At 49.0% G+C, this 64487-nt stretch overlaps 2 protein-coding genes and 1 long non-coding RNA gene across 4 annotated transcripts; 1 reads left to right on the top strand and 2 right to left on the bottom strand.

The window, feature by feature from the left end:
- Positions 1-7158: 7158 nt before the first annotated feature.
- KLHDC10 (kelch domain containing 10) lies at positions 7159-37800 on the bottom strand. 2 transcript variants are annotated; one of them, XM_034763887.1, is made up of 10 exons: positions 37631-37800; positions 24261-24350; positions 20931-21152; positions 20175-20329; positions 16765-16913; positions 15997-16081; positions 14285-14351; positions 13550-13597; positions 11458-11597; positions 7159-9240 (listed from the first exon to the last, which is right to left on the bottom strand). In XM_034763887.1, the coding sequence occupies exons 1-10, from the start codon at positions 37788-37790 to the stop codon at positions 9031-9033; spliced, it is 1326 nt and encodes a 441-aa protein (XP_034619778.1). In that variant the 5' UTR covers positions 37791-37800; the 3' UTR covers positions 7159-9030. The 2 variants fall into 2 exon arrangements, with proteins under 2 accessions (XP_034619778.1, XP_034619783.1); XM_034763892.1 differs by lacking the exon at positions 24261-24350.
- On the bottom strand, positions 25702-30155 carry LOC117874090. Its single transcript, XR_004644901.1, has 2 exons — positions 28999-30155; positions 25702-26163 (listed from the first exon to the last, which is right to left on the bottom strand). It is a non-coding gene; the product is annotated as an uncharacterized LOC117874090 (long non-coding RNA).
- Positions 37801-40131: 2331 nt separating the features above from the next.
- Positions 40132-56013, top strand: ZC3HC1 (zinc finger C3HC-type containing 1). Its single transcript, XM_034763880.1, has 10 exons — positions 40132-40308; positions 42977-43088; positions 43335-43485; positions 45466-45549; positions 46040-46167; positions 47764-47921; positions 49487-49730; positions 52895-53101; positions 53948-54157; positions 55478-56013. Exons 1-10 carry the CDS (start codon positions 40172-40174, stop codon positions 55544-55546), a joined length of 1500 nt encoding a protein of 499 aa, XP_034619771.1. The 5' UTR covers positions 40132-40171; the 3' UTR covers positions 55547-56013.
- The last annotated feature ends 8474 nt before the right edge of the window (positions 56014-64487 follow it).

Below are 64487 nucleotides of genomic sequence, written 5' to 3'. Positions count from 1 at the left end.
CTGACACAGCAGACCAAGAGAACCCACAATGACTACGGACTCTAGTAGGGTACGAAGGAACCCAAGCCAGGTTTATTGTTAAACAAAACACAGTAATAGTTTCCCATGTATTTTACAGGACATACTATGAATTTATGCCCCCTGGCAATGGACCAGCTCAGTCAGAGGTGGGACTTTCTGCTGCCCCCCTAGGCCAAAGATATGCACTCCGGGACCTACTTTTATACAGTTACAGGACAGATTACTCATCCCTACTGATGTATTGCAATACAGCCTCTTCGCTCATTAGGGTGCTGTCTCCTCCTTTGATCATGTTTCAAACAGATCTATCCATCATGCTGTCCTTTTGACCCTGTCTTTAAGATGTACCTGCCTGTTCTTTGTTATCGCTGTGGAGTGTTCTGATGTCATCTTGGCACAAGTTCCTCTTATTAGCACTTATGTGTGGATGCACCTGCTTCTAGCAGCCCTCTTCTTGCCAACTTCTGTGAGCGGGGCCTGCCTCTGGCTCACAGCCCAGCTTTTGCTTAGCAGGGCCTGGAAGTACTTTGGTTCAGGCTTTAAACTGGGCCTCTGACACAAGAGTTTATGGTTCAGGGCCTCATCTTACTACAGGAGGCTTGTGCCGCTAGCTCTCTTCCCTCCCCTCCTCCATGTTGTGTGGCAGCCTTGAGCACAGGAGAGACAGTAATCGCTTTCAGGTCCTAGGGCCAGGGGCAGAAGCAAGAGCAGGGAATGTCCGATTCACCCCCTGCTGCCCTAGGATCGAGCATGCTCAGTACAGAGAGACTCTTTGAAGATACATGGCTTTGATTTGCTGTTACACAGCTGGTTCTTGCCTTCCATGGGCTGCTCTAGGACAAAGCAGGGCTGGCTTACAGGGCTCTGAGCTCTAGCCCCTTTGAGTGAACTGGAAGTACAGACCAGCAGCTATAAATCACTCCACATCCTCTCAGCTGTTGCCTTAAATAAACAAACCAACCAGGGGCTGGATTTAGCCTTTCACTTAACTCAAGTTCTAGGCTTGACTGTGAATGAGCAAGGTAACACTAGAGGTCAATGTCTCCCACCCACAAACCAACAGAGGATTTGCCTTCACTCTTCAAAGCTGTTAGCAAGTCTTCTGTTCTCTGAGAAAAAGCATCTGCCATCCCAAGGTCTCCTTTTCTCATGGGCCGAGGCCTTTTGTTAAAGCCCCTAGAGAGGGAGCCAGGGGCTAGTTCAGTGGCATTACCAGCTGCTAGAACCAGCACTTTCCTAGTACAACCTCCAGAACTAAGTTTGCTTTATTGCAAACAAAGTCCCTGCTCCTGTAGTGCTTACCCAAAGCTCACTTCAGAGGGTGTCTCTGCCATTGCTGCTCTGGCAGGGGGATTAAAGAACCAAGGCACCTGTCAGGCTTGCGTGAATTCTGCGTGACAGGTGATCACTAGTGGTGAGAACTGTCACTGCAATATGGGCAGCAGTGTTGGGGGAGGGCCCTGTAGGGCTCACTGCATGAGTGGAACCGGACTTGCAGCAGTTTCATTCCACATGGGAGCTGCATGGGTGCATTGGCCCAGCACAGGCTACACCCATGGAGTAGTGCACAAGCCTTGCCAGCACTTCTGCATGTGCACCAATGCACAAGTACATGCATGGAAAACTAGGGTGATCGAGTTTAATGTTGGTGAGACTCAGGAAACAAGATAACAGCATTGACTACTAAAGCATATGCTTCAGTGACACAAGCAATATCCTAGGACTGGAAGGGACCTCAAAAGGGCAGCTAGGCCAGTTCCCTGCACTCATGGCAGGACTAGTCTCTAGACCAGCCCTGACAGGTTTGTCTAACCTGCTCTTAAAAATCTCCAGTGATGAAGATTCCACCACCTCCCTAGGCAAGTTATTCTTATGCTTAAGCACCTGACAGTTAGGAAGTTTTTCCTAATGTCCAACCTCAACCTCCCTGGCTGGAATTTAAGCCCCCTGCTGCTTGTCCTAGCCTTAGAGGTTAAGAACATTTTTTCTCCCTCCTCCTTGTAACAACCTTTTATGTACTTGAAAACAGATGTCCCCTCTCTTTGCTTCTGCTGACTAAAATCAATTTTTTTCAATATTCCTTCATAGGTCATGTTTTCTAGATCATTTTTGTGGCTCTTCCCTGGACTTCCTCCAATTTGTCCACATCATTCCCAAAACGTGGCACCCAGAACTGGACACAATGCTCCAGTTGAGGCCTAATCAGCGCGGTGTAGAGCAGCAGAATTACTTCTCGTGTCTTGCTTACAACAATCCTGCTCATACATCCCAGAAGGAGGTTTGCTTTTTTTGCACCAGCGTCACACTGTCGACTCTCATTTAGCCTGTGATCCCCACATCCCTTCCTGCAGTCGTCCTTCCTAGGCAGTCATTTCCCCTTTTGTATGTGGGCAACGGATTGTTCCTTCCTAAGTGGAGGACTTTGCCTTTGTCCTTATTGAATTTCATCCTATTTACTTCAGACCATTGCCCCAGTTTGTCCAGATCTTTTTAAATTTTAATCCTGTCCTCCAGAGCACTTGCAACCTTCCAGCGTGATATTGTCCACAAACTTTATACACGTATTCTCTGTGCCATTGTCTAACTCATGGATGAAGATATTGAAGAGAACCAGACCCAGGACCAATTCCTGCAAGACCCCACTCCTTATGCCCTTCCAGGTTGACTGCAAACCACTGATTCGTTCCCAGAGAGTAGTTGAGTTCTGCCCTGGTAGCTTCTAGATCTCAGCAAGGGTGAGGCCTTAAAGGATTTAAAGACAAGAACTCCTCCACTCCCAATTCTGCTTTGACACAGGCTACGTCTCAGCCACATAGGGACAATACCTACCTCACAGGCGCATTCAGAGGGTTGGTTGCCAGGGACTGTGCTATTAATGCAATAGCCCTGAAAGATTTTTTTTAAAGGATATTTATTAGCAGGTGCAGATATTAGCATGCAAGACAGTGGGATGGAGCAAGACTGCAGCAGGACTCAGACTGCTAAGGTTCAAACTGGAAGCAACTTTAAACAATGCAGAATTATTTCTAATCTTGCAACACCAGCTTCTGTCCTAAATCCGTACTGGATGCTAGTAGCATACTTAATAAAAGGGTGATACCAGGCGGGTTGGGGCCACTATGGACAGGCAATGGGGGGGTTTCATAGTAGGTTTTCAACCAAAGTAGGAAACCAAACTTCGGGATATAGGAAGCGGCTTTCAGAACTATCCTTGAGTAACACTTTAATCCTACTCGCAAGAGCTGTGTGCTTAGATCCTTGGATAAAAAGGTGCTATAGGGCACGTAAAATCCCTCAGTAAGAAATGGGTTTAGCATCTACCCCATCTCCCTCAACACAGCAACGACGGGTCCATTGCTGTGAAGCGATCGAGTTGAACGCTGCACACTTGGCCAGGGTAGAGACAGAGCCAACACAAATGGCAAACACCAGAGGAAAAGGAGAGGCTAAGGGATAAAGCATGTGATTTGGACAGAGGTTTTTTTTTTATTGGATCTTTAAAAAAAAAAAACAGCAAAACACTGACAAGGTCCATAAATACAGGCAAGTACATCTCTTGGTCAGCCCTTCGGCCTCCCGCCAACCCAGCACAGCTTCACAGCACAGGATGTTGGCACGGGGAAAGAAGGGGTGATCACCAATTACTGCATGCATAGCAGACTCCCACACTAAACACATGAACAGGACTGGGGTGCACCAACAATGTCAGGCAAACACAGAGGCTGGCCAAACGCCCCCCCGCCCCCGGAAAGAGGGCACTAGTTCACACCTCAACACCACATAAAGAAACTGCATTTACACAGCAGACTTTCCCCCTGTTCATCCCCTACGGCTAGGGGAACTTCACACTGGACGCTGCATCCATCCCAAATAGCACGAGAACATTGCCCTTGGGTCTACTAGTGTCTAGAACTGGCTGCCGATGGCTTTTGATCAAAGGGGGGGGACAGGGACAATGCAGTGGAGGATTAAAAAGCATCAGATTTGATTAAAAAAAAAAAATCACATTAACAGTTCCCCCCCTCACCCACGAGGCTCAGTCCCCATGTTAAAGTGGCAATAAACGGATCGAGGCAGAGAGGGAGCATGCAATGGAGTTCGTGTTGGGTGATGAGAACTCAAGACATTTTACAGCAAGAGACCTATGGCCAGCACGCGTTGTAAACATGGGGGGGAGGAGAACAGCTCCTGCATCCTGCCTTGTTCTAGGCTTGGAATATCAGTGCAGGAAAGAAGAGCGTTGGGTTGTGTAGCAATCCCCTCAGAGCTGAATGCACGTTGGCCCAGCGCTCTCCAGGGCTCTGTTACTCGACTGTTTCTGCCCAGAGACGCAAGTAGAGGTGGAGCCTGCTTGGAGCAGAGCAGTAACTGCTAGTCAGCCTGGCACCAAGGGAACCACCTACAGGATTTGAAGCAACACACTTGGAATGTAAAGAGATCAACATGACAGCATCTCTCGTTATTTCCCCAGGAGACCTCCATTCAGAGGAGCTGTAATGGTCACAGCACGGCTCTGAGAAAGTCTTTGGCATACGGTCACTCTATGCTTAGGACTTGGGTTATTTTAGTTACACAGGAGACCGAACCCTGCGGTCATTACTCATGGCTTTTTCCCGGAGGAAAAGCCAAGTAAGGACTTCAACACTGGACCTGTTTTACACATCAGAGGCTTGCTTCAGAGGTGCTGAGTCCCAATCCACACTCAAGCCGTTAGCTGGGGGAACTCTGCATCACTTGAGGGGGGGTGGGGGAAGAAATAGGCTGCAACACTTACAACCCTGGTTCTTTAAGCAATGGCAAAGCCCAGGAGTTGGGGGTTATTCGCTCCTAACATGTAGGAACAGCACCAACCAACTGGCGTTTACCGGAGACTGAATTAGCCAGTCTATCTGCCTCCGCTGGCCTAGCAGCGCTACTTCTCTCCTGAAACAAAGCAAACTGGGAAACTGTCCACCTCCCTGGGAAGGAAGAGCAAGAGCAGTGCTTGGAATCGGTCCTTCACGGAGATGTGGAATTTATCCTCCCCGTGAACAATGCCACTAACTCTTTATCAGGCTCCGTAGAACTCCCCCGCAACAGGCCCTGCTCCAGCTGTTCACAGCGTTTGGTACCAGGCTGTTTTCTAATGTGACGAAGTTCATATTGCTTAGAGACAATGATGGCTTTTATTACTCCAATCCTCCAGATAAATCAGAAAAGCTGAAAACAAGCAGGAGCTCACAGGGGAACGGCGAGTCTTTAAAGAGGCACAGTCGAAAAAGCAAAACAGTCATCGGGAGGTGGCAAGAGTTCAAGAGTGTGTTTGTCCCAGAACAGGGTGACCTGTTTCAGGCAGCACAGTGAAGCTGTCAATTACCACAGGGGAACCGAACCCTGGACAGTGGAAATGCCAGGCAAGAATTACTGACCTGTGATTATAAAACACAAGGTCTCTATTTAAGCCTGCGCAGGCCCGCTTTACAGACTCGGTTGGTTGGTAAAGCTTTGCTGTTCGCTTTTAAACGCTTAAGACACTACACAAAACTGCTCCAAACAGGTCACCCATCAAGGCGGCAAATGAGGCTTGGAATTTGGGAAAGAGATCCTGTTCTGTTGACAGTTACAGGAAAGGAGGTTTTCTCCTGACAAGCAGCAGGACCAAGCAAAGGAAGTTAGCAGCAATAGGAGGGAGAGGAAAATGGAGCTGAAACCATTTGATATAAAAGTGTTTCAACCACAATTATTTTACTATGCGGGAAAAATGTTTCTCTGCAGTATGCAGCTCGTTTTGCAGTATTTCAAGTCCTCTTATTCAGCAGATTAAATGACTCTTCTTAACCCTGTCCCTTCACATACAAGCACTAGTTTTATGGTTAGAAATACCCAGTATTGCAGGGTGGGTTTCTAGTCACATTTCAGAGCTCACTGGAAAGTACAGTGCTAATAAAGGATACAGTTCTCTGATTTCAGCAACTCAGATGAGACTACTGTTCTCAAGTGGAGAATCACTGTTGCTTCATTTTATTTTGAGGAAGCGGAAGGAGATGCAGGGAGACCATCAAAGTATTAACAGATCAGACTATCAGTCTGCGATGGAGAGGATGATATGGGCTCAATCCTTGATGTTCTTAGCATGAGCCAACTCCCATGGAAGTCACTAGGAGAGGAGCGTCCTCAGCTGTAGCCCCGGGAGCTAGTGTAGAAGAGGTAAGTGAACATGACCCCAAGTTTCAAAGTGCAGTAGGGACCTACGTCTTAGCTTCACCAAAACGCTACATACCACACGCCATCTGGTCGCATTGACCGTATTGCGCTCAGAGATCTGCGGTAAAAGAAGCTGCAGTAGTGAAAGTCGATTACAACGACTGCAAGAGGCAGGGGTAGATTTGTGTTGCTTCCAGTGCCGCTTTAAGTCAGTAACAGCATCGGCAAGGCACGTCACAAACATAAAGCAGCTGACAAGAGCAACTAGAGCAGGAGTGTGCGTGTATATAGATCCACTACATCCCTCTTCACGCTGCCTCTGGAATTGCTGGAGGAGTGGAAGAGCGCTCAGGCGAAGAAGCACTGGGGAAGAAGGAGCCAGCACTTGTGCTACGTAGCCACTCGAACACGATGCTCTTGGTCAAACGGGAGACCCTAAGGCTTGGTGTAGACGTGAGATCTTTGCAAGAGAAGACGAGAGCCACCAGAATAAGGCCAAAGGGAAAGTCTCAAGTGGATGGAAACTGAACGGAAGCATTGAGTCAGGCCTCCAGAGAGCTTTCTGGAAGTGGGGTTAGGAGAAGAGCTTCAAACGTCTTCGTGAGCGCTCTCACACACGGCAGCCTTGGTCACTGAAAAGGGACTGGGAGCTCAGGAACTGAGGGCTCACCAGCTCGACATCTTAGGCAACATTACTACAAAACAGCCACCTGCACACAGAACCTGTATAGCTAGATACCGATGAACTTATCTGGCTATTGGTCCCGGACAGCCAGCTCCATCAGGAGCTCTCAGTTCAGACAGCAGCGTGCAGCAATGCCAGTGGGTGGAAGCGTCAGCTGCTGTCGCTCAGACTGGTACCCGGAGAGAGGACAGAAAGTGAAGTGAAATGCCATTGCATGCCCTGGACGAACACATTCAGTCTTCAGAGGAGGATCCCCATGGGCAGATGAGACTAGAACAAATCTGGGAGACCGTGAGGCCAACATGCTGGCCATCAAGTGACGCTAGCAGTATCCAACCTGGGCATAAGGAGAAACCACATAGGGGGGTCTTAAGCAGGTCTCTGCATGGATATTATCAGCCATCCTGCAGGCTCAGAAGACATTTAGCTTCTCCTTGCAGCTGATAGAATCCTGATAAACTGCACTGAAGGGGGCGGACATACAGCATGGTTAACAGCATTAAAAGCACAGAGCAAACAAACAGGGTTTGAATTACAAGGCACTGAAGATGTTTACATTTGAAAAGCTACCACGTCCCTTATTTCGCTGAGCCCATGAAAGGAAGAAGCTAAATTATGGTAAAACACTGACCCAAAATGAAGGGGCAAGGGAATCAGCAAAGGAAACTTAGGGACTTTACAACGCAACAGATATTAGGTAGTTACTGAGCAGTGGAGCTGGGAGTGCAACAGTCGCTACAGAGACTCATCAGCCTTCAGATCCATCCTGCGGGGTTTGCTGTTGGGATTTATTTAACTACCGCAGCCTCTTAAAAGAAAAGCAGAACCTCTACAATTGGCTTTAGACATTGGAGGGGGAAGAGTCATTTGGAAAAACTACTAAAAAAGGCACTTAACAAAAATGGTCTTAGAAATACACTTGTTTTGTTCAAGCCCAATGCCTCAGCCTCGTTCAGCTGCTCCACGTTTGATGGCCAGCTATGTACATGCTCTAGAGCTGGGTTCACAGTCACACAGAGCACGAAGAGAAAGCCGCCCAGGAAATCAACCTGTCTTCCTTTCCCGCTTTTGTAGAAAGGCGAACCGCATTCACAGCAATGCAAGAGACAAGCTATTCCTCTCCCCACGTTTCTAAAACAGAAGTTAAAAAAAAAAAAAGCCCCACACAAAAGGAATAAAACAAAGCATTGGACAGGCAGCTCAGAGAAAATTCCAATGCCGGAGAGAAAAAAACCAAACAGGCTACCAAGTTATGCTTAGGTAACTAATGTTGAGTTGGCACAGATGGACTAGCCCCTGAATACAGAGGGCATGACATACTTAAGGATAAAGACAGCTTTAAAATCGATGTAGTAAGTTTCCTCGGTTAGCTTTTTCAGAGTGCAACATGGGAAGATTCAGCAGAACACACTGCCCCTTCCCACCACCTGTTTAGAGAAAACTACACAGTAGTCCGTAAGCGGCGATTTTTAACCACCCTTCCAGGCAGACGTTTCAATATGAAAAGGTGAGGAACAATTACACTGTTGCTTCAAACCACTACACCCTGCGCCGCCATCTTTGTTTGCTGCTCCCACGTGCCAGCCATCTCCCAGAACTCACAGACGATGATCACATGCCCACAACACACATGCAAGTCTTCAGGCAGTGAATGCTACACAGTGGCAGAGCCAGTTTGGGCATTCAGAGGACGGATGCTGCTGTGAGCAAAGGGGAATTGGACTGTTCATTCAGCATGTGGTCGAATTGCTGCCATCAGCGGCTCCTACTCAGTTAAATGCATCTTTAGAAACAATAAGTTAAACACCATGTGTAAGCAGGAGCGGTGACAATTTCTAAGCCCCTTCCCTGCATTTATTAGGCTACCGGCATGTGCTAACAGCAGGTTGGTGGCTGGACGTTCTGAACGAGTTCTGAACAGCATCTTCGTTCCCGATGTATTTAGAGAGATCCATAAATAAAAAGCTAATTTCCATAAACGCCAAATGAACATTCACAGAAAGGCATCCGATGTATTTGCTGAGTAAGGCGCTGAGAGCAGGGTCCTCCCGTCTCCTTAGCAGCGGCATCCATAACGGGCGGGGGGTGTGGGGGGGGTCTCTTTAGTGTTTCTAGGGCAGAGTGAGAACAGCGAAGAGCTCTCATTTCAATCGCTCAATGAGTCCCTGTGTGAGGCCAAGGTGCAAAAGCTGCGATCTGGAAAGAGTTGCTAGATGAGGGAAGAATCCCAACAGCTTCTCCCATGACAGTTCCAGGAGGCTGGGGACTACTAGCCACATCTTAAATAAGGAGCCAGTCCGTTTGTTTTCGTGGATGTTGACCACCCCTCCGTGGACGTACATGCAGCCAGCCTGAGTGGAAACAGGACAAGAGGGAAGTTATTCATGTTCACACACAGAACTAAGCTCACCACGTGTGGGGCTACACTTCTGAAGCTCATGTGCTTCTCAGAAGAACCCTGCCATCCACATCTGGAGAGAACCAAGCATTTGGACAAGCAGCAATGGGCTTACTCTGCAGCAAGGGAGATTTAGGAAAAGCTTGTCAACTATCAGGTTAGTTAAGCACTGGAGGTTGTGGGATCCCCGTCATTGGAGGTTTTTAAGAACAGGTTGGACCAACACCTGTCAGGGATGGTCTAGGCATAGCTGGTCCTGCCTCAGTGTGAGGGGATGGGCTAGTTGACCTCTTACGGGCTGCTCCAGCCCTACATTTCTATTTGATCTTTAGAACCAAGGAGTCATTCGGATTTCAAGGAAAGTTATAATGTGCTGTGCTACTGATGAGCCAGCAGAGAGAGCACAACTTATACCCTGTTCCAGGGATGGGACGGACACCAATGTTGCTGATCTAGAAAAGCGATGTAATTTTGAGGACCATTAGAAGAGACAGCTTGTCAGATTACGTATAGGGGAGCCTATTCCTGCAACCATTATTCCCAAATGTCCCACTAAAGTCACTCAGATTTATGTCTAAGGCCTGGTCCACACTAACCCCCCACTTCGGACTAAGGTACGCAAATTCAGCTACGTTATTAACGTAGCTGAATTCAAAGTACCTTAGTTCGAACTTACCGCGGGTCCAGACGCGGCAGGGAGGCTCCCCCGTCGATGCCACGTACTCCTCTCGCCGAGCTGGAGTACCAGAGTTGACGGCGAGCACTTCCGGGATCGATTTATCGTGTCTAGACCAGACGCGATAAATCGATCTCAGAACATCGATTGCCTGCCGCTGGACCCGGAGGTAAGCGTAGACGTACCCTAAGGGATGAATGACCAGGACAAAGGTAAAGCTTAGAGAGACAAGGTGGGTGAGGTACTATCTTTTATTGGACCAACCTCTATTGGTGAGAGAGACAAGCTAGAAAGGTAAAGCCTGTAAGAGAATCTTACAAATACAATAACATATATTAATTCACCAGAAGTCCCGAGAGTGTCCCTTTAAGACTGTGTCACTGTCAGGGCCTTGGAGCGGAGCCTGGAGCTGGAGCGCGGACCAGTAGGTTTTTGCCCGGAGCTGGAGCGGAGCCGGAGCAGAGCAATTCAAAAATTTGATTGCTCCAAATCCCTGGTCACAGTGAGTCATTTAAAGGATACCAAATCATCCTTATGCAATAGCTCATTAGGAACGGATCCTACAGCTGATCCAGGATTTCTAATTCCTGGATTGCCCAACAGGTTTGGAGGTTGCGTTCTGATGCTTGCCCACTTAACGCCGTGAATGGCCCCTCAAGACACTTATACACCTGCTCGCCTTCAACTCCCTGCAGTCCCTCAGTGGGGCAAGCCCACAGCAGTGGGTTGGTTTTTCTAGACAAGGCGACTGATGTTCAAAGAAGAATCATTACTTTGGGCTAACGCAGTTTGAAGACTAGAACAGCATCGCTGCTTTCTGGAAGCACCGCATGCTGTGTGCCGTGGCAGCCAGAGACCACCCCGCTGGGTATACGGTCAGAACGACAGGGAATTCCTGTTCAAAAGGCAGGAACTCAACTCTGGCCTTAGTCTCCCCTGTACACTGGATTTTGTTTAAGCCCTCTAAATATGTTCCTCTTTACTGATGCCAATGGCTCCATGCCATGCATTGTAAAGCTAGAATCCTGTCAAGGCCAGAGCCTGGCTGCAGACTGACTGGATTGCAATCTAGAAGTACTTATATGGGAAACGCATATTTGATAGCGGGCTCTTCAATCCAGCGGAGAAAGGCATAACATGAGCCAATGGCTGGAAGATGAAGCTAGACAAACTCAGAGTGGAAATAAAGGTGTACGTTTTTAACAGTAGGGTAACTAACCATTGGGACAATTTACCAGGGGTTGTGGTGGATTCTCCATCCCTGGCTATTTTTAAATCGAAACGGGATATTTTTCTAAAAGCTCTGCTCTAGGAATTTTAGTAGGAAAGTTCTCTGGCCTGCGTTACACAGGAAGTCAGACGAGATGATCACAATGGTCCCTTCTGGCCTTGGAATCTATATTCCAGACCCACACAAGTGTCCGAATAGGTAAGTGCATGAATTAAGTTATATCTAACAAGGCCATAGGGGAGAGAGAGACTACAGCCACTTACCGGTGTGACAGCAGCACAGTGAAAATAAACTGGTTCAGGCATGACAGCTGGGAGTTTCACCCACTGGAAAGTTTGAAGACTCAGCTTCCAAACGTCTCCCAGTATCACTTCTCCGTTATATCCCCCACAGACAAACACATCTATAGAAGAGGGACAACAACCGCACAATGCTTAGAGACCAATCTAGCATGATGATCGGCCATGGCCAATTCATTTAAGAGTTACAGTACACACACTAACTGAAATCAGCAACTGGTCCTCTAGAAAGAACGTCCACTTTACAATCAATGTGAGCAATAAAGAGCTTCTCAGAACAATCCCAGTAGAGACCAGAGCTAACAGATCAACGTGGACACCTCCCCTCCCATTCACTTATCCACATACCACCTCCCAGCCCACGTGTGTCCCCAACAGCCAGACGGCAAGTACAGCAGTTGCTTACGTGGTGAGGTACAAGATAGAATCACCCCTGCCTGCAAAGTGAGGGCAGCACCCATGCTCAAGGGTTGCTGCTTTAAAAAAAAAAAAAAGGCTTAATCAACCTGAGACTAGGTTATTTGTGTGGTTTGATTTGGCTCCCATTTCTTTTAACATGTAAGCCTCGGTTGAAAGATTTGGAAGTCAAAGGTCACTATTTTGACTTTAATTTCTTCAGAATTTGCACGGGAGTGATTACTTAACCAGCTTGTGTGGCTGCCGAACTAGGAGTGCAGAAGCGTTACATGGACTGCTGGGGCTACAGAAAGGATCTAAACATTGTCAGAGGCAATTCACAGGCTGTAGGCCAACGCTCATCACGGAGTGAGTGAGTATGGATCTCATATGCTTGCCCTCCGCCCCCGCCAAGGCTACCTTGCAAACTCCGCAATAGAGCTAAGTAAGATTTGTAGCGAGATCACCTGGAGAGCGTTGGGAGAAGAGAACAGAAACCTCCACCAGCACAAGCCAAGAAAGCTCTATGAGTTTTCTTTGCAAGCTTATAAAATGGCCTCATTTGTTACCGCATGAGCAGTTCCAGGCTCAATTCTGCTACTGTCTGTTAATCTAATCTAATCCGTTCACCGCACACAGATTTCATGAAAAGGCCCCTGTGCCCAATAAGCCCCAAAATGATTCTACCACTAAAGGATTCCATTTCAAAGTTCTGACTCTGGGGCAGAGAGGTTAATGACAGATGGGAGGCAGGACTCTCATTTGTAAGCGTGGATCATGTTATCGGCTATGTTGTAAAGTGCTGTATATATTCAAGGCTACCGTACGTGTTGCTCTATATCGAGGCTGTAATACAGTCAAAGACTAATCACCACCGAAGGGTATGTCTACACTACCTGCTGGATCCGCGGGCAGTGATCGATCCAGTGGGGGTTAATTTATCGTGTCTAGTCTAGACACGATAAATCGATCCCCGAGCGCTCTCCCGTCGACTCCTGTACTCTGCGATAGGCACAAGCGGAGTTGACGGGGGAGCAGCAGCAGTCGACTCACTGCAGTGAAGACACCGCGGTAAGTCGATCTAAGTATGTCGACTTCAGCTACATTATTCACATAGCTGAAGTTGCGTAACTTAGATCGATCCCCCGCCTCCAGTGTAGGCCAGGCCTAAGATAGTAGTTTATATGCTGCACTATAGCTCTGGATTCTTCAGAATCATATTCCTAATAAATGAAGTATGTTCTTTTCCAGAAATTAAATGACCAGAAGTAGTAAGAGACACTCCTTAAGCTGCATCCAACTGGCTCCACTGAGCACAAGATGTTCACAAGAGAGTTTAGTTACTATGTGTAGTATCGCCTCCTGCTGGTGGCACTTCACTGACACTGAAAGTTAAGGTTTTTGATAAACTGTAGTCTCTGGTGCTGATCCCACAAAGTGCTGTGTCCTCAACCCCACAGAAGATGGTAGATACCTTGCTGAATTGGGCCCTTTATTACACACACACAGATCTGAATGTTGCTTTTCTTTGGGTCTCCTATAGGATCTGAGACAGCATTTCCCATATTACAGAGACCAGGCCATCCCAGTTCTTACCACTGCTGGGGCAAGTTCTCTAAGTGTACATGAGGCATGGGAACAGATCAATTTCTATTCTTACCACTTTTTATTTGTACACAACTGTGGCATCTTCTGGCTGCTGGGAAACCTGCAAAGAGAGCATGGTCATGAATATCAAACTGAGAAATCTAAATGCCACGGAACAGCTCAGCGCTGGGTCATACAGATATAAGCCAGTTCCTTCACTTGGGGGAGGAAAAAAAAAATATTCCTCTCCCTTCTTTTAAAATGCCCACCACATGGCTGCCACGTTCATAATTTCCAAATTCTCCACTTTTCAGGTTTCAGCAGTAGCTACTCTCCCTCCCCCACAAGGGCCAACGTGGTTAATGTGAGTCTAATCCACTTTCCAGGAGCAGGGGAGAAGATCTCACAGAACCCCACCTCCAGCTGTAATCTCTGGATGACAGGAGTCAGGGATCTGTAAACTAGGATCATCCCTGCTGCTAAAGGGGCCGGGAGACTCCAGAAGTTGGGGGGATGCTTTTTCTGGGAGGAGTGGGGAAAATGACAAGCCGCTCTGGCTCTGGGGATGGGTTGCCCACTACAACTCTACCAGTTTACGACAAGGTTAAAACTGCTAAAAAGACTTCAGAACGCTTCGTTCCAGCTGCTGGAGTAAGGACGTGAGCGGAGTTAGGTACAGCAGGCCTGTTTGTACACGGCAGCGTTACAAAAGGCTTTGAACTTCTGAGTGCCATCTGCTACTAGGAGGCAATCTTCCCTGCCGTCCTGTTTACATAAAAGAGTAAGAAGTCTGCAGTCCCCAACTTACCTATTTTCTCATGAGGTCTCGTTGCAATTTCCTCCCAGGTGTTTGTTTCAAGGTTGTATGCATGGATCTTAAGAAGGACAAAGGTGACACATTAGCTCATATGGTGCTATCAGGATAAAATTAAGAGGGAGAGGGAGCTACCAGCACGAGACCCAATCCTGGTCTGGTGCTGAGCACCCTTCAGTCCCATCGCCGGCAGAAAGAATTGAGGGTACGCAACACGTTAGAGCATCAGGAAACTATCTTCAGCTGCCATACGCAGTGCCAAGCATGGTTTATCTTTGCCAGCCACTATAAATAACTTTCACCCTGGTTTTGACACAAAGAGATATCACAAAACAGTGCCCACAATAAAATCCAGGCAGAAAAGCATCATCACAACACACAAGTTTGACAGTCTGTAATAGTTGTATCTAGTTGAAAAAAAGAGTCCCACAGTTGAAGGAAAGAAGCACAGAGTTTAACTATATCAGTCCTACATTTCTATTGTTTAAAAACAATTTCCCCTTCTCCCCGCTCCCAGCAGTAGTTAGTTGCATCAAGATATAATTATCTAGGAAGAAAGATACGAAGCACAAAGAACAGGGAGATGAGGACAAATCATTTGAACTGTGACAAATATGAAGTTTTTGAAAATGTAGCATCATTTAAAGTCCTCTCCCTGTCCATTAAGTGTCTTGGCATCTAAAACCTATTTCCTCCACAAAAAGAGGAAGTGAAGGCAAAGTATTTACCATTAGAAACTGAGCACAAGTCGGGGCGGAGGGGAGAAGGAGTACAGGAGACAGTCAGACAGACACACGCCTGAATCCCAATATCATTCAATTCCTTTTAATGATTCCAATCAATGCCGCCTTAGTTTGGCACATATGGTACATCTGGAAAGTTGTTCTAGCAGAACATCGTTTTTCTTTAACCATGTCAAGAAGTTGATCCTTATCAACAGAACTACAAGTTACTTTGGGAAACTGTTGTGATTGCTGAGAATCTACCAAACGACTTCTTAATTTGGGATTCACCACAACAAATTGGTAGTAAACTCATTCCTTCACAATTCAATATTTTAAATTACGCAGACATTTATACTCCTGAGGGAATTCGCCGCCCAAAAGAAAGAAAAATTCTGCAAATTTTATCTGTCGATAAATAAACTTGGGAGGCTCCAGTATGGCAGTGGGGAACACAGGCGACTGGCTGCACAGAGGTGGGAGATCTCCTTGCAGTTCCTCCGCCCCCCAGGACATGGACTTGGCAGTGAGGCTGCACCCGACCCTGACACAGCGCAAGTGCCGGGCCTGCCCCAGAGGTCCATGTCCAGCAGCAGGGCATCCCCCGCAATGATTTACCGATCTGTGGGCTGCTCCGAGTGCCCGAAACAACGCGTTTGTGCTGCTGGGGAAGGGCGTGTGACTGCTCTTGTGGCTTCCCTTTGCTTCCCCATCAGAAAGTCATTTTTCCACAGGGAAGCAAAGAAATCTGCGCGGGACAGGAATTCTGCACGCGCATAGTTGCGCCGAATTTCCCCAGGAGTACATTTATAACAGGCTCTTCTCCCTTCTTCTGGTAATCCCAATTCTTATCACCTTCCCTAGTGTCAAACTAGGATGGCATGCTGGGGATGAAGAGAGAGTGCTGACTGTGCTCTGCTCTGTCTCAACCCCTCCACTGCCAAATGCCTAGGTCTTTTCATTTATTTATTTTGATCTCTTTACCTTATCCAAGGAATAAGCGGTCCAGGAAGTTCCACCTCCCAAGATATAAATCCTCTGACCATCATGTGCAATTTCATGTCTGTACCTGAGGGTGCAAAGCCAGCATCACAAGAAGTTAATAACTCCCTTGCAGTCCAGAACTGAAAGCTATTCTAAACATGACTAGCTTGAGTGGCTTAGGCTGATACAACCTAGCTCGTTGTCCTAAAGCAGTCTCCAGTGGCAGGAGTTTTACTTGGGTGCTTTGGGATCTTTCATGAGCAACCCAGGCAGCAAACCCAAACCCTGAGAGAAGTAAGGTATTGTTGCAACTGTCCAAGCTAGTTTTATGCAGATCTTCTTCTGATCTCTGACATCACATTACAGGATCAGATGAGAGATGGGTCACATACAGCCTCCTTTCCTCCCCCACACTTCACCAATCAGCCAGCACAGAGCCCTGCAACTGTTCTAGTGTTGTGCAGTCCAGTTATAGTGTCAAGATTGAGGCGTTTGCCACTTCCTTCATGGGATCCATACACCAGAAGTGCAAGTCTTCAGACACACACGACTATTGCTAATAAACACGTCCATTAGCTTTTTCCATTTTTCCCCACTTCAGACAAGTTACAGTGTGTTCCCTAGTCACAAAGCCCTCTTGAGATCATGCATTTGCCATTAGAGCAGAGAGTAGTTTTTCATATCAAGTCTATCATCTATTTCCTTTCAAAATGTGCATCTTGGAACAAACGAAAGCTCGCAGGGAATATAAAAACGGCAGCGTCTCACCTCTCCTCTGGCATGTCACAGTGCATGTTGTTTGGTTTCAGTTGTATCCATTCCCTAGTGTTAAGGTCTAATTTATGTAGATCTGTGCTATAAATGTAACCAGTTGTTCCTCCAAAAACATATAGGGATCCATTAATGATAGCCATAGCCTGGAAGATAAGAAAAGAAAGAAGGCAGGCCTATTAGAAGTGACGTGTTAGTTCAGTGAGCGAAGGAAGGTGAGATTTCCTGCTCTTCATGACCCACGCATACGCTAGAAAACTGGCCTTTTATCACTTACAAAACCACATTTCCAGAAGGGATGCAGCAGAGGAGGAGAAGAGGCAGCCAGGAGCTGCTCACCAGATCCTACTGGAGTCACTGTAGATGTGGACAGGTAGCTACTTCCCATAAAATGGGGGTAGGATAAAAGCAAGTGGGGGTGGCTTCCCCATGGGGAAATGAGGGTCCCTTCCTGGAGAAAGGCACATAAACCCAGCAGGTCACTTGCTCAGTACTAGTCAGTCAATGCAGAATGGGGACTAATGACATTTTTGCATGAAGAGTCCCAACAAAGGGAAGGAGAGAAGATCACAGAATCATAGAATATCAGGGCTAGAAGGGACCTCAGGAGGTCATCTAGTCCAACCCCCTGCTCAAAGCAGGACCAATCCCCAGACAGATTTTTACCCCAGTTCCCTAAATGGCCTTCTCAAGGATTGAACTCACAACCCTGGGTTTAGCAGGCCAATGCTCAAACTACTGAGCTATCCCAACCCTCTAAGAAGTTGCTTTAGAACAAGGCTTTTCAATTTAGAGGAGCGCTAAGGCCCTCCAGACTTGTCCCTCGGCAGCAGTTAATCACCAACATACTGAGCCCTACCCAGAGGCGCTTACATTTTAAATAGGCAACCCCCTACTGCACTGGTTCTATCCGGAAGCGCACTCTAGGGCGACATTATCATATGCAGGCTTTATAGCAGGAGGGAGTTTGAAGGGGATTTGAAAGGAGAGGGGCGCCTGGCGTGTGGAGGATAAAGGAGTTCTGAGCCTATGAAGCAGCATCGGAGAAGGCAAAGATGAGCGACGGGGAACACAGAATCATAGAATCTCAGGGTTGGAAGGGACCTCAGGAGGTCATCTAGTCCAACCCCCTGCTCAAAGCAGGACCAATCCCCAGACAGATTTTTGCCCCAGATCCCTAAGCGGCCCCCTCAAGGATTGAACTCACAACCCTGGGTTTAGCAGGCCAATGCTCAAACCATTAAGGTCTCCCTCCCGCATGAGCCAGGATTCCTGGCAGAGTGGTAAGAAATGAGAGCAGCGATAGAATATGAAAGGGAAGAAGAGTATCACAGATCCACAAGATTGGTGCTCCGGCCCCAACAGTCTCTAGGCAGAACCCCTTGAGTGTGCCAGACCTCCAGGGTCTCTCGCTTGCTCCAGAGCTTCCCCGCCTCCTTAGACTGGACATCGGGGCCATCAGCAGCCCTGCTGCACAGCGGGAGCTCCATTTAGTGAGTCCAACTGAGGCAGACTTGTATAATTGTAGGGAGCAAAGCACCTCCTTCATCAGCATTTGCAGTGTCACTAACCTGGCATTGTAACACAGAAGAGTTTATTAGTCGATGGGAACATGGCATAGGGAGGTCATTGGATAGCACAGAGAAAAGCAAATTCCTGCACAGTCCATCTGACCTCTCTCTGTCTCAGTTCAGGTGTGTGTCCCCAGAAGCCCTCAGCAGCCAACCCTTAACCACCCCCTAGCGCCTTCCCAGTCCTTGTTCTCCAGCTGGGCAAACACTGCTTGGTTTTCTGCAGAGAGATGGGCCATCTAAGGTCATTGGTTGCTAGGTATTAAAGTCCTGATGACTGGATTTACCAGTCTTCTCAGATACTCCACTGATATGGGACCTAAGGTTCAGACAGCTAGAAGCCATTCCAACCTGTCTCTCTGAGCCTCTGCAAAGAGCAAACCACCCTTTCTACCCCCAGGTAACCCTGCAGTGCATAGGGGAAACTGAGGCACACCCCGGCTTCAGAAAAAATATTACAGAACATTCCCACTGTCACATCGAGAAGCTTAAATTTGATATGAGAGGCAAAATGAAGCATGTGGAAGGATTCAAAGAGGGAAAGCGACAGTCTGAATAGCAAGCAAGGCACTCAGAGCTGCTGAGTTCTGAATGCATTAAAAGACAGATCAGTGCACTAGGGGCTGTTTGAACGTTCAAGTCCAACCACAATTAACCTTGTGAATCTGTACTGGGCTGACCAGAGACCAGAATGGTGAGCGTTTTATCACAGACATATAATTAGCACGTATCAGTGACGAGGATGAAAACCCTTTGCATGGCAAACGACGCATGCAAGATGGCAGACAAGGCAGCCTTTACAATTCCAGAGTGTTAAATGTCCATCCATTTACAGCGTTGGGCAAAGGTGCGGTCAGGAAGGAGGTAGCACAAATGATCCCAGGCAGTAGCAGAGATGTGGACACTTCTCTGGCACACAGGTAGTATCTTGCAGCCCAGTGAGTGCCGAGCTGGGGACGGTGAATACGCTTTATACATCCCTCACATGGGGACAGTACCTAGATGCAAGCAGAGATGACATCTGCTATGTGTGGGGATAGGTTGTACTCATCTATACCAGGCTATTTGACTCAAGATTTCTCACGGGTGGTACCACAAGAGTGGCTTACAAATAAGAATATTAGATGTGTTACAGAGAGACTTTACTATCTGACATTGTGGTTTGTGAGCATTAAATCTTCTGAAGTTCCCATACCACAGAAACTGACAAAAAACAGCCACAGAAGCTCCCTTCCATTGGTCAACTTTGATGCACTAACACTGCATTGGCCAATCCACTTCCATTAAAAACTTCCAAGCATCGATTCCTATTGTTCTACCACCAACAAGCCTCTGTTAGACTTTTGATCTTTGACAAAATGTAAGGGCGGGTCAGCACTGGGAACTTACATTGGCATAGCTTTGTCGTTCAGGGGGTGGATTTTTCACACCTGAGAGACGTAACCATGCCAACCTAACCCCCGGTGTAGACAACGAGGTCGACGAAAGAATTCTCCTGTCCACCTCACACCATCTCCTCCTGGGGAGGTGGATTTCCCTATGGCAACGGGAGAACCCCTCCTGTCGCTGTAGTGAGCATCTACCCTGAAGCGCTGAAACTGTGCTGCTGTAGTGTTCTAAGTGTAGACACACCCTTCGAAGGACAACAGTCCTGGCCACAAGCAGAGGGGAGGGGGAAGGCACTAGACAAAGAACCACTGAACGTCCAATGAACAGGTAGCTTAGCACATGCATATCTTCTAAGCGAAGTGGGGCAGAGTTGCACCCCATCCATTTGGGGCATTAGAAGGCTACTTAATAAGGGCTGCCTTTTGCACCCTAGGTTTCCCTTGGTACCTGTCCATATATTCGATTGGGTTTCTTCCCTCGGCAGCTGAGCAGGGCCCATCGCTTGTACTTCACATTGCAGACGTGGATGTCATTGCCGTTGCTCTCCCCAAATGGGATCCCGGTGCCGCCAAATACCAACAGGTTGTTCCCATGCAACACAACTAGGAAAAAGGAGCACAGGTTTGGGTCACATGCCGCGCTGGGAGAACAGAAAGGGACTGCGCTATTATTGTCTCTGTTGAGAGGACGAAGAGCTAACATTTCAGGCATGCGTTTAGGGAAGGCAGAATACTCTGCATTGAGTGCTCGTCACCCGCAGATCTCGGAGTGCTGCACAGGAGAAAGGTAAGGAGGCTATGGTGACAGGGACCTACAATTTCAAGGGCAGCTAGTGATTTGGGAGGTCAATTTTTGGATGCCTTAAGAGGGCTGATTTTCAGCAAGCGCTGGGCACCAGTCCTCTGAAAATCAGGCCCCGTCAAGCTGTCTCAAGTTGGGCACCCAGAAATCACTCCTCATTTTAGATTTATGGCAGGCCCTTTAGGAAGCAGGTGGATAAGATGAAAGAGAGCAACAGTACTAGTGACCTGACCACAGACATACAGCAAGTCCGTGGGAGAGTCAAAACGGAGCACAGCTCTCTCGCTTCTCTCTCTCGTGCTCTAGTTACACCACGTTGTCTTTACACAGATGGATCTGCACAGCACTAAGGCATTCCGCTAAAACAGATTTCACACATGGTAACTGAATTCCCGTACTCACGTGACATGGATGCTAGTTCTCTAGGCATGTAGCCCTCGGTGCCCATTTGATGCCATGCGCCTGTAGCAAAGTTATATCGCCAAAGTTCCCTGAAGAGAGGGTAGTCTTCATTCTCTGGCCCGCCAGACTCATCGTAGTCCGGGTTATACCCTCCGAACACGTACAGGTTGGCGTTATCTGCTACACAACGATGGCCGCTCCTTGCTGGTGGGGCTCGGTGACCTGCAGCAGAAGGAAGTTATTTTTACTAAGCATACACAGAGTGGAGAAAACAGGGTCAGCAAGATTTGGGGAGCCAAGGAAGGAAGGAGCTAGGTTTGAACGTTTTGGGGGGATCAAAGGCGGACGCTGCAGTGGATGAAGTTTCAGCTTCCAACTGGAACAGCTAGAGTTAAACGGCAATTTTTATTATTTTTTTGTGTGCATGCACATGCTAAGGAGTTGATATTTCCATTATGAGACGTTCCGTCTCTCTGCAAAGGTCTTCTCTCAACACCTTGTCTTCAAGGGCCTGCAGGTTACACCTCATCCTAGACTACCCTATTCGTCCAATCAGACCTTGCCTATTCAGACGCTCTGTTATATATCGGACATCCTCCATGGTCTTTCAAATCCTTCCTCGGAGCTCCCTTTTACGGGTTTCATTCCGGACACTGCCCCAAAGGGTTATATTAAAATGCTGAGAGGGAACAGTGAACATGCCATGGTTTAGCCTCACTTCTTCTTTAATTCCTACACTACCCTTTATCGTTAGCTCCTGCGGGGCTGTGTCTAGATTGCAAGCTTTCAGGCAGGGACTTGTCGCTTGTGTGTGTCTGTGATGTCGCTTGTGTGTGTGCCTGGAAAGCACCTTGCACATCTATGGAACTAAGTCAAACAGTAGTCAATTAAGCTTCAGAACAGCACAGTAACAATCTCCTGATAGACCAACACAAAGTCCTTAATACTGCCTGGAGCACAGTAGGGAACCCAAGAGAGAACACAGGCTACATGAGAGGGTAGGCAATTGACACGCACCTCCCCAAATGGAAGATCTTCGCATGCCTGCACCTTCCCTATAGCAGAAGGTAAAAAGGGCAGGGTGCGGGCAAATCCAAGATGACCCCACATACTGAAGATCATGCTGGTGCCAAATAAAATTTGGATCTACATGCTCTGCGTAGGCCTCGTTCCTACTACTAGGCAGCAACAACTTTGCCACCACGCAGCAGAGCTGTCATTAACGCCGGTTCAGAGTCACTCTCCTGTGCTCCCCCCTTTGCCCTTGTGCATCACTCCACGCTCACACGGAAGGGAACCCCAGCACAGAACAACACATGAATCCCTCTCAGATTAGGGGCTAAAATGTGGGGGTGAGGAGGGATAGCACCAAACAGAATAAGCTCGGTGGCAGAGACAGCGGCAATTTTACGTCTTCCTGATAGATTAAAGACCACAGGCTAAGACCTGGGACAGCCACATTCTTACTGGAGAGTGACACTTGAAATCGTCACTGCCCATGGACAAGCGATCAGAACATAACGCTCAGCTTGTTTTAGTTCAATACACACGGAAAATCAGGCCCAGTCTTGCAGCTATGACCAGACAGGATGCTTCCTCTTCATGACCTGGAGCCACAGACGATGTGGTTAAAATAGCCAGTTGTGCTTCTCTAACTCCACCATTTTCCTGAAATGCCCATTGGTAAGCATCGCCATCTGCTGCTTTCAAAACATCCCCAGAGCCACCTGTCTCTAGGACCTGGTCTACACTGGGGGGGAGGGGGGGGTAATCAACCTAAGATACGCAACTTCAGCTACAAGAATAGCGTAGCTGAAGTCGACGTATCTTAGTTCGACTTCCCTCGCGTCCTCATGGCGTGGGATCGACGGCCGCTGCTCCCCCGTCGACTCCGCTTCCGCCTCTCGCCACGGTGGAGTGGCAAAGAGATCGGGGATCGATTTATCGCGTCTACACTAGACACAATAAATCGATGCCCAATAGATCGATCACTACCCGCCGATCCGGTGGGTGGTGAAGACGTACCCTAGGAAAGCTAACAGCAGAAAGAGTTTCCCAGGAGCCCCTCTTCCAACATCACTCTGGATAAGCAAAGGGCTGTTACTCAGGGAAAAGACTTTTATTTGCATTTCTAACTCAGTGGACCAGTTTATTCCAGCAGTCAGATGTTCTGGAGCTGAACATACAACAACCACACCCATATAAGAGCGAAGTCCCAGCGTGCTGAAACTAGGATAGGCAGTGAAGATAGCATCACCTATAGCTCAAATTGCCTGACACTTTCCTTTATAAATAAGAAAAACCAGGGTCTGATAACTTTACTTAATTTTAGCCATTCAAGTTGAAATTTCCCACGCTAGGTGTTTGCCTCTGGGCTTTTCTATATGTAAGTTTCAGCTAGAACAGTTCAGCTGTTTCCAAGAAAAAGAGTAGGGGAAGTGTTTGATCCTTAAAAAAAAAAAAATTCTTCCAGCCATCGCTGAGAAGCTGTAGTGCCGCCATGCTTTTGGCACAGGGAGATGACGTTTGGCAGGAGGGTCACCCTGGGGTCAAGCATGTGCCTTTTTCCGTGCCTGTGAGAATTTGCCCAAATCTGACCAAGTTAAACTGAAAAAACTTCAGTTCACACATGCTCAGAGAGTCAGAGTTTAGCAGCTAAATTCCCCAAACATTCTTTACTGAAGATGCTCCATCTGTGGGCTGAACTTTTCTAGCAGCTTCTAGGAAATTTTGCAATTTTGGCCTTAATCTCTCAGTTTCCCACATGCAAAATGGGAATGTCACCATGTAATCTCACAAGAGCATCATGAGGATATAAGCACTAATGAAGTTGAAACACAAATACTATGGGGAGACCGACACAGAAATGCCCAAGAGGAAATTACTAATTTTGTATTCAGTGCAGGTTTTGGATGGTGTACAGTAAATGAGACCGGGGGCCTGATACTGAATATGGAGAGTAAAGAGAAACACTGAATAACTGCCCATTTGCTGAATGAAGCAGGGGTCCTACGGCACATATACCAGTCATCATGAGACCTGCACCTAGTGTGTTTCAATGATCAGTTTTCTACACAGGATAGATGTCACATACAAGGTGATTTGGCAAGAGTACAAAAGTGCTCTTGTTTTGAAGTTGCAATTCACAAAATTCCCCATTTTAGAAAGTCAGATCAACAAGCAACATACAGATATGGACAAGCACACCTTTAAACACCTGTGCTTATACACACCAAAACCACAAGCACTCCTTACGCAGCATTTGGAAAGCGCAGAATTTAGAAGAGGTTCCCATCACCCACACAGTGATCTGTGATCAGCGCCACCCACCTGCTCTGAAAGACCTCTTACGGACCTTTAGGATGGGACGAGACCGAGGGAAGCGTCTAATTAGGACCAATCGTATTTTCTTCTTAGAGCCTGTTACCACAATTACCAGCAATGAGTCAGATACATACACACAGCAATAACAGTAGCAGCAGCAAGTTAAGCATCAAGAAAAATATAAAGCATTATCACTAAAGATGGTGCAAACTATCAGCCCAGAAAGGTTAACAGGTTTTAACACCCAAAAGAAGCAGATGTGCTTAAACTGGTTCCTAGTCTGACAGATTAAGGTACAACTATTGTGTACACTTGTTCTGATCAAATTCAGTAATCAGTAGTGGAGTGCTGCCACCTTGTGGCTAAAACTCATCAGCTGTTTTATGCGGTTTTAGGAATCAAACTGCTTTTCATAGCAGTCATCGCTCACACAAAGCCAATGAGCAGCAAGTGGGGGATAAAACCCAATGAATTGGTAAAAAAAAATCTTGTCACTAGCTCCATCTGTGGCACGTGTATTTTAAAGTGTGCATGACACTGATGAGAGAGATCCCTGTGATACTATTCTGAATCATGTTTTTCAGTTATCTGCATTAATCAATCTCTTCCCCACAGGGAGAAATCACCAGAAATGGACTACAGTTATTGGAATACATCTCAAGTTCATCAGCCCCAATTGTCTTTCCAATGTGTTCATGAATTTGGCAGCATTATGGAAATTAACATAAGATGTGACAGTTTGTTAAAAGATCCCTTTGTATCCCTACAGCAAATCATTGGAATGGTTTGATGCAGGTATGTATTTTTAACACACCCTATGTTACAGCGCCAACAGGATTAACGTGTGACGCTCATCCAGGTCAACTGGTTAAGTTTGGTTTAGTGAACATATAGGTTTAGCGACGTGATCTCAGCACTGGAGTCAGAATGGCTCAAAGAAAAAGTGGATTTGATCCACACTTATTATCAATTACCAAATAAACATCAAGCCAAATTCATTCAAGTTCTGTTGATACAGACATGGCTCCCATTTTATCCATCTGTCAGATCTCTTCCAGGTATTGAGACCCAAACTTGAGTAAAATAGAACAAATGTGACCAACTTCCCTTTTCAATTCCCCCCCACTATTAACATTTTACTCTGCATTGCTGACAAGGTTTCATGCTTCTGGAACTGCAAAGAAAGCATTTACAGTAACTGCAATGCTTTGCAGAGCTGAGTAACATACACCAGCATGTGTGTTGAATAAAGTAAGAGGTTTGCATGAAACAGTGGTAAGTTAAAAATTGCATACAGGATGCATTTTGGCCATCATTAACATGAAAGATAATTCCCTACCAGGACTGGCCTCCTGTACAATACTGCTGTCCTTGTTCAATATAATGTTATTAGCCAATGAAGAAACTATACCAAATGTTAGTGCACAAACAAGAGTCACCTGATACATGTGTTAAGTCAGTAACCAAAAGGCTATTGGCCTCAAATCTACATTAATTTATTTAATTAAGATTATCTGATGCTTTAAAGGTGATCTGCAAAGGGAAAAACTGAAACATCGATCCTTTTTGGTTGGTTTATAATGAATACAGTCTAACAGGAGTTTGATTCATTTGTTTAATGTCAGAAGCATCTTCTCTTCCTTGTTCACTTTTTTGCTGGAGGTTTCTTTAGAGGACACAGAACTGGAATGGGAGTTCTCAGCCCTCAACTGGAAGGTCCAGGGCATGGAATCTTTTCAACAAAAAAAACTTGTCTTTCAACTGCTTGTCAGGCATTGAATTAAATTGATTTTGACGCTTGAATAAATATCACTTCCCCTTTTACTTCTTTGGTATTTTTGATATCATAATCCTACCATCTCTCCATTTGTCCATAGAGTCTTCCAGGGAAAATAAGAAGATAAACCACCTGTATTTGTATGTAAAAGACAAGCAGAAAAGAAAAATTTTTAAAATCTCAAACTTTTGACTATCATAAAGCAATCACGAAAAAAAACATTCTTTGCAGGTCACCTTTAAAGTTAGTAAGATAAAACACATAATAAAGCTCCGGATTAACTACAGATCAACCAGGAAGTCAAGGGAGTGCTTAGATACAAATAGACTGGAGTCCAAATTCCATCCTTGGTTAGGCATACGCAGAACCCAATGGAGTTAATGGGAATTCTGCATAAATAAGCAACAGCAGGATTGGATCCACATACACCTCTACCCCGATATAACGCGACCTGATATAACACGAATTTGGATATAACGCGGCAAAGCAGTGCTCCGGGGGGGCGGGCCTGCGCGCTCCGGCGGATCAAAGCAAGTTCAATATAACGCGGTTTCACCTACAATGCGGTACGATTTTTTGGCTCCTGAGGACAGCGTTATATCGAGGTAGAGGTGTATCTGTATGAGTCATTCCAAGATCTCACTCTCATAAAGAGATTAAAAACAGAGAGTGATTCATTTGCCAAGATAATCAGGAAAAGACATCAGAAGCCAACATTACCATCCAAATAGGTTCTTGCCAGTTCAATTTCAGACTATACAGCTACACATTAAACTTTTCATTTGCATCTTTAAAATCACCCTGACTCCTATCTGTGGTACACATTGCTAATCTGGGTACCACTGCGTTCCCATTCCTATTATCCCTCACCCACGCCCTCTCCATTGTGGACAGTATCTACCTGTTTGCTTTGTCTTTTGAAGGAGTTAGAAAGTTCTTTAGGGCAGAGCCCTTCCTTTTACTACATTGATGGAGTCCACTGCGATGGGGATCTCAATTCAGACTGGTTCCTCTGGGTACTCTAGTAATATAACCACCACCCCACGAGCTGACAATAATTGAAACTTAGACTAGAGCCACTTCACCATCTCCTTTGCTCCTTTTAGCAAATCCTCTTAGAGCAGTAGTCTGGAAGCTAAAGTGGAGGATTTCCACTCTATGCAAACAGGTAACGCTTGGGGAACCCGGAGCGCCTCTTACTTTGTTTAGAAGTCTGCTTCAAGTATATGAGAAGCCAAAGGCTTTGGAGAGAAGAATGTTCCCCGCCTGGGCTCCTTAGGCAACCAATCCTTCATACTGTACTAGCCCTTTCTACTCTCAGAAGTCTGGGAAAAGATGGTATGATATTACAATACAATGGATTATAAACTGACTCATACCCCTCTGATAAACACCATTTCTGCTAAGCCTTAGATCAATTTGCACCCGAGAATGAGAGAGGGGAAAACTCCAGTACGAGATGTCGGATATAAAGTTACTGATTTTTACCCCGTCACCTGCATTATACAAGGAGTATATGAAGCATATTGCTAGTTTCAATGCAATGAATATCAGAATAGGAAGTGATTGAAATGGTATGCACTTGGGGGAGGGGGAGGAAAATGAGTCATCTACACAAAATGGCTTCAAAGTACAAAGTTCTGCACAGCAGAGCAGATTGTCAGTTCTGCTTTCCCAGTTTTAAGGCTCCAAAGCTAATTTGGTTGACATAAAACCAAGCAAGGCAGCAGGGACTTTCAGAGGAGAAGAATCCAGGCAAACAGCGTGACATTGAAACACTGCCACATGGCCATACCTCAAAAGGGTTCTAAGATAGGACTAATCAAGTCACTTCTCCATGACGTGACTGCAATCTAAAGTCAACTGGATTTTTTCCCACCCATATTTCAACCGCGCTATATAATTTTGCTCATATATAATTGAACTGCAAGGCACAAAGAAAGCAACTCAGCCACTGAAGACAAGCAGCAAAAATGTACGGTAAGAGAGACTTCAGGCAGAGCAGCAAGACAAGTTTAGTGGACAAAGGAATTTGCCTTCCATTTTATCATCTTTTTTATCTAAGGAAAAGAAACGCTGGCATCCTGCCACTGGCCCGACTTATACAATAAAGTAGTAACTGCCACATAAGCTAACAATCTCTCCCCTATTTAGGATTTAGGAAGAGGTACTATATGGTGTTTGCCTAGTATCCCTGAACTCTTCCATTAGGATTTTCATTTTCAAAAGAGAGGCCACTTTAATCTAGTTTTTGAGACCAAGTGCCTGAAATCCAGTCACTGTCCTTTTATCAGGGCTGAGTTGTTAAAGCAGAGCTTAACTGAAACACAACAATAATTAATCAACTCATCAAATTCAACTTTTCCTAGTGAGCGAAAGGGGCCTAAACCATCAATTTCGGCAGAATTTAAGTTTTGTTGTTCTTAAACGGAATTACGAAGCCTACTGCCTGGGTAGTTATCGTCACCGGGGGAACTGATGCAGTGCTTTCTTCCTAAATCTGTGGAGAGACGACTCGAGATGGCTACTGTGCTTTAGCTGTCCCAAGAAGCAGACGGAAGCAGACAAGAACCTGGTCAGTTTCACGGCTGCTATTCAGAACCCTGTGGACAGAAGTGAAACGGATAAGAATCACATCCGTTTCATCCCCTTGTTGGGAAGAGCCGAGGTGCAAGTGGCTGGAGCTATTTGCAGGGGAACAGGATACACCCCCTTCTCCCCAAAGAGGCACGATGTGGGAAAGGAATAAAGCTCTTTCCGGCAAGCTCTGTCCAATCCAGAAATGTGACTTCTTCATCCCCAGCCAGCAACTAGCTGCAGCCAGATAGAGAAGATGGAGACCCTGAGCAGGGTCCAGGGGACAGCACCTTGATAGGAGTCTCAACACACACTGTCTTCCCATCAGCCAGAGGGATAAGCTTCTCAGCAGGTTATTACCCAAGCTTCACAGATGGACACTCTACTTACATCTTACTGCCCTGTAGATATCAGGTGTCTGGGCAATTTACCAGCCCTGTAAACAGAGAATGAAAAATACTCCCGATCAAGAGTCCTGTGGATTAGAAATTAGTCAACAAGCAAACTCTAATGCAGTGTGGTGGAGTTTAATCCCAGAATAGGAATAAAAAATAGGCCTAAGAGCGATGCAAAGACAGCCATAGTATTGCTCTAAATTATCAGGTTTTATTGGAACCTGAAGTAGAACAGACACGCAAATGGAACTTCCACGGGTGTCCAATGTTAAAGGAAAGCTGCACTCATTCCGTTCACATGGTAAGAACTCCTTGTCACGGCAAATAACACCCATTTCAAGGCTTTTTAATACAGTTCTTTCTGAGCCTAGAGCTGCAGGCAGGCAGGCGAGGCTAAATCCGTTTTTAAACTCACTTGAACACCGAGTAGCAATGGTTTAAGCAGTCAGAACCGACTGGTGAAGCAGTATGGAGACTGGTTTAGTGTCTCTTTCATAGGGCCCTCAGGATGCCAGTCACAGGTGACATTCTTTTTAGCAAGATGGCTGCCCGCAGCTCTAGGCTCAGAAGTGCTAAATGCATTTTAAGAAGACCTGCTTAAAAAAATAACTGCCACACCATAGTAAAAAGGGCTTGTTGTGTGAGCACTCTTACCAGAGGGGTGATCAAAGTGGGGGCAGTTTTCCTCTGAACGTGGAAGCAAAAGCGGAGGGTTTAAATGCTTTTTGTTCTGTTTTATTTTCACAGGCTTAAACAAAGACGTTTCCCCTGCAAAAAAATCACACCAGTTTCATTTCCAACCCCTCCTGTGTGCATTTTAGAATTTTACCTCACTCACCTTCTCTAGCTGGATACTCAGTTACTGGCCTAGAAAGGATTGTGGTACAGAAGCAGTTCCCGAAATAGGAATTCTAGTTTTCAAGTTTCGACATCCTCTCCCTACAATCCACTGAGTTTATCCAGATCTGTGTGTACGTGACACAAAATGCTTGTGGTTTGCTTTGATCTATTGCATAGACAGTAGGTTTCAGACAATTCACTTGACAGTTTGTTCATTACGCCTTTGAAAGAAGCTACAGTATGTAAAAAGAAAAGAATAGGGGTGAGATAAGAGTCAGTAGCAGCCAGTAAGGTCTACCTGTTATGGTTAGGCTGAGCAGACATCCCAATATTAGGGTGTCAAGGCTGCTTCCCCACTCTGAACTTTAGGGCACAGATGTGGGGGCCTGCATGAAAACTCCTAAGCTTAACTACCAGCTTAGATCTGGTCCGCTGCCACCACTCCCAATGTGCTAATTCCCTTCCCTGGGTAGCCTTGAGAGACCTTCACCAATTCCCTGGTGAATACAGATCCAAACCCCTTGGAGCTTAAAACAAGGCGAAATTAACCATCCCCCCTCTTCTCTCCCACCAACTCCTGGTGGATCAAGATCCAACTCCCTTGGATCTAAAAAACAGAAGGCTTTTAATTAAAGAAAAGGGTAAAAATCATCTCTGTAAAATCAGGAGGGAAAATAACATTACAGGGTAATCAAACTTAAAGAGCCCAGAGGACCTCCCTCTAGCCTTAGGTTCAAAGTTACAGCAAACAGAGGTAAACACCCTAGTAAAAGATACATTTACAAGTTGAGAAAACAAACATAAAACTACCACGCCTTGCCTGGCTGTACTTACAAGTTTGAAATATGAGAGACTTGTTCAGAAAGATGTGGAGAGCCTGGATTGATGTCTGGTCCCTCTTAGCCCCAAGAGCGAACTCTCCCAAAACAAAGAGCACAAACAAAAGCTTTCCCCCCCCCCAAGATTTGAAAGTATCTTGTCCCCTTATTGGTCCTTTGGGTCAGGTGTCCGCCAGGTTACCTGAGCTTCTTAACCCTTTACAGGTAAAAGGATTTTGGAGTCTCTGGCCAGGAGGGATTTTATAGTACTGTACACAGGAGGGCTGTTACCCTTCCCTTTATAGTTATGACACAGGGGCTTTGTCTTATATAGGTAAGTGTTCCCATTTTTCATACTTGCTATCTGATCACCGTAGTTACAGTCCCAGAAAGACAGAGGGAGATTTTCAAAGTCAATAGCACTTAGGCTTCAAGCTGCCATTTCCGCATTTGAAAAACATCTTCCCCATTAAGTTGCGTCAAGTTTGGCCACAAGAACTCTCTCTACACATGCGACCGACTCCCTCGTAGGGCACGTCTTCACTCACTGCAGTTAACTCAAGTTATCTACACTCCAGTTACTCCTCTTGAGCTTATCTAGCTTGAGTCAGAGCAACCACACTGGTTGCTACAGCACTCAAGTTGCTGCATCTCCACCAGCGCTGCACTCATTCGTGTGCGACACTAAGACTTCTGGGGGCACATCCCAGGGCTGTGTGTGTTGCAATAAACGTTACTACTCAATGAATTCTCCCTCCGCAAATCATGAGCGAATTGGTCTGTCTTTTATGAGCACATGGGGGAAAGCGTGGGAAAGCGCTGGAGGATGAGCAGCACTAGCCTGCATCTACACTACAGAGTGGTCATGTTATCAGCCGACAAGTTGTGCTCACTGATATTTTAGCCTATCCTCCCTCTCGGGCCAGCCAAATCAAGTTAAAAGCACCACCAGGCCTGAGTTAAGGGCTTGTGTATGTCGACAGGACTGTAGTTTGAGGCAACACTAAAGTTAACTTTGCAGTGAAGAGTGCGTCCAACGCAAGCTGTCATTGTCTTTAACTCTCGAGGACAAGCTATGGCTTCATTAGATCTGACCAAGGTAAGCATTTGAAAGGCATGTTGTACACGTGCAACATGCTTATTTTCAATTAACTTTTCAAGGCTGAAAGGCTTGAGCAGGCAGAAGTGGGTGCTCTAAATATCACGACGCTTAGAAAAGTTAGCACAAAACAGTGCTGGGGAGCAGTATGGGACTTGCAAATGCTTATGAATTCATTATAGGTAGATAACAAAACCTCTTCGGACACGTAAAAAGGCAATCGAGGATTATGACCATGGCAGTTTAACTAAGTTCACGAAAGGCATCTGAACCGTTTATTACTGGTGAAATACACTATTTTCCAGACGAGCTGTTCAAACCACTGTAATCTGTCCCACCCAGCATTGTAAATGGCTTGTTGAAAATGAGCAATACACCTCTACCCCGATATAACACGACCCCATATAACATGAATTCAGATATAACGCGGTAAAGCGGCGCTCCGAGGGGGCAGGGCTCCGCATTCCAGTGGATCAAAGCAAGTTCGATATAACGCGGTTTCACCTATAACACGGTAAGATTTTTTGGCTCCTGAGGACAGCGTTATATCGAAGCAGAGGTGTACTTAGGTCAGAAAAACAATACTGCACCACTTTATGCAATCGTATCCCACTGATTGCTATCTGCAGTCACAACACACAGACAGCTCTAGGCTGATTTCTACCACATGTGTTGCCTGCTTGTGACAAAGACACTAGCATAAATGGACCCCAGGTGCCATCATACTTGTTCCAACTAACATAAAATTGAAGTGCTGCACTATGATCTTCAGTTAGACCAGGTCTAGCTGACTCCTCCACTATTAGATGATGGACTGTTTGATAACTTGCCCCAAAAGTAAAAGATTGGTATATCCAGAGACTGAACCATCAGGAAATGGAGAGTTTCTTAGAGCAACTCCATGATGAAATAGAAGCATGGGAGGGCAGCCACTCAAAAGCTGTAAGAGAAGCAACCCAGATACAGGCTCTCAGTATTGTATAAGCTAGTGAAATTTCTAATCTGTTTTAGTTGCTTTAAACAAAGCTACAAATGTTTCCTCACTTTGATGGAATACAAGAGTCTCGTGCATTTGAGCTGAAATGGATCAACATCCAGGATGTATTCCAGTTGAAGCATTTAGAGCGGTCAGTGAAATAAAAAAAAAAGTAAGTTTCACACTTTGCCAGCCTGGAATGGGAAGACTGCCAAAACTGAGATCACAAGAATTCAAAAAGAGGCTGCTGGACTCCCAACTCAAGACAGCACACACTGATAAAGAGCATTAAACCCTCACTTTCAGGCCTAGTAAGTGTCACATGATGCAAATGTTTTCAGTATTCACATTCCACTTCATTCCCATTTGCCTAAAGTTGTATCCAACAAACAACTGGATACTGATGAGGAATATGGACATTTAACTGGAGAGTTAAGCTATATCTGAAACATCTGAAGGCTTTCTTGTGAGGGACCAATGTCCAAATATATTAAGATAATTCGAATATGGATCCCCAACTATGTCATGTCAGTCTACGGTTTCCTATGGATAAACTGTTTCCAAGTAAACTATGAATCCTTTATACTTTACAAGCAAGTCTCAGATTCATCTGGGTTGGAATGAGCATTTAAGAGATCATTTAGATCAATCCGCCTTCAGCATAGCAGGATTTAATTATTCCTAGAGCATGACAGACAATTGTCTGGGGCTTGCCTCAAATAGCTCCAAGGATGGCAATTCCACCATCTCCCTTCACAACGTGCATCACTGCTCAACCTAGTCTTCCAGCTGTAGTATCCTCTCGAAAAGGAATTGTAAAGTAAAAATTGTTTGTGCTCTTTACTGCTTCTTTACATTGCATAAACATGCCCTCAATATGCTTTTCCCCACCCACATTTTCAAAATGTGGAATTTCCAACTTCCTTCTTTGTTGCTGGAGGACATCAGCAAGGTCTTTGGAGTAGGACCCCTACAGAGGACAAAACCAAAGTTTTACCCCTCCCAACCACCAATTAAAGGGCAAATTGATACTGACTTTTAGATCCCACCTTCACTTTTTAAGGCAGTTTCAGCTTTTCAACAGTGGCCAGACAAACCAAGTTTGAAACTATTTTAGTTAAAACCCATTCAAGAGAATTCAAACATGTTCAGAAGTCCCATGCAGACAAGGCCTAAGACTCAACTTCCTCTCCTTCCTGCTTCAATACTTCATCCCTTTAAGAAACTGTAACCGTCTCTTCTGTTTATGGTATTTCTAAGATGTCTATCCCCACTGAATTGGCTCAGGCTGCAGAAGCAGCACTTCAAGATTTGGTGAACATGTTTATTTCTCCATTCTGGTCCTCAAACTTCTCATCTTCCAAACTTTCCATCACAGCTGGACACCTTGGCAATTTTTAAGTTGTGCAGTTGATCACTGAGTAGTGATCCATGATTAGTGAGACAGTTACATGACTATAGGGGACACAATATCCCAGCATTAAGAGTAAAGGAAACCTCTGAAAACAATGTTGACTGACTGATCAACTTGGCCATAAGCCTCACACACAAGAATCTTTCTAATAGGATATTTAGATCAGAATTCTCATTATGTATGAATTGCATTTTTTCAGAATACCAGTACATGAAAGAGGAAAACTTTTCACCCAAAGCTTGTGTTTGTGTTGCTTAAAAAAATGCAACATTGCATAGAATATTTTAAGTTGCTTTCCACAAATTTTATATAATCCCATTCCACCTGCAAACGCCCAAATATGGGACACAAAAAAGAAACTTCAGATCATACAGGTTACTGCTTGCATCCTGTCATAAAGCATGTCCGGCAGTATATGTAATGCTTAGTTACAAAAAGAATGACCAAGTAAATACAGTAATAAGCAGGAGTAAAGTCAGGGTCTAAAAAGAGGGAAAGGGAAGAATTTGTATCGTGAATGTTAAACCTGACCTGCAAACAAGTATTTTCCTCCTTCCTTATGCCACATACAGCGAGTCTGAAAGGCTTGACATTTCTTTTTAAGACACACTAGACATTCAGATCGTGTCTGCCACAGAAGACTATGTTGACTTCTGAATTAGTGAAGTGCCATCACAAGAAAGTAAAAGCCAAGTAAGTCAGAGGAAGGGAAGACATTTTCATCAGACCATTTAAAACTCTTCTTTGTTAATATCTCAATCTCCCATGCCTAGTGAAAACTTGAATCTTTAACACAGACAATTTTTCTCCACGTGCCAAACATTCAATTAAGATGCAAGAACTCATACTCCCCATCTGCAGCCAAGAAATCCTCCAAGAAAAAAAAACCCACATACATACAAACCCTCACCCCCCCCCTCCTTTTAAGACCTCAGGCCTTCTTTATACACCTCTACCCTGATATAACGCAACCCGATATAACACGAATTCGGATATAATGCGGTAAAGCAGTGCTCCAGGGGGGAGAGGGGGCAGTGCTGCGCATTCCGGCGGATCAAAGCAAGTCCGATATAACACGGTTTCACCTATAACGCGGTAAGATATAATTATTAAGAATTAATAGTTAAAGCTGACTTGAAAAATGAATCCTTTTTGCTTCTCTGACATACACCTCTACCCCGATAGAACGCTGTCCTCGGGAGCCAAAAAATCTTACCGCGTTATAGGTGAAACCGGGTTATATCGAACTTGCTTTGATCCGCCGGAGTGCGCACAGATTCTGTAGACAGTAGGACTCTTTTTCTAATCCTTTTACAATATGTTTTAAAGAGTTTTTACTTTATTACTTCAAAGAGTTTTTCCCTTGTTGAACAAGTTACTTTTAGAAGTACAATTTTCATCTTCCTCCCCCCAGTCTTTTCCTGAAAGGATCTCAACAGAGAAACGCATCCCCATTTTATAGGTGCAGACACTGGCATAAAGGTTAAGACTTTCCACAGGTCACAGTGAGTCAACAGCAGAGCCAGGAATAGAAAATAGCCCAGGGCACTTTCACTTTTGTTATGTTAATTTGACTTCTGAAATGTAGCTCCCGCCCCCAGCAAAGAAAACACCCACCACACACACTGTATGAAATAAGACAGGTTTCAGAGTAGCAGCCGTGTTAGTCTGTATCCGCAAAAAGAACAGGAGTATCTATCTCCCCTTGTAAGTACTCTCACACTTCTTATCAAACTGTCTGTACTGGGCTAGCTTGATTATCACTTCAAAAGTTTTTTTTCACTTAATTGGCCTCTCAGAGTTGGTAAGACAACTCCCACCTGTTCATGTTCTCTGTATGTGTGTATATATATCTCCTCAATATATGTTCCATTCTATATGCATCCGAAGAAGTGGGCTGTAGCCCATGAAAGCTTATGCTCTAATAAATGTGTTAGTCTCTAAGGTGCCACAAGTACTCCTGTTCTTTTTGTGAAATAATACAGAACACCGGGCTTACTGAAGGTGAAGAAAGGTTTGCAAAGCCTTAGCAAATGTGCCACCTTCCACAGTGTGCTAAGAGCTCTTTGGCATAAATTCATGTCAATGATCTCTGCACAAAAAAGGATCACACCATACTTAATGGAAATCCAGGGCAGTTAAAGCAGGGCCGATGATGTCATGGTAGAGAGAGAAGATGCAAATTGGGTGGATGGACAAATAACTCAAAGCAAATAGTTACATTCCCGCCAACATTTGAGATCTGTGAATGGAAACATTTGATAGGTATCACACTGAGTAGGTTATCACAACTGTCCCCCAAACCGTATCCCAAGGGTCCCCAACGCATCTAAGTGAAATCAATAAAAACAACAAGGAGTCCAGTGGCACCTTAAAGACTAACAGATTTATTTGGGCATAAGCTTTTGGGGTTTTTTACCCATGAAATCTTAGGCCCAAATAAATCTGTTAGTCTTTAAAGTGCCACCAGACTCCTGGTTGTTTTTGTGGATACAGACGAACACGGTTACCCCCTGATACTGAAATCAATGGAAGTTAGTGGCTTCATATTATTAGGCAAAATTGGTTTCAACTGAAACAAACAAGTATATTATCTCTTCCTTTTCCTAAAGGGAACCAAATTTATGTGATTTTCTTATAAGACAAACTTGGTACAGCTGATTTTGAAGTTTAATAAAATATTTATGAAAAACAAGAGCTGGCCTTTTAGATGGTAGCATGTGCGAAGGTATTAGCAGCAGCTTTACTCATCCTTTGGTAGATGCAACATCCTTTACACGTAAATTTGCAGATCACACAACCCTGTCGCAGTGTTACTACTGTATGTTGCTGGCATCAGAAAGAGATCATCAAAATCAGTGTCAATTACATGAACAACAAATACAAGGGAAGAATGATCTTGTAGCCAAAGACAGAGCAGTCTTAAAGTCAGGGCTTATAGATTCTACTTCCAGCTGGGCAGATTCAGGGTCTGGTTTCCTAACCAGGTACTTCCCTTGGGCCATCACTACAGCAGCGAAGCACCTTCGAGATCAGACCCACACTGTTCACAGCTCGTGCAATTAAAGGGCTGGACTCCGTCTCTGTGAGAGACCCTGGGCAAGTGACTGGACCTCTCAGTACTTCCCGGGACCCGGCTGTGAAACCGGGACCCCAACAGCGCCCAGGGGAGAGGATGGGAGGCCTGGGTCCGCTGTAGGACGGAGGGACCCATGAGGGCAGCACGGTCAGACCCAGCCCCTTTCAAGCCGATCGCGCCCCAGCGTGACCCCGTTTTCTGGGCAGTAGAGACACCCCCCGGGCGGGGCAGTCCCGGGGCAGTGGGGCGCCCCCCCCCATTATCAGGGACCCCCAGATGGGGTCGCCCCCCCGCTTAGGGGTCCCCCCCTTTCGGAGCTGCTCGGGGGGGGAGGGGGGATGACGCTACCCCCGGGCGCGGAGCGGCCCCAGGCGCTGTGGCGGAGGCCGGAGCGGACTCACCTGCCAGGTGGGGCCTGCCCGGCAGCTGGACGAAGCGGTTGAGGAGCCCCCCGGCCGGCGCCGCCCCGGGCCCGTCCCCGCTGCACCCTCCGCCCGAGCCGCTGCCTCCGGCGCCCCCCCGCCGCCGGTTCCCGTCCCAGCCGCCCTCCGCCGCCGACATGGCCCGACCGACTCCGCTCCCCCCCCACAGCTCCGGCTCCGCCCCCGGCCCGCTCCCTCCGCCTCCGCCGCCGCCGGGGGAGTATGGAAGGGCTTCGCTCGCTTGCTCCCACGGAGAGGCCAATCAGCAGCGGCCTTCAATAGTCAGAGCCAATAGGAGACCGACTTCTTGGCCGGTGGAGAGAAAGAGGGGGACGTCACCAAAGAGAGGGGCAGAGACAGACGTGAGCAATGGATACCCGAGGTCCTCGAACCGCCCCGCTCGACTTTTTCTGGTCCTCCAGGCGCCAGTACGGGATCAGGCAGGAGCAATCAGCAGCCGAGTCCTGAACTCTCAACAACCATAGAACCTTCTGTTCAGCTGTGAGGCTGGTATCTATCTAGGAGAGCTAGGGTGGTAAGGCAGGGGGCATGTCCCAAACCAACCTCTGCTAGGGCAGCATTCATGGGGTCCCCTCCTGCCTTGTGGCAGTAGTTGAGCAGAGGGAAGCCACCATACCACTGGTGAAAAGCAACAGAGAGTCCTGTGGCACCTTTAAGACTAACAGATGTATTGGAGCATAAGCTTTCGTGGGTGAATGCCCACTTCGTCGGATGCATATTCATATTCTATATGAATAATACCACTGGTGGTTATTATTCATATAGAACAGAGGTTCTCAAACAGGGGGTCAGGACCCCTCAGGGGATCACGAGGTTATTACAGGGAGGGTCATGAGCTGTCAGCCTACACCCCAAATGCCATATTTGCTGTTTGTCTTAAACACCCAGCTCCTGGAGACATGCAAATATGCGAGACTCTTTTTAAAATGTTAAGTTTTTAGCATTTGTGATGGCAGAGAAAAGTTTGAAAATGTGATGCCTAAAAGCTCAGAAACCAGAAGGCAAATAAAAAGACTCCAACATGTATTATCATTTTTAAAACTCATGAGTTTTTGAGGCCTGAGTCATGATTTTTGAACACCTGGGATCAGTAATACTGGGGTCGAGAGGATCCAGGGATTTCTCCCTTAATCACAAGTCAGGGGAGCGATCTTCCCACAAAAGGGGAGGGCCAGGAAGCAGGAGATTGTAGGGGCTTAAGGCTCAAATCAACAAAGGTATTTAGGCTCCTTAGTACCATTGATTTCAATGAGAGAGACAAGGTAGGTGAGGTAACATCTTTTATTGGACTAACCCAGACCTGAAGAAGAGCTATGGACTTATTTCAATGGAACTTAGGAACCAAAATGCTTTTGTGGGTCTAGAATGTTGGGAATTCATTAGAGAGATTGTGTAATTAATGTGGAAGTGTTGTGCAGAGCAAGTCGGTAGACTGTGGAATCAGTAATTAGACAGAGATGGCTACAGTGGTTTGGGCCTGTCTTCAGATTACCCTGGGGCAAAAGCTCCAAGTACATCTTCGATTGGATCCCATCTGGAGGGAAGAGAAGGCATGGTGGACACGGGATGACCTATCAAGAAGGATGCTGCTGTCATGGAAAAAATTTATGATGGAGTCAGACATCTTGCTCCGGACAGACAGCAGTGGGAGAAATGGGTTGCCTCCTGTGCCTGTAGGCACAGGAGATTCTAAGGCCTGGTCTACACCTGAAACTTAAGTCGACCTAGCTACATTGCTCAGGGCTGTGAAGCATCTCACGCCCTGTGCAGCATAGTTAGGTTGACCTAAAACAATTGTATATGCAACTAGGTTAATGGAAGAATTCTTCCATTGATCTAACTACCACCTCTCAGGGATGGATATATTACAGCAATGGAAAAACTCCTTTTCCATCGCCATAGTGTCTACACTACAGCGCTACAGCAGTGCAGCTGTGACACTGTAGTGCCGGTAACCCTCGCTCCCCGCTGTAGCGCCGGCAAGGGAGACGCACCCTCAGTAACCCTCGCTCCCCGCTGTAGCGCCGGCAGTGGAGACGCACCCTCAGTAACCCTCGCTCCCCGCTGTAGCGCCGGCAGTGGAGACGCACCCTCAGTAACTCTCGCTCCCCGCTGTAGCGCTGGCAGTGGAGACGCACCCTCAGTAACCCTCGCTCCCGGCTGTAACACAGGTGCAGTGTAGATGTAACCCTCGCTCCCCGCTGTAGCGCTGGTGCAGTGTAGACGACCCTCCTCTTTACTCCCCTTATGCTCCCCCCAAGCCCTGTCTCCTTGTCAGGGAGGCTCCCTGTACTAGGGATGGATTTGGAGGCTTCCCCCATGACAAGGGAGGAGGGAGGATCTGGCTCAGTGCCCCCCTGGGCGGCTACTCCCCTTAATGCGGGGGTGGGGGTGGAGATGAGAGGGCCCTGGAGCGCCCTCCGTGGGGGCCGGAACGGTAGTTCCCCGGCTCCGTGTTTCCCGCCTCCGCGGGGGGAAGGTTACACAGACGGGACCAAGATGGCGGCGCCCAGCGCTGCTGCCCCGGAGAGCGAGGAGGGGCCCGGGGGTAAAGCGAAGTCCCCAGCCGTCACCCCGCAGAAGATCCGGGAGCTGATAGACGGGGGCATCGCCCCGGAGGAGCCCGGCCTGGAGGGGTGAGCGGGGATCGGGGGGGAGGGTCATCTCCCTGGTTACCCCCCCCCCCTTGGCCCCGGCGTTGGGCCCAGGGGGGGGGGGGGGGGGGGGTTCAGCCCCACACAGGGTCCGACAGGCCCCCAGCGTGGGCACCGTTGCGGCCACATGGGCCCAGACAGGCGAGTGTCCCTCTCAAGCCGGGCTGGAGTGAGGGCCCCGGGCGGTCCAGTCGCTCGCGGTCGGGGGGAGGGCGATGGACCTGGCCGAGGCTTTCGGAGCATTGTTTGCCTGGCCAGAGGCAGGCGCTGCCCGTTCGGCCCCGGCATCTCGGAGGAGGCCGGTGTTTGCCTTGCGATGGGCCCTATTGTAGCTGCCACGTTGTCAGCACAGCCCCGTGGTTGGGTCCAGTCGGTGATGCGCTCCCAAAATCCTAAGAACCGGTTCCCTACCGGGTCCTCGGCAGCACTGCGGCGAGGGGGGCCTTCACTCACTCCGGGTTTTCAGCGGCATTTCGGCGGCAGGTCCTTTACCCGGAGCGAGTGAAGATCCCTTCCCCCACATCGCCGAAATGCCGCTGAACACCTGGTAGGGAACCGCGCAGTGAGTACAAGCCCCACGTGCCTGTCTTCCCCCCCCCCCCCATCCGATCCACCCCCTACCCAACTTGCTCTGCTCCCTGTCCCCTGACTGCCCCGACCCCATCCACCCCCACCCCGACAGACCCCTGGAACTCCCACACCTACCCAACCCCCCTGTTCCCCATCCCTTGCCCGCCCCCCCCCAGAACCTCTGCCCCCTCCAGCCGCTCCCTGCCCCTTATCCAACCCCTCCTCCCAACCCTGGCTCCCTTACTATGCTGTTCAAAGTGGCAGGAGCTGCAGAGCTGCCCAGAGTGCTGGCGCCAGTGGCGCAGGGCACTGGGGTTCTGCAGGGGGGGGGGAAGCGGGGGAGCCTCCCCAGCTGGGACGGTTTCACCCACCGGCCCCTTTAACAACCAGTTCTACACCGACTTCTAAATTTAACAACCAGTTCTTGCGAACCAGTGTGAACTGGCTCCAGTTTGCACAAGCCTTTGTGTTTACAGCAGCTGACTCTCAAGTGGATTTCTTTTCTCATTGTGAATCAAAATTGACTCCCTGTGTGGCTAGACTTAAGCACAGCCCCGGTTATGAGTGGTGAGGAAGTGTAGGAGCTGAAGATGACCCCCAAGTTTTTTGGCTGGGGTGACATGGAGGTTTGTGGTATTTTTTAAAGGTGACCAAGAATGGGTGGAGTGGGGAAGGTTTCAGAGAGGATATTAAAAGTCCAGGTTTGGCCAAAAGTTAATTTAAAATTGACAGGAACGTATCAAGGAGGTGAAGTCTATGTACCAGGCTCTGATGTGGAATTGGATGGAGGCTCACAAACGAAGAAAAAGGTTTGTAATTCATCAGTGAAAAGTCGGTGGTTGAAACCATCTAGCAAGAAGATCTAGAGGGAGAAGAGGACAAGACAAGGGGGGACTCTCACATGGAGAGGGGAGGAGGAAGACCTACCAAAAGAGATGTCGAAAGGAAAAAATAGAGAAATAGGAGGAGAACCAGGGAGGGACAGAGTTATAGAAGCCAACAGAGCACAAGGTTTTAAGAAGGGCGTTATTGGTGGTGTCAAAAGCAGCACAGGGAGGCCTCTGGGTGCTACCATAAGGAAATAGTAAATAAGAAATTCACACTTTTTGTTTAACAGTGCCTCACAGTCTTTTTTTCACCCCAGAAGCTAATGTAGCTTTGAGATGGGAAGAGAACAATGTCGTCTTGCTCACAGTCTTGTGCCCTGTCATAGAATCATAGAACTGTGGGACTGGAAGGGTTGAGGTTGAGAGATTACCTAGTCCAGTCCCCTGCACTCAAGCCAAGACTATGTAGTAGATAGACCAGGGGTTCTCAAACTGGGGATTGGGACCCCTCAGGGGCTCATGAGGTTATTACATGGGGGGTTGTGAGCTGTCAGCCTCCCCCCAAACCCCACTTTTCCTCCAGCGTTTATAATAGTGTTAAATATATTAACAAGTGTTTTTAATTGATAAGTGGGGGGTTACACTCAGAATCTTGCTATGTGAAAGGGGTCACCAGTACAAAAGTTTGAGAACCACTGAGCTAGACCATTCCTGACGGATATTTGTCTAACCTGTTCTTAAAAATTCCAATGATGGAGATACCCCAATCTCCTTAGGCAATTTGTGCCAGTGCTTAACTATCCTGATAGTTAGAAAGTTTTTCCTAATGTCCAACCTAAACCTCCCTTGCTGCAATTTAAGGCACTGAATCATGCTGCTCCATTGCAAAGTTCTCAGATTTCGTATCCGTTTTCCATATTACTTCACCAGATTTGGGAAAGAGGTGGGAGAACCCTCATGGCAAATGCATATCACCAGCTATTACTGATCAGTGTCAGGAGATTGAGTGCTGATGTTTAGTGTACATCTTTGTTCCATTTTCTCTTAATTGGCCTTTGTTTCGTTAACACTTCTTAGAATCTGGGGTTTGTAGGGCTTATGGAAGAAATTTGTTTGGAGGTTAAGCTTGAAGGGTGAGATTGGTAGAGGTGTTGTGGACTCATTGCTGTAATATGCATTTTTCTAGAACGTTAATGAAATCTTTACACAGAGGGCAAAGGGACTTTGCTTGCTGACCTGTTGCTTTATTTTAGAAAGGACACATCTGCCTTGTCAGAATCAACTAATGGCTCTTCGCAAACAGATGCTCTTCCTTTTGAGACAACTAGTAAAGAAGCCTTCTTCAGCAGAGTAGAAACGTTTACTATATCCTTTTTGGTGCTGAGCTTTCTGTATCAAAAACTGACCTACCCCTACGCTCCCACCAAAAACCAACCCAGAATTTCTCCTGGCAGTCAGTCCCCATGCGTGTCTCTTCACCCAGCCACTCCGTTTCTTAAAAGGTGGAAACGGTGTCCTTCAATAAAGACCCAGGGGAATTGTTTGGTTGGCCCAAGTATTTAGCTGAATACAGTTGTGATGTCTCTGTATTGTTGTCCTTAACATGAGCACTCTTTGAAGTGGGCAGGCAAACCTCATGAGCTGTCCCCACTGATATGTGCCAAATATGGATGGACCAATATAGAGAGTGACATGCTGAAGTGCTCCAGCTGCCAGGCCTTCCTCTGTGCAAGTTTGCAGCTGGCATTTGACTTCAACAAGTGTACGTACAACAGTCTCTCCATACGGCTGATCGCTTTGTTCCTAATCTGGGAATAAAACTACAGATTTCACAGCAAAGGGCCTAGAGCAGGCACCTAAATTCATACTTGGGCATTTACATTTGGTATTTTCTCTGGAAGCTGGGGCCTCTCTGAAAATGGAGCCGCTTGTTTAGCATGTTTAAGTTCATGCACCCAAGTTTAAAAACATCCTTGGGTTTTAAAGGTCATAAACCCTCCTGCTTGAGGGCATCAACTGAGCTCTTCTACCAGGGGCTGGGAAGAGATTTCCCGGGGGGCAGGTTATTCCACTGCAGGGTTTCTTGCACCATCTCCTGAAGCAGCTGGTAACTGACCACTGCAGGGACGATCTTTTTGTTCTGTGCTTGGACAGCGCCTAGCACAAAGGTATCCTGGTCCTTGCGTCGGGCTCCTAGATGCTATGGCCATACAAATAATAATGGGCCTCTGCTCTGAGCCAGTCTGGCATTTCCCTTGTAACAAAGAATTTATGGGGAATTGTTAGCAGTTAAACTCTCTCTACCTGTTATGTTCACTTTATGTTGTTTTTTCTAGTCTAGCAACCAATCTCAAGTTTTTCCCTTAGCCTTGGAGTACGATGGTTTCACCGCCCTTTAACTTGCTCTCCTTCCCTGTACATTCCTTTGCCTGGAGACCATATTAACCCACACCCACAATTGAAACTGGAGCTTTCTGCTTCTTTTGGTCAAGCAAACGCTTCTGGCCAGTGATTCTCTCTCCTTTTTGTGTCTACTATGGAGATGAATACATCAGCGTGTGATAAATAACAATAATTTATCCATTCATATCACTTTGCTTTAAATAAGTAACTGATCTTCTTATTTGCATGTCCACTAGGGGGCATATCATTGTTTGCATAACACGTACCAATACTTGGATTACTAATGATGTCTGATTGAGGCAACTTGTGGTTGTGTTTTATCATGCATCTCTTTTAGGCCCTTTATTTTATTTTTTTTTTTTTTTCAGTTTCATTCAGACTGTTGACCCCTCCTTGTTAATTAAATAGTTACTTTAAGTAGCTACTGGTCAAATTAGTGTATAGATAATAGTACCTGCTTAGAATCATATATTCTTTGTATTACTGTAGCATCTCCAATGGTGCTAGGCTCTGTACAAACACAGAACAAACAGGTGATCCCTGCCCCACAGAGTTTACAATCTAAGTAACTTGAGGCGATCAAAGCACAGGGTAGAATTTTTTCATTTTATTACTAAATGATTTGGTTCTGTGGGCAGGAAAGGGGGAGGGGTTTGATCAACTAAAAAGGAGAATTAAATGTATCCTTAGCCAAGTCCCCATCACCTGGACATTGGCAAACTCCAACGGTTTCATGGTGACCACTTGGGAGCAATGTGCCAAGGAGTAGGAGGGTTTGTGGCTGCAGGGAGGTGGAATAGGTTTTGCCTGGCTGAGAATGTCCCCTTCTTTCCCTCGTAACCTGCCCTGCTCCCCACTGCTGCTGGTTCCTGACTGCTCCCTCAGAGCATGAACCAGTGTGGGAAAAGAGAGCAAGGATGAAGGTAAGACAGGGCAGGGAGAAATGAGTGTGGGGCCCAATAGAGTTATCTGCAGGGAAGAAGAGCTGGTGGGGCAGAGAGTATGAGGCAGTCTGCCCCCAACGGGATGGGGTTCTGCTATAGGACACGGGGAAGGGAACGGGAGGTGGTTTAAGATGAGACGTTAACATCTGCAGTCAGTAACTTTTCAGGGTTTCTGCAGGGCAGATTTGTATGCAGCCATCCATGCAAATATCAGTCAAAATGACACCACCTTAGACATTAGCGCTATGGACACCCTGTTAGCTCTCCTCCAGCCATCCCTCTGCCAGTGTGGTGTCTTCTCCTGAGCTTTGTCCAACTAGATTGAAATGTCCCACACGCTTCCTGTGGAAGATCATTCCGCAGCTACCTAGCTTTCAGTGCTGTTTGCCTTTCAGACAAGGAGAGGTGTGCGGTGCTGAAGAAAGCTTTGTGTACTGCCCATGAGAAGTTCTGTTTCTGGCCAGACAGCCCCTGCCCAGGTAGGTGTCACTCAGTCCAACCTGGGCAACAGTCCAAGAATATGCTCTTTCTTCCTTTCTAGTCTTACTGCCCTCTCCTTTCGTATTGGCCTTCTCATAGCATTGCCTTCAGTAGCACCTACCTACGAGGTTGTTACAGTCCCTTTTTACGGAGAGAGATGACTGTTAAAAACGCTAATCGGGATGTGGAGGGGATTGCATGACTTAGGGCACGTGTAAAGGGTTAGAGAATTTATCTTTTTTACAGCCCTCACTTCACTAGGAAGTTGAGCCACGTTTCAGCAATGGATCAGGCTTAAAGGTGACCTGAAAAAGAACAAAATAGTAGGTTCATGCTCCTTTTTGTGCTTGGCCTTTTAATGGCAGGAAGACCCTTATTTTTAATTTGGCATCACTGATTCCTGTTCTCTCTCTCTCCCCCTCTGTGAAATGACGAGAGGGCAGGGATCTGCATCGAAACTGAAGCCTCCTGCTTTTTGCTTCCTAATAGATCGCTTTGCTGTTTTACTGGTTGGCGAGCCCATAGCCCTTGTCAGTGACTTCCTGGATCGCTTTCAAAGCCTGTGTCAGCTAGAACTTCAGCTGCCCTCCCTGAAACCAGAGGATCTGAAAAATATGGTGAGTTTGTGCTCACCATTGGGAGAAGTGGGAAGGGTCAGATGAAGATGCCTGGCATAACCGGCACTATCTAAAACCATATAAAAATGACAGTAAGGTTGAGACGTCAGAAGCCAAGAAAGGCTAAAGTGACAGTTGCCTGGGTAACCTTAGCTCTGCCCCTTGTGCATGCATCGTCCTACAGTTTTAATAGTCTGCATGAGTAACCTGAGGTGCTCGCTGATGTTTGAGCGCTTAATTTTGCAACCGCAACGTTCTCCTAACAGAGGTTTTGGTGTGGAATTTCCTAAGGTTTTTTAAAGATGGTTTTCAAAATTGTGTCCCGTAATTGCACAGTTTGGGGAGGCAGCCCCCGAAAGTGGGTTTACATGTCCCAATGTTGCAAATGTGCATAAAGATGTCAGCAGCCTCAGGTTCCCACTGCTTCATGTGGAAACGCTTCATGGGAAGGAGACGGTGGACTCCTTTTTGTACAGCATGCCCTTAGCTGCAGAGGGAAGGAGGCCAGCCCTACCAGCAGACCCTCACCTCATTAACAGTTACTCACATTAATCAGTGAGGTGTCCTGAGCAGGAAGTAGCCACCAGCCTTGTCTCGTTAGCTGCAAGGTGATTGTAAGATAGAGCGACCAGAAAGTCTCAGCCTATAAACTCTCATCTTCTAATGGTTGCCCAGAGCACTGGGTCTAGTCCCCATCAGCCATGTACCAAGGCCCATTGCTATAGTCAGGTGTTTGGTTGTCTCTCAGTATGACACCAGGGTGGAACTTATTTGCTGGAACCAAGGGTTCATCAGTTGGTTGGAAAGGACTAACAGTGGAGATGGTTGACTTAGCTACCTCCATGGATAGCATATATATTGGCTTAGGTTTAAAAGCCATAAGGGGCGTGGGCAATAGGTGTTGCCAAGGCAATGGGCACTGAACGCATTTCTGTATCCCATCTGTGTCCTTCCTAATGTTCTGTTCTGAAAAGGGCCTCCCCGACAATGGGACCTTGGGGCTCCTTCCTCATTGTGTCTCAGTGATTCCCCATCAATGTGCTCAGTTTACACACATACACACACACTGCCCCCGCCCTTTGGGATCTGAGAGTCAAGCTGGGTTCATTCTGGCTCCTGCATCCTCGCCAGTAACGAAGATTCTGCAGGCCACATTCCACTTTCCATTTCACCTGTGTGGCCTTCTGGGGGTGGAGGTTAGTCCGGCGATCAGAACTTAGTTCATGATTCTGTTGCTCGTGCACGAGGCAGGATAGAATCCATCCCCCTCTCTGTGTTGGTTCTGAAGAGCTAAGAGGAGTAGAACCTTAAACAGTCGCTAACGTCAGCAGCCCGGATTCTGAAAACACCCAGGGAACCCATCTGAGGAGTAAGAAGGTGACATTTTTTCCCATAGCCACTTTCCTGATTGCAACATTGTAATCATTTATTTGTAGTACAGTAGTGCTGAGATCAGAGCCCCGCTGTCCTAGGTGCCATACAACTAGAGATAGTCTTTGCTCCACGTGTGCCCCTTGTATTGGAACTCTGTTTGAGGGAGCCCAAGCATGGCTCCTGACCCTCCCAAACCGTGACTGAGTCGTGTGTCCTTTGCAGTCCTTGACAGAAGATAAAATCAGCCTTCTCCTGCATCTGATCGAGGAGGAACTCGAATGCAAAACCGAAGGGGAGAAAACACCAATGAAATTGGGCTCTGACCTCTTTCAAGTACATGTCCCCGCCTGCATCCTGGCCCTCTGCGGCTGGGCTTACAGGTCAGTAGGCGACTAATCTCGGACGGTGAAAGCTAAAATGCTGTTTGTAAATATCAGACACGCTTCAAAATGTAGGTAGCACTTCGCTAAAATTTACTATGAAACCTGTCAGAAACTGAGGGGGCTGGAGCACAAAGGACTGTCCTCTCCAATATTGCCTCTCTAGGGCCTGAACTTCCAGTGTTTAAAAAGTGTCAGCCTCTAGCTCAGAGGTGGGCAAACTACGGCCCGCGGGCCACGTCCTGCCAGACCCTTGAGCTCCTGGCTGGGAAGGCTAGCCACCGGCCCTTCCCCTGCTGTCCCTCCTCTCCGGCAGCCACGCGGGCAGCGCTCCGGGTGTCAGGGTTGTGCACTCCTGCCGAGCAGCGCGGCAGCGTGTCTGGCTCCGGGCGGCGCGGCTGCCAGACATGCTGCTCTGAGCAGCATGGTAAGGGGGCTGGGGCCGAGGGGCTGGATAAGGGGCGGAGGGTCCCGGGGGACAGTCAGGGGACAGGGAGCAGGGGGCGGTTGGATGGGGCAGAGGTTCTGGGGGGTGGTCAGGGAACAGGTGGGGGGTTGGATAAATGTGGGAGTCACGGGGGGCCTGTCAGGCGGCGGGGATGTGGATGGGGAATGGGGGGGGTGGATAGGCGTGGGGTCTCGGGGGCCTGTCAGGGGGTGGGGGTGTGGCTAGGGGTCAGGGGATGGGGAATGGGGGGGTTGGATAGGTGTGGGGTTTCGGGGGGCCTGTCAGGGTGCGGGGGTGTGGCTAGGGGTCAGGGGATGGGGAACGGGGGGGTTGGATAGGTGTGGGGTCTAGGGGCCTGTCAGGGTGCGGGGGTGTGGATAAGGGTCAGGGCAGTGAGGGGACTGGGAGCAGGGGGGTTGGATGGGTCCAGGAGCGGGCGGTCAGGGGACAAGGAGCAGGGGGGGTTGGATGTGTTGGGGGTTCTGAGGGGAGCAGTCGGGGTGGGAAGTGGGAGGGGTCAGATGGGGGCGGGGCCAGGCTGTTTGGGGAGGCACAGCCTTCCCTACCTGGCCCTCCATACAGTTTTGCAACCCCAGTGTGGCCCTTGGGCTAAAAAGTTTGCCCACCCCTGCTCTAGCTGCTGTGGTTGCAAAGAAAACCTCCAAAACCATGAAGTGAAGTAACTGATGCAGAGATAGACATCTGCCTGAGTTTGCAGAGAGCCTGAAACAATAGCTCTGAGCTGTCAACTGCCCCATTAACTTAGATGCCAATGATGCTATTTCAAATAAACGTCAACACTGTTGATTATTTCACTGCTTATCAAAGCATGAAAGAAAGGTAACGAAGGACCATGCAAAGAGCTAACTGAGGGGTGTGTGCAGGTTGGTGTATAGATTAAAATGTGTAGACTTTTAACAGTGCATGGCAGGGGGGTGTGATTGGTTTCCCGGAAGTGGGAGCTCAGCTTTCAGAAGTTTGGGGAACACTGAACTAAATGTTTAGTCTATCAAATACGTCTGTCTGTTCTAATAATCAGTATCAGTTTTGAGGAAGTGCCTAGATTTGTTCCTGACTTTCTCTCCTCACCCCACTCTACCCTGCCTCCAACACACAGCCCTTCGCCAGGGTCCATGCACCTCCCGGTGATAACGTGTTCCCGCTGCATGAGGAAGGTGGGGCTGTGGGGTTTCCATCAGATTGAGTCTTCCATGGTCGAATTGGACTCTTCCTTTGGATTCAGCAGCACTCCCACCACGCCCACAGAGGCACGCTTGGACCGAGCCCCACTGGTGCCCACGTCTCCCTACAGGATGATCACGAGAAGCCAGGACACGACGTTTCCTCCGGGCTCGGAGCAGGTACGCTTCGCCCCCTCGCTCGGAGAGGTCCCTCCAAGTTTCTTTGGGAGGGAGGTTTGGAGAGAGATGGAGACACCTAGCAGAGCTGTGTGCACGGAAGCCCTGTGGCCTTGAGAAAAGGCCTGTAATTGTGATGTGTATGGAAGGCCTTCGTGGCAGTGTATTTACTATCCCAGCGTCAGACGTGCTGTTTCTATGGCGCTAGATGTCCGTCCTAGGGAAGGAGAAATGTCTGGGCCAGCATGATGGTCTAGTGACAGCCCCCTGTGTTGCCACTCATGGGATCAGGGTTTGGGTCCTGCTCCCGGCCGCTGAGCCAGGTGGGTTAGGAGTGCTGCAGCAGAAAAGACGCGTGGGCTTATCATGGTCTAGAGACCCCCCCTCTCCTTTGGCCAACTGAAGCCACATCCCTGACTGCCGAGAGCTCTAGGCAGCCCTCCACCAGCGCGTTGACTTGCTGGGGTGGAGCTCCCTGCGTAGATCTGAAATTAGAACGTCCCTCGTGGGAATGTTAAAGCAACATGGTCAGGTAGTTTAAGGCCAGGCAGGGACTTACCTTAGCGCTGTCGTAATCCTGCTGGAAAGCAGCCTCCAAGTGCCAGCTGGTGGGGATGGCGGGAGGTTGTGGGAATCAAGCATTTTGCTGAGCGGTTAAATCCCCCACACGCCCACTGTCCTGGCCCGGGTGCTAGACAAGAGCCTGGGCTCGGTTGTGATGAACATGCCGGGGACTCTTTATTTAGGCCACTGAGCGTGGACAAAACCCAGTGGTTTTCTCTGGCTCCCAGTTCCAGAAACTAAACGTAGCCTGTGCTGCCTGATTACATGGGATCTCCCTAAATTCTGGCCTGGACTCTGCAGGTAGGGAAGTGGCTGTTGACTATATTACAGCACCGTGCTCTGCGGCTACTCCAGATTTGCACCAGTGTAACTGGGATCAGGATCTGGTCCCAGGCGGGTACTTGTGGTGGATTTCTGATTGACGGCACAGTCGCTGGCAGCATCCTTTTGCCATTGCCCCCAGTGAAGATGGCTCCTTGTTTGATCCAGATTTGCAGACACGAGCATTCTTTCCAGTGGAACCTGGTTCCGATTCCCAAGCGTTGCTTTAAGTTGGTTATTGAGTGCACAAGCACCAGCGGAAAGCTCTCAAGGCAGCTCTCCCCCAGCCCGGGCTCCGTCGTGCTGCCGAGTTTCCAATCTCGCCGCTTTTATGGGGCGACCCCCTGCAGGCCCCTCCTTTCATCCCTCTCCTGTGGGGTGGCATGAAAGGGAGCTTTGGTGCCGTTATCAAGGCCAGGTTCACAGCACAGCCACAGCTTTGTTGCTGCAGAGTAACAAGGGGATGAAACTGCAAAAACAGCAAGACTGAAAGATTTCATAATAAATCAGGGAGCATCGTGTGCTGCGAGCACCGATCCCGCTCACCCGTGCAGATTTCTGAAGCCAGGTCCCTGGGAGAGACCACTAGGGAAGAGGAGGAAGGGGTTACTTCTGTCCCTTTTTAAAGGGGACGCAGTGCCGGTGTTTGGTGCCTGACTGTGGGCCCCACAGGCTGGAATTTTCTCTACGGCCCAAACTTTCCAAAGTGGCCATCGATTGCCTGCATTTTAGGCCAGGTTTGCCGAAGTGCTGAGCACCCGCAGCTCTCAGTGACTTACTCGGAGCTGCAGGCGCTCAGCGCCAATGAGAATCCGCCCCCGCAGGGTCTCCGAAATCCAGGCACCTCCATCAATGCGGCTTTTGAAAACGTTGGCCTCTGGCTGTTTTTATTTATAGACACTTCTGGGGCGGTCAAGATCCTGCAGTGAGTCAGGGGGAAAATGCCCCCAACGTGCGCTCGGTCCGTCATCCCAGAGCTACCCCTGAAAATTCAGCGAGCAGGCTAGTTCTGGGAGTGTCTAGTGGAGCAACAGTGTAGTGCCCCGCGGGGGCAAAGTCTATGTCTCACTCTTCCTTCGATTCCCCGGCCAGAAGGGACCATTGTTATCCTCTGGTCTGACCTCCTGTATAACACAGGCCAGAGAATGTCCCTAAACTAATTCCGAGAGCAGATCTCAGAGAAAAACATCCCATCTCGATTGTAAAATTGTCAGTGATGGAGACTCCGCCATGACAAGTTATTCCAATGGTTAATTACCCTCTCTGTCAAAAATGTGCCTTCTCTCCAGTCCGACTGTTTAGCTTCAGCATCCAGGCATTTAATCCCTGTGCTGGGGGGATCTCTCACGCTGCTTGGACTTGAGCGACCCCTCTGCCCACTTTGGGAGTAGCACTGAAGTTGTATCCAGGCCATTGGCGAGGTAACTGTGGCAATGCCTAGAGGGTGGGGAGAGCCCCACCCTTTGTTCGAGAGCCCCAGCGGGTTTTTTGAGGAGTGGGCATGCGAAATACTGTCGTTTGCTCAGGGAGTCTGAAGGCTAGTGGCGTTCAGTTACCTGGGGATGAGCGTTGAATGAATCCCAGGGTGTTCTGTAGCACCCATCTAAACGCTCATTTCCTGGCTGGGTGGTGGTTGGGTTTTGATGCATTTTTACAATTGCACCTCCTAGGATCAGTCATTCACATCACTGCGTTGACTCTGCAGAAAGTGCTAAAACCCTTACCCCGGGCACAGCGCCACCTCCTGTGGGGGAGGAAGTATGACAGCTAGTCTCAATGCAGCACTTCCACCTCTCCTGCAATGGTGCTGGCACCAGAGGTCCGGAAGCCTCAGCAGGGCCTGGCAGGTGGAAGGCTCGGGGCAGCAAGCGGTGTTTGTTATGGGCAGTGGCCTGTGCCGTCTTTCGTCCCGCCCACATGGGTATTTTCAGGCTGGTTGTCTGGGGCCAGCCCTGGGAAGGTGCTCTCAGAACAAAGCTCTCCCCAAAAGCGTAGGGTCTCGTCAGGCTGTGCTTGGGTAGGACTGGCTGCGTATGGATCGGTTGGACTGGGGGAGAGAGGTAAGTGATGTGCCAGTCACTCGCCCTGGATCTGCTCCCTACAGCGCCTACCCAGGCTTTCGAGCTGGGGTGTGAGTAGTAATAGGCATGAGGATCTGCTGTGCTTCGAGTGCAGGTCCCTTCCTCCAGCAGCTGAGGAAGTGCTGGTGACCATAGGAACTCTGCTAGCTAGTGCTGTCCGTCAGGAGCTAACTTTCCCCTCCCTCTCCTACCCACTGGTAGCACGAGAAGAGCCCATCCCCCGTGACAGCCCGTATGCGGAGCTGGGATGGCTCGAGCCCCATGGACCGGGCCGAGCCGGAGGCATCAAGCCCGTCGCCGAGGAGCCGCCCGGTGACCCGCAGCATGGGGCAGGGGGACAGCGTGGAGGTGCCATCCAGCCCTCACAGGAGAGCCAAGCGGGCGCGCCTCTGCTCTTCCAGTAGTTCGGTGAGTGCCTGGCCACGCGCCAAGGAGAACGACCGAGAGAATTTGCCACTCTCTCAAGAATCCAGGTCAGGTTTTCCCTGCTGCTAGCAAAGTCTTTGCAACTTGCTTCCTCAACCATGTGTTGCTCTGTCACGCACACACACACACTCGCTCTCCCTCCGGTTAGTTTCTATCTTTCTATCCAGTTTGGGGAAATTACACCTTTTGCCTCTTCTCAAATCTGGCAAAGTCGGATCCTTTTGCAGGCCCAGGAGGGATCAGAAGGAAGGTAATGGGATGTGGGGCCTTTCACACCTCTGGGTTGTGGGTTTGAATCCAGATGGGCCTGGTTGTGATGGGAAGTCGCTTCCCTCTGGCAGGTGCTTGGTGGCCCTCGTGTAACGAATCAGAGTCATGGAGCCGTGTCCTTGGTGGTGGGACAGGTGTCGCCTTATCAAAGCACCATCATCGCGGTGAATTTGCTCCTTTAAGCCTCAACAGAGGGTCCACGGATTCGCTCTAAAGACGGCCCCTGCAACTCAGGGGCACTAATGGGAGATTTGAGAGGGCTGCTGCAGGGTCCACTGAATTGGCTTCTTTCGCTGGTAGTTGTCAGATACTTTCCCCTGGGACGGTCCTGGGCTGCAGGATGGAACCTGCCCTTCCCCAGACAGCCCTGGAGATGAATGACACCCATGTCCTGTTCTCTGCTGCCCCGGAGAGGGCTCCCCAGCGTGGCTTTGGAGGCTGGAGTTGGGGGTGATTTTAAATCAGTGTCTGACTGTATTATTGTTAATAACGTCTCTTTAAAACAAGTCGTCACTCCCCTCCCTGGTTTAGACCCATTCTCCTCTCCTCTCCCTGCAGGACACTTCCACCAGAAGCTTCTTCGATCCCAGCTCTCAACACCGCGACTGGTGCCCTTGGGTAAACCCAGTGCAGGAGAAGGCCGTCTCAGAGGACACCGGCGACCAATCGGAGCTGACATCTGTGAAGGCGGAGCCTGGCTGGCGGGTGGTGCTGAATGTTCTCCTGGCCGCCAGGAAATCAAACAGAGCAGCTGACGCAGAGCTTGTGGTGAGAGCTGAAACCCACCTCAGTCTTTGAACCCCCCGATCTCCCGAAGGCCTACTCTAGTTTGCTTCAAACTTGGCATTAAAATTCTACCTTGGGCTGAGATCCTACGTACAAAATTTGGGACAGCTTGGTTCTGATCTGGCAGAAAGGGTTTTGATCGCTAGTAGTCCTGACTGACGCATGCTGCCTGTCGTCTACGTGCCCATTCAGAAACAGCTGGAGCGTCCTCCGCTTTCCAGCTCCACAAACCCACTGACTCAAACTGCCCCAGCTCTGTAAGGGAAAAATTACCTGGAGCCTGAAGCTGCTAGTAACTTCCACAGATGGAGTCTGGTGAGTCTGTCTATCCAGGGGGAAAGTGAAGGTGAAACCAGAGCCTGGACAGTGTAGAAGGTGCTGAAGATATTTATAGTGACCCCGTATGCAGCATACATGCGTATATAAATACACCATGTCAGAGAGGGACTGTCAGCATAGCTATGGAGAGATGCTAGTCTCTATAGAGAAGGTTGAACCTAGCTTCCCATTATAAGCCTGATTTTGACATCACCACCTCTATCTTAGCCAAAACTGGCCCAAGCTACCCCGAAAGAGAGGCGTTGTTTGTCAGTTTTACTCCCCCAGACCTCTTGTGTTGGAGAATGACCTTTGTTCTAACTCGGGAGGTGGGGTGGGGTGGGGGTTTCAGCATTTGTCGTTGAAGATTCAAGTGATTTGTATCACGGACAGGATAGCTGGGTGTCTGTCCCAGATGTGCCACGTACAGCTGCCGTCTGGGCAAGCCTCTGGAAGCTGGTAGAGTTTGACAGATAATTTATCAGGATGCTAGAACAAGCGTAGGCTGGAGGCTAGAGCCCAGGCCTGGGAATCAGGAGATCTCAGTTCTATTTCTGGCTTTAACTCTGTCGCTCCCCCATTCCGTGCCTCAGTTTCCCCTTCAGTAAAATGGGATTATGTAATAAGGGCTAGTGTCTGTAAAGCAAGCGTGACCCTGGGATGAACGTGCCAGTGCTTCTGTCCTGCACTTTCGCTGCCTGTCCTCTCTCCTGGGGCTTTAGAGGGAACCCCCCAGCTGGGCCATTGCGGGGGGAAGAATAGCTCAGTGGTTTGAGCATTGGCCTGCTAAACCCAGGGTTGGGAGTTCAGTCCTTGAGGGGGCCATTTGGGGATTTAGTTGGGAATTGGTCCTGCTTTGAGCAGGGGGTGGGACTAGATGACCTCCTGAGGTCCCTTCCCACCCTGAGATTCTATGATTGGGGTGCGACTCCCCGCTGGAGTGACTCAATCTCTGATTGTCCCCTTGTTTCCTTCTTGTTGCAGAGCATCTCAGTAAAATCCTGCAAGGTGTTCCGGATCTTCCGGCAGTGGGAAGCCATGTGCTCCTCCTGAAGACCCCCGGCCAGGGAACGCCTGCCAGGCGGGCTGCATGGGACATTGGGTTGGATTAGAGAGCTGCTTTGCAGTTGCTTGCCAGGCAGCTCCTGGAGCCGCTCCTCCAGGCCCGGCGAGCAACGGGAGCCCTTTCCTGGGGGATGCAGGTAATTTGGGGGTGCCCAAAGCACGGTGTGAAGGCCACACTCTGCCCTGGCTGTAAACCGTACCCACTGCAGCTCTCAGAGCCACTGGCTTGGGGCAGCCCCCCGCCGGCTCTGCCTTTCCCCCACCTCCAACCAGAACAGGCTCCAGGCGGGGAGGATCTTTTCTGCCAAGGAACTACGTCCATTTCATAGATTAGTGCAGCAGACGGGCCGAGGCCTGTCCCTCACTGCACACCATACAGGGGCCTATGAGCCAGGGCCCTGCTGGCTTGAGGATGTGATGACAGGTAGTAATAAAATCTTTCACTGTTGTTTTTTTTTTTTTTTTTCTTAGCTGTCTGGCGCTCCTTCCTGCGGGGGTGGGGCTGATCAGTGACATGCAGCCTTAGGCCTGGGCAGTCATACACAGATCTGTTCTGCTGTGGTCCCTGCTCCCCACACACGGGCACAGCACCTCCCCCAGTTCCCTGCCAGCAGACCCATAGTGGGTGGAGTTCCCCAAGTACCTTTCCTGCTCCACCGCCAGGCTCGGGGTGTCTCGCCAGAAGCTCTGGCACCTTAGAGCCGGGCTGGCTTTGTCCGCAGGCTGGCACGAGGGAGCTTAGAGGAGGGGGAGGATCCAATCGCAGCTGCAGGGTCATTTTCTACAAGGCCCCACAGAACCCGTGATGCCTTGACTGCACTTCTGCCATGCTCACGGTGACCCAGGAATCGCACCGTGAACTTCCAGCCCGGTTTAGCCAACCCAAGAAGTTTGAAGAAGCATCTGCACATGCAGGAGCTTGGCTCTCCAGCAGGTCAACGCAGAGAAAGAGGAGGCCGTTCTGTAGCCAGAACTGGTTCCCTAAATCTACCCCCGCCAGTGTCTCTTCTTCCCCCTACTCCTTTCTCTCTGGAAAGTAGTTGTAATTCTGAATTCAGATGGTGCCACTCATCCCATAGATCCCAGGATGCTTCACATGTTATACCCCCTGGCATCACTAAAATGCAGCTACCTCTGGTGTGGAGCACGGCAGCGAGCCAGTGCAATGCACAATGCTGGCAGAGGCTGTTCAAGGACACTGAGCAAACCCTCTTGAGAAGGAAGTTGCAAGGCTCTCTAATAGCCACACTGCACAGGTTGGACCTCTGCAAATTTCATGTCTGCCCTGCATGGAACTCTGCCTTGGAGGATGACAAACTAAGCTAAGATACCCCTGCTGGGATTCAAACTCCTGCTTCTAGGGAATCTGGGCATGTCCAACTGTCTTGAAAGGCTTTTATAGACTATTGACAAGCCCCTTTTGGCCAAGGCTAGATGTGCCCCCTGCAGCTGTCATGTCTGCTCTTTAGTCCACCAGCTGGGGATCAATCAGAATATGGCTTAGGTGCAAAGGAGATATCCCATCTCCTAGAAGTGGAAGGGACCCTGAAAGGTTATCGAGTCCAGCCCCCTGCCTTCACTAGCAGGACCAAGTACTGATTTTGCCCCAGATCCCTAAATGGCCCCCTCAAGGATTGAACTGCCAACCCTGGGTTTAGCAGGCCAATGCTCAAACCACTGAGCTATCCCTGCCCAAATGGTGGCACAAGAGCTCCCAAGCCCCACAAAATACATGATGGAAACTACCTGTGTTCGAGCCTCTGAATGTAGCTGGCCAAGTAAAACCCCCTGCCGGGAAACTTCTTCCACAAGAAGGGTTGTGGTTATGGACAGACCTGGCTCCGGCTGATTCATGATCAAACAGCCGGCTCGCTGGCAGCGCAGGGGTAGGTGTCACATGGCCACTCCAGCCAGAGGCCTTGCAGTCAGTGCAGGATTGGTGCCTGTCAGCACCATCTACTGTTGCTGTTGCAGCATGCGCGTCCCTTCCAGGGGATCCCCCCCCCGACTCGCCCCACCCAGGCTGTGCTCCCTTTCGTTTCTATCGGGGGTTCCTCTTCCTTTCCAAATTGGACTCTGTCACCTACATTTTTTCTCAGCTACAAGCTGAGGTTTAATATTCCTATGTCCACCTCCAGCCTCTTTACCAACATGGATTAAAACCCATAATGCCCCTATCAGGTAGGTCATATTATATTATCCCCATTTTACAGTTGTGGAAACTGAGCCAGCGAAGTTAAGATTTCCCCAGGGACCTAAAACATGACCACGAGCTGCGAATAGAATCAGACCCCAGCAACCCTCTGCTTTAACCTTCCCAGAACTGGGCGTAGAACCCAGGAGTCCTGATTCCCAACTCCCTGATCCAACCACTCAATGAGACAGATTCAAACTAATATTGTTTTTCCCTCTGCATTTAAGGCACCTACTTTAAAAAACAACAACTTGTTATTGGGGTAAAGTTACAATAAAATGTTTAACAAACGCCATCAGATGTTACTTACACGGGATCTGAAGTTTGGGCTGAGCGGAAAAGGGGAGTTGAACTTTAACCTACTGTCCCTCTGGAGACTCCGCACGCTGCTGGGTTTGTTAATTTTAGACCTCCGGCCTTTGCACTTGGCAGCATCTCCTCTCGCGCCTGGCTGGAGTCTAAGGCTCTAGCTTCACTTGGGTGATACAAAATTCAACTCCCTTCCCTGGGGCTGGGCTCACCCGGCACCCTCCTGGCTTGGAAAGCTGAGCGGGTTCACTCGACGGTGAGTGGGTGTGTGTGTGACCTTTCGAAGCCTGATCTCTCAGCCGCAAGGGCTCTGCCTTCCAGTGAGAAATCAGCAGGGGGAAGGGAGCTCAGCTTGGGATTTTGCCAAAACCACAACCACCAAGCGAACCAGCTGTTTTATTGAAAAAACCTCCAGCCAATTCACAGGCCGCGGGCTCTGTCCGCAACGAGCTGTTGCTCCAACACTTGGCATGTAATTGTTCCCCAGGTGCTTCTCCTTAGGGGACACTTCCTTCCACTCATGATCCTCTGAGCCAAGGAGCTGGGAGCAGGACCATAATGTGTAACTAATCGTTAATCGTGAACTCCCGGCTAAGCTGCGCTCCCCAGCCGTGCCTCTGCTGTGTCCTTTGTGGAGGGGGGTGAACCGCTCAACCTCAGTGTTAAAGCACTCGCAGCTTCTTTCCATTGTGCGATGGGTATGGCCCGGATCCCACCCGAGCCCCACTGGGGTGCTCGCTAGCAGAGCCAACAGCAGGAGCAGGGCCTAGAGCTGGAAGACAAGTAGCTGGGTCTTGCTGTCACCATCTGGGTCCTTCCACGCTGCCTCCGGTGCTAGATTGGAGCATCCTCCCCCGGATCGGTCTGCTGAGCCTCCAGCCCCTCTTTAAAGGGTGGCTCTGCCCCGAGGTGAGTCCATGTCCATGTTTATCTCCAATACTCACTTGACAAGTCAAAAGATTCTTTCCCTAACACGTCCCGCCCCCCGAAGCTGAGAGCCAAGCTGGGCTCTTTCCTTCTCACATCATCCCCAGGAATCAAGTTGCTGCACCCCAAATGTTGCTTTCCCTGAGGGGACCGCAGCAAGTGAGTGAGCTGCTGATGTGCAAGGAGGAAGAGAATCCCGCTGGCTTTCCTGTAGCTGGGGTGGCTTGAGGGGAGTGAAATGCTGGGACGTCGTCTCCCAACATTGTCTATTCAGACTGTTTGAGCCTACGCCTGATCTTCTTGCTCCCCTTGAGTCGTGCCTTACTCCTGGAGTAGTCCCGTTGATTTCTGACCCTAAGCTCCTTGGAGCAGGGACCTAGAGGCCCGGCCCAAGCTCAGAGCCCCCTTGTGCTGGGTATTGTACAGCCCTGCTCTGACGAGCTCCCCAGCTAAACAGAGGACAGACACGGTGGGAGTGGAGACAGGCGCAGAGAGGGGGAAGTGTCTTCCCCAGGGTCACGCAGCAGATCTGTGCCCATGCGGGAAACAGAGCCCAGGTCTCTGCTGGGTCCCAATCCTGTGCCCTGCTTGCCCAGTTGTCTGTGACGTGCCAGCACGCTCGTGGTCCTATATAAACATGAGCTCTTTATTTGTGTACGTGCTGAAAGCCGTGGAAAGGCGCAGCCCAGGCCGGAGGGACAATGAGCCGGCAAATACCCATTCCAGTGATGTATTGACCCTGCTGCTTGTCACCCTTTCGTTTTCATTGCCACACGGCCAGGGCTGCATGTTGTCCATTGTCCTTCAAGGCCCTGCCCAACAAGAATCCGAGTTAGAGCAGGGTTCGAGTAACGCCCTAGCCAGGCGCCTCTGGGGGCTGGGCCATTGGTGGGTGATCTCCCAAAGCCTATGCATGAGGTTCCATGGATGGGTGGTCTCTCCTGGGCCAGGGAGAGGGTGACCCATGCAGGCAGTGTGGCCTAGGAGCTGGAGAGCTGCTGGGGAATGTTGGAGACCTGCGTTCTAGTCCTGGATCTGTCACTGCCCTGCTGGGTGATCTTGGGCAACGGGGGAGGGATAGCTCAGTGGTTTGAGCATTGGCCTGCTAAACCCAGGGTTGTGGGTTCAATTCTCAAGGGGGCTATTTATGGATCTGGGGCAAAAATCTGTCTGGGGATTGGTCCTGCTTTAAGCAGAGGGTTGAACTAGATGATCTCCTGAGGTCCCTTCCAACCCTGATATTCTATGAGTCTCTGTGCCTCAGTTTCCCCTTCTGTAAAATGGGGATAATGAGCTTGACATCCTTTGTAAAGTGCTTTCTGATCAGTCTGTCTTTTATGGGAGTCCTCTGCTATGGAGGCCCTGAAGCTCCATCTGGTCTCCCATTCAGCATCTAAGGGAGGCCACTAGGAGTGGGTGCATTGATAAAGCGAGGGAGGGAGCCCCAGGCTGGGACAGCAGCGGGGGGTTTGTTAGTATATAGGCCTGTTTGTTAGCCTGAGATAGAATTTTGGCTTTAATTTTTGATACTCTTATAGCCTTACTAATGTGTGAACAAAGACGCTGTGTGTTGCTTCTGCCCAGCCAGATGGATTTGTTAATATAATGAGGAAAAAAAATAAGAAACAGACCTAAAATGTTCCTGGGTATGGTGGGAGTGTAATATACGAGCGTACGCTGGAAGGCTGCCTGGCTCCTCTCTCAAGCCAAGGTTAAGCAACCAGTTAGGAGGGGCCAGGGGGAGGCATAAGAAACACTCAAAGCCAAAGAAATGCCTGTCCCTGCCCGAAACACCACCTCACTCCTTACCCCTGCCATGGGATACAAAAGAGATGGCGCCGAAGCTCGCAGACTCACAAGCCCCCAAAACGGAGCATGACCATAAACTGTCAGGGGTGGGACCAAGGGCGGGCACTTCCGGGATAATTATGCCTGCTAAGAAGGGGGGAACTGGGACATGGGAAACAAGGCCCTGCGGTGTCAGAGTTCCGGATATGCTTGCTTAAAACTAACCCCAGTAAACATCGCGTTGCCTGCACTTCGGACGTCCGGTCCTCTGCTTTCTGGCTGCGTGACAAGAACCAGGGGACGGGGTGAAGGGAAAGCCCCTAACAGGGTCCCAGGGCACGAGTAAAGTGAATTAGCAGAGCTGGGTGGGGGAACATTGCCCGGCACCTGCCCTCCTTGGAAGACGGCTGGTGATCTTGAGATGGAGTCACGTGACAGCGCAGCTCCTTTTCTCTTTGGTGCACGGCTGGCCGCCCCTTGGCTCAGCGGCGTGGGGACGGGCCCTTGGGGAAGAGAAGGTGCAGGCTGGGGAGTCAAATCCCAACGCAACCCCCCTTTCCAGGCTGTGCAGGGATATGTGTAACTGGGAGCCACCTGCCTCGGTGGCAGCTGAGCCCCCGTGCCGGACTGGACTGCTGGGTATTAGCATGTTCTGGGGGCCAGATGAGCGTGAGCCACTGGCAAACCTACAGGGAAGTTTTCTTCGTGCGGATTGTGGCGGTAGATCCAGCACAGATGCCGGGGCAGCCACACCCCGGGGCTTGGAGCGTGTGTGGCGTTTGAACCCAGGACCTTTGGATCTAACAGCATGAGCTGCTGCTGCCCGTGCGAAAGATCCCGGGCCATCAGTGGGCTCATAAACCTCTATATGTTGTCTAGCTATTAGAGCGGGACAGAGAGGAGAGTCTGTATAAGAAGGACCAGAGCAGCCTGCCAAACAGTAGAAATCCTGGTCCCACGTCCCTTCTGCCTGGCTTCTTTTTAGCACTAGGAGGGAGAAACTCTTACCAATTCCTCCAGGAGTGGGAATGGGGGCGGGTGGTTAGAGCGTGGGCATAGCAGTCAGGACTCCTGGGTTCTCTTTCTGGCTCTGAGGACGAGGTGGGGTCTAGTGGTTAGAGCTCGGAGAAGTCACAACTCCTGTTTCTTGTTCTGCCGTTCACTCACTGTACGATCTTGGGCAAGTCCCTTCAAATCCCCGTGCTTGTTGCCTACCTCCCAGGGTGGGCAGAGATACTGAATTAATGCCTCTGAACGCTCTGCGACACCACCAGGGTGATAGGCAGCTGAGCGAGGGAGCTCCTGGGATGAAAGGAGCTACGACGCGGTACTGGTCTGTAGGAACTGGCCCCCCCACCCCCTCCCCCTAGAGTCCAGCTCGGACCCACTGAATCCAGCTCTGCAGCAAAGACAGGCTCTGCACGGGGCTGGCCGCGTGCTGCCACCCACCCGGGGGGGGGGGGGGGTGCCGTCTGACAGCCTTCTGGGCGACGATGGATGGGCGGGGGGCAAAGCATCGGCCCCTTCCCCACCCCCCTTGTTGCTCCTGGATGTGGCCCCTGCACCGCTCTGGAGAGAGGTGGGGCACAGCACTGCACGAGCAAGGCGAGTTCTTGACCCACCTTGGGGGACAGGGTTTGGGCGGCTGGCTCCAGCAGCGGGACTTCAGGAACCTGGTCATGCGGCCCCAGTTCTCCGACCATGGGGCTGTGGGTGCTGACCCCCTCCACTGCCCCCCGGCTCTGGCCACACGGCCCTGGCCTCCAGCTGCGGGGCTTCAGGAACCTGGTCATGCGGCCCCAGTTCTCCGACCGTGGGGCTGTGGATGCTGACCCCCTCCACTGCCCCCCGGCTCAGGCCACAGGGCCCTGGCCTCCAGCTGCGGGGCTTCAGCCTCCGGCCGCTGGTTCCCGCTGGGTGGCAGCAGGCGCTGGCTCCAGTCCTGAGCTCGGGCCACGCAGTGGCAGGCGCTGGCCCCAGGCGCCGACCCCCAGCCCCAGCTGCACGGCAGGCAGCGGGCTCCAACCACGGGGCTTTGTGCTGACACCCTGGCTCCGGCCAGGGCGCTTCGGTCGGCCTCTGGCCCCCAGTTTCAACCATGCGGCCCTATCCCCTGGCACTGATCCCCTCCCTCAGCTGCATGGCAGCAGGCGCCAACCCACAGCTCTGTTCCCAGGCTCCGACCACGGAGATGGGCCTGTGCCTTTAATAGCCAAGCGTCACCCACAGACTCTTGCTAAGGTGCTGTGAGGCTCTTGTTACGTGCAGCCAGTTGGAACCAGCCACAGAATAAAGCAGATCTCTTGCAAGCGTCTTAAGCACCGAGGGTACGTTTATAATGCAATAAGAGAACCCGCGGCAGCGAGTCTTGGAACTCGGATCAGCTGACGTGGGCTCACGGGGCTCGAGCTGCAGGGCTCAGAATAGCAGTGTAGACATTCGGGCTTCAGCCCCAGCGTTCGCACGGCTATTTTACGGCCCGGCAGCCCGAGCCGTGTCAGCTGACCTGGGCCAGCCACTGGTCTTTTCCTGCAGCACAGACATACCCTGGAATTCGTTGCCAGGGGATGGTGTGAAGGCCAAAAGCGTAACAGGGTTCAAAAAAGAACGAGATACGTTCAGGGAGGATTGGGTCCATCAATGGCTATTAGCCAAGATGCTCAGGGATGCAACCCCAGGCTCTGGGTGTCCCTGAACCTCTGTTTGCCAGAAGCTGGGAGTGGACAACAGGGGATGGATCACTCGATAACTGCCCTGTTCTGTTCATTCCCTCTGGGGCACCTGGCATTGGCCACCATTGGAGACAGGATGCTGGGCTAGATGGACCATTGGTCTGACCCAGTGTGGCCGTTCTTATGTTCACTGACCATCAAAGCTCCATTATCGTAATCTAACCGCCCCCCGGTCATACCTCATTTGTCTATCTTAGGTCTGACCTCGATCACCATCATCTCTGAGGGCCTTTCCCTCTTTAGTGCAACCTGAGACAAAACAGCCTCAGGGGCATGTCCACAGTCATACCAGGCATCTGGGTGGAGCAGACCCTTGGGCGCAGGTCTCCCAAGCACCCTAATCATTAGACCAGCCTTCTCCACCCTGAGTGCAGGAGAATGTCGCATCTTTAAGCGTCTCCACCTTTCTGATGCACCCAGATGGGAGCTGGACTCTCCATGTCCACATCACGCTGCCCTGTGGCGTCCCGCCAACTGCTCGTTAATCATTCTCCACGATATTTCACTTTCTAAATGGGCTACTCTTCTTTTTTGGCAGTCAGATGTAGGGATCGGCTACTCTGACCTGTTAGTATTGTTTGCACTGAACTCAGGAGAACGCCCGCAGTCATGTGCATTGCGCCAAGTCAGCCTTGCTGAACCTTTGAAACAAGGGGACGCTAACCTATGCCCAGATCTGAGACTCTCTCTAGACGAGGACATTGGTGTGTCTTTCGCAAACATGTCAGTTAAGCGTGTTGATTAACACAAAAGCTGGTGTTTCAACAACAAAGGTTGCTACAAGGACGAGGGAGAAAAATTGTTCTTCTTAACCTCTGAGGATAGGACAAGAAGCAATGGGCTTAAAATGCAGCAAGGGAGGTTTTGGTTGGACATTAGGAAAAACTTCCTAACTGTCAGGGTGGTTAAACACTGGAATAAATTGCCTAGGGAGGTTGTGGAATCTTTATCATTGGGGATTTTTAAGAGCGGGTTGGAC

This window comes from Trachemys scripta, chromosome 1 (assembly GCF_013100865.1).
Source record: "Trachemys scripta elegans isolate TJP31775 chromosome 1, CAS_Tse_1.0, whole genome shotgun sequence".
Classification (NCBI taxonomy): domain Eukaryota; kingdom Metazoa; phylum Chordata; order Testudines; family Emydidae; genus Trachemys; species Trachemys scripta.
This window is presented reverse-complemented; position numbering and strand designations above follow the sequence as displayed.

What these genes read in the sequence shown, in the direction of transcription:
- KLHDC10 (XM_034763887.1), bottom strand. Translation starts at nt 37,790, where the DNA reads ATGTCGGCGGCGGAGGGCGGCTGGGACGGGAACCGGCGGCGGGGGGGC. An exon ending in AGAACTAGCATCCATGTCAC is followed by an intron (nt 20,330 to 20,930) that starts GTGAGTACGGGA and finishes CCTTTTTCCTAG; the next exon opens with TTGTGTTGCATGGGAACAAC. An exon ending in TGTGACATGCCAGAGGAGAG is followed by an intron (nt 16,082 to 16,764) that starts GTGAGACGCTGC and finishes TTGCACCCTCAG; the next exon opens with GTACAGACATGAAATTGCAC.
- ZC3HC1 (XM_034763880.1), top strand. Translation starts at nt 40,172, where the DNA reads ATGGCGGCGCCCAGCGCTGCTGCCCCGGAGAGCGAGGAGGGGCCCGGG. An exon ending in GCAGAGTAGAAACGTTTACT is followed by an intron (nt 43,089 to 43,334) that starts ATATCCTTTTTG and finishes TAACATGAGCAC; the next exon opens with TCTTTGAAGTGGGCAGGCAA. An exon ending in TTCCTCCGGGCTCGGAGCAG is followed by an intron (nt 49,731 to 52,894) that starts GTACGCTTCGCC and finishes ACCCACTGGTAG; the next exon opens with CACGAGAAGAGCCCATCCCC.